Consider the following 72,089-nt stretch of genomic DNA (forward strand, 5'->3'; position numbering starts at 1 on the left):
GAAAAAAAGAAGAAAAAGAAAGAAAGAGAAAGGAAGGAAGGAAGGAAGAAAGAACATCTTTCATGAGAGGCTCACAGAAACAATGTGTTCAATAGTAACAGCATAGAGTTTGTTAAAACCTTAGAAGGTGGTTAAAATTGGAATTGTTGACATATGTTTTAAGCATCTTAAATGCATGTGTATCATATGCATAGTAGTTAAAATTGTCTATGAAGGCAGACCAGCCTGGGTTAGAATTTGGCTGTACCACTTACTACCCACTTAAATTCTCTAAACCTGTTTGCACATCCACAAAATGAGGATGATAATGACACTTGTGATATTTAATGAGAAAATGCACTTAAAGAACTTCTCACAATGCCTGGCATATAACAGGTACTTAGTAAACATTCTATATTGTTACTAATGGGGTGGGTTATTAAGGGAAAGTTGACAATGTTCAGAATACTTTGCTTACTAGAATTTGATTTCATAGAGAGCCACCATATTTTTCTTTTTTTTTTTTTAAGATTTTATTTATTTATTTGAGAGAGAGAATGAGAGAGAGAGAGCACATGAGAGGGGGGAGGGTCAGAGGGAGAAGCAGACCCCCTGCTGAGCAAGGAGCCCGATATGGGACTCAATCCCGGGACTCCAGGACCATGACCTGAGCCGAAGGCAGTCGCTTAACCAACTGAGCCACCCAGGCGCCCAAGAGCCGCCATATTTTTCTATAAACATCTTGATGTTACTGTGTAACACATGAACATTGCATGAAATGGGCCATTTGTCTCACTTTAGAAGAGCATGTCTTACATTCTTAAATCCCAGAAAGCCTTTTCTGTTGCCATGCTGATGAACAGCTCAAGAACATCTTTATCAAACTGTGTGATTTAGTTCCCTAGTTAGATACTCGGCAACCTGTGAAGGAAGACAGACAACCAAAGGCAGCAAGAAAGTTGAACCCAAACAGAAAGAAGAGGTGGTGAGATCAGAGGAGGAAAAACAGGTAGAGAGGGACCAAGACCAAAAGCAGGGAATGAGAAGGAGGGACCTGAAAGAACCACTGGGTTGAGATGCTGCTTTAGTGAAATAGTTCTGTCAGTGTGATAAGTGGTCTTTCCTGGAATATTCCCAGAAGCAGTCTCATGGGTCAGTCTTATTAAAAACAGAAATAAGAAGGTTGTTGGAGGCACAAATCCATCAGAAGAGTTTTGACTGCCATGGTCATTCCACGTGCTGCTAAACTAAGAGGGAGATACCTAAGCTGCTGCTGGCTCCTCTCTCCATGATGTCTGGAGCAAGGGTTTTTCTGGGAAAGCATCTTGTTGACAGAACCAAATGTTAGCTTTTATGCCTATGGTTCATTTACTGCCTTGATTCTGTTGTCTAGCTATCTGATTGCCCCGCTTTGTCATGTTCTCTCTGAGACCAAGATTTTGAGATAGGAGATACACAAACCATGGAATTGCTTCTGGCTCCTGATTTAGAGTGGTGTGATGTTGACATTAGTTCACTTGATCATCCCTGAGGCTCCTGTTATGGATTGAATGTGTGCATCCCTCCAAAATTCATATATTGAAATCCTGACCCCTAAGGTGATGGTATTAGGAGGTGGGACCTTGAGGAGGTAATTAGAGCATGAGGGTGAAGCCCTTATAAGAAGACATACTGGAGAGATCTTTCCTTTCTCTTCTCCATGTCAGAATACATAGAAAAGATGACCATCTAAACCAAGAAGAGGGACTTCACCAAGAGTCTGGCTATGCTGGCACACTGATCTCATGCTTCCAGCATCCAAGAACTGTGAGAAATAAATGTTTGTTAGTTAAACCACCCAGTCTAGGGTATTCTGTGATAGCAACCAGAATTGACCAAGACTGCCCCTAAAGTACTTAGTTTCTGCAAGGGTTGAATGGCAGAAGTGGTGATCTGGGCTTGGATAGAACGGTTTCCTAGTCATGGTTCTCCCAGTTGTCCCGGGGCAAATCTCCTAACTTCCCAAAGACTTCAATTCCCTTATCTGTAAAATTATTTTATTCATCCAGCAAGGTGCTTTTAAGCCCTTGAAGTCGAGAACCCTTTAGGAATCTGGTAAAAGCCAAAGATCATCTCTTCAGGATCATGCCTATTGCAGTATTACGAATTAGCAGGAAGTGACCACACACATGCAGAACTTTGCAAAACTAGATTGGATTTCTAACTTATTTATACAAAAATACAGAATATTTGGGAAGTGAGGAGCCACACAGACCAGGAGCAGCTGCAGTTGATCTGGTATAATTTTTCTTGGGCCTAGGTGCCTGATAAGGGCTGACAACACTATTGGTGCAAATTAGGGTCTTCCCTGATCCAAGAAGGCGGTGCTGGCTGTGCTGCTTCCCTTTATGTCCAGGGCTTGTTTCACCATTGATGAACTCACCGCCTGTGAACTTCCAGTCAGTAAACATTTACAAAGAGCTGGTTCCTTACTCTTGAGTCCCATGGCATCAGCTCAGCCACATCCTCATCTAGGGAGAAATCCATGTCAGTGTCCTGATTTCCACCTCCAGTTTTCCAGCATTCCAGAAAGCACACACACACACACACACACACATACAGTTTGGCATATAATTTTCAGAGGGTTCATAGATTGCCCCACCACCATCCCAAATTTATCCCATGGACCCAGGTTAAGAGTCTCTGACTTGCAGAACCTTCATGATGCTTCTGACCTCTGAAATGTTACTGTTCTAAGCAAGAGATTTTACTCATCACCAATATTCCTTCAGGCTACTGTGGGAGGACTTGGGGGTGGAACGAGCGACTTTCATCTTGTGGCTTTTAGACCAGCAATGTAACATTTTCTTTTTGATCTATTTCTTTTCCTATTTTAGTGCTAAAGTTGACAGAGTTTGCAGCTATCAGGAAAAGTTCAGAGCTTTATCTTTCACTCTTGTTCACATTAGAGATGATTATGTCCCAGAATAATATTTCTCAAATCCAAAGTGGAAGACTTGGGGGAGTCATTCTGTGCTGACTTCAGCTGAGAGTGAAATTAATGTCTGTATTATGCTTTATATCTCATCATGATCTAACCTACTGCTCCATCTTGAGAGAAAAGTGGGATATCCTACCCTTCACATTTCATCTGAAATTTCATCTCTGCAAGACTCATTTAAACAGAAATTGGTTTCATGTTCATGGTCACCATCATTATCAGTTCACTTAATACCATTCAACTAAACATCCAGTGGAGCCCTTACCAATCTGCTTAGCCATTCCTTCATTCCAAAAATAATTTGTGGGAATGGATAACATTTACTGAGCATTTACTGTGTGCTGGGCACTATGCTAAGCACTTTGCAAATACCATCTCCTTCAATCCCCTTTTGATTGCTTCTTTTCAGGGATTTGGAAGTTATATTCAGTTTTTCCACAGTTTCGGAACAGCAGGTGATAACTGTTGGTTATAACTGTCCCCTGAAGCCTTAGGGTCACTCCTGCTGCTGTTGGAGCTACTCCTGTGGTTAGTAAGAAAGAGGAACTAAGGACAAGCTCGGTGACAGCCGAGTGGGAGGGAGCAGCATTGGGCTTCTGAGTGACCCCAGGAGGTGACCTCTCTAACCTCCAGCTGCGGATCCAGGGAAACCTTAGAAGTGGAGAAAGAGCAGGGAAATAAAACTTGTGAATGCCTACTAGGTATCATGCTCAGTAATATCTGCTCTCTGACATTTTACTATCACTGTGCTGTGTGAGATGGGTATTATTACCTCCTTGTGGAGAGGCCTGAGACTCAGACTACATGGCTAATGCATGTGGATCTGGCGTTCTTTCCACTGCCTCACAATGAAAAAGAGAGGAAAGGGGAGAGAAAGGCACAATCGAGAGGGGATCATGCTTTTACAAAAGCAACATGGGCCCCAGAAGTTGAGACTGACATGCAGGACCTGATCTGCTGCTCAGAATTCCTCACTTAGCTGCCAGATGACAGGAGGGTGGGTAAACTCCCCAATCGGAAACACTCGATGTTGAGCAGCAAATAGAGAGAAATAAATAATACATAGAGTCATCTGACTAACTGAAATGCTTCTGTTTCAATGAACTGTTTTAGCCTGTGAGCCACATTCTCCCACAATATATGCTCTACACCATTTTGAGCAGCTGATTATATATTTTTTTCCAAAATGCATTTGAGTCTTTTCTCACTTACCTTAAGGGTTCAATCACATATATCCAAGGGATGATAAAACCTAAGTAAGCTACTTTCTGAAAATTCTTTTGCCCTTTGCAAAGGAAATCTTGCCAGGGAGAGAGACTCTTGCTATCATAATTTAGGGTCTTTGAATCAGAGCTTTGAGAAATCATTTTAATTAAGGAAAATCCCTATGTCTTCCCCAACAGCTGGTTTGCTTGCAAGTAAGAAAGCCTAAAAATGAATCAGAGAAAAAGGGTTTGCACAATTTCTAAAATAACTTGATATATTTAGAAGTGTGACTCTGTGTGTGTTCTTGTGCAAATGTAGAAAACCAGAAAATTTGTGTGAGAGAGTCTTAACTATGTTGTAATTTTCAGAATCTCCAAATATCGCATGAAAGAGACTGCAAAGCTCTATAGAGCTACGTCTAATGTCCTATTATTCCTGGTGGTGGCTCCATATTGTCATCACAGTGTGTGAAAGTATGGACTTAATATTTTTAAATTCAGGAGCTACAGCTGCTGTATGTGCAGAAATGGCAAGGAGATTATCTAAGGTGTATGCTAGTGTGCAGCTAAATATCAGTGAGAAATAGCACATTAGGGAAGTGCTATTTGAAGACAGGTGTATGCCCCTCTATAATTTGTGATATTATTTGGTGGTTTGTCCACAGAACAACAGGTGGTGCCTAATGTTAAAAGCCCAAAAGCAGTTACTATGGAAACCAGATGCAAATTGAGATCAGTGAGTCCACTCTGCTGCATATAGAAAAAATGTGTTATAATAGAAACGAAAAAAACTGAAATATGATTCACATCCATGTCGTCTGAGTCTTAAAATATCTGCCAAATACTGTCAAATGTTGAGTAAGTTACAACTTCTCAGCCTTAGCTTCCTACAAAATCTCTAAAAATGATGGAACTAGAGAACATTTCTAAGATTCTGGTATTTCTGCATTTTTCTAAATTCACTTTTCTAACTATATGGCTACAATAATATCAGATCTATTGTTTAGAATGCATAAAATTCCATGAATGTACAGACAATGAAAAATAATATTTGAAATACTAAGTGCTTATTATAGACACTTTAAAAAATACAGAAAAGTGAAAGAAAAAATTCAAGTCACTCATAGTACCAAGACTCAGGGAAAACAGCTACTAATATCTTAGTGTTTTTCCCTCCAGTCTTCTGTTTATATAATTATTTAATGTACTTGAGATCATATTGTATGTACATACACTCTAAGTACATGCTATATATTCTGTTATTTTTTTCATTACACATAACATCATAAACCAATACATTAAAAATACTTAATGGGCATCATTTTAATGACAGCATAATATATGACCATATAACTTCCCTTAAGGTACTTAAGTTTTCTTGTTTTGTTTTTGGTTTTTTTTTTTGACAAATCAGGTGTTTGATTTTTTGTAAGTATAAATAACACTGCAATGGTTGTATGTGTGCATACACTTCAATCACATTTCAGATACATGCCTATAAGCAGAATAACTAGGTAAAGAGTAGAAATTTTACATTAATGTACACTACTTTTGAGATTTTATAAACATATGTCTATACATAGAGAGAGATTGGATATATATATATTTAGAGAGAGAGAGAGACTTTTTCAGTTACAGTGACAGAAAACTAATTAAAACTGACTTTAAAGGAGGATTCAAACAATGTGAATAATAATAATAGCTAACATTTATTGAGTACTGCCCATATGTCAGGCACTGTTTAAGTACCTTATGTTACAAATTCATTTTAATTCTTACAGCATTCAATAAGGGAAGTCCTATTATGGTTCCTGCCTTACAGCTCCCTCTGTCTCTCCTCTCTGCCTTACTCTGTGTGGCTTCATTCCCAAGCAGGTGTTCTCTCTCTGTCTCTCTAGCTGCTTCAGATTCACATTCTCCCAGATAGAGTCCAGAGGATGAAGCTTGTCTCCTTTCTGGCTGCTTAGGCAGAAGTTCCGGAATTAACTCTGTTTGGACCTGACTCCTGGCATGGCCTTGGCCCCATTCTCATCCTTGATCCAATCACTAGGAGAATGTAGGGCCCTGACTGGCCAGATTTAGGTTAAAGTCCCACCCAGCCCTGGAGCTGAGAATGGAGTTTACTCCACCAGAGGGTATGGTCTCAGAATGGGGATGGAATAATTCCCCCCCCCCCCCCCCCAGACAAACTGGGCATTGTTACCAGAAGCAGAGTGAATGGAAAACAGATGGTTAATTCCACCACAACAGCAAATGGACTACCGTGAGGACTCAGAAATTTTGGTTGCATTTAGAGAAGGGAACAGTAGCAATACGCTGAGAAAAAAAACCGATCTTCCTGGTTCCAGTTTCTGAGGAGTAGTGATTATTTATTTATTTATTTACTTATTATGGTTCACATTTATAGTATAGAGGACTAGTTTTAGTCTAAAAGAACTGTTCAGATGCCAGACACACCTAAGATAAATGTGTTCACTCTACATGTAAAAGTCAAATATAAATATATAGATAATAGAGATCTCTATAACTATCTATCTATCTACAAAATTTTTAAAACTCTAGTAAATTTACTCCTTTCAGCTTAAGGCACACATCAGTATTTTGCTAAACCGTGTGGTATGTTCAAGAGACTGTCTAAACAAAGGACATTTTTCCCAAGTATAAGACAAAATATAAGGTTTTTTTGCTGCTTTGCCACAGATTGGGGTGTATAATATAGACTGTAACTATTCTAAAATTAGAATAATCAGCCACAATTTTAGTGACTGCGATACCACATCACATTTACCAAATATGTCTGTTTACTAATCTTAGCATTCTTTGCTATGTAATAGAGGTAATGTAGACTAGGAGAGAAAAAAATGTCTGAGCTGTACATGGATTGCCATGGAAACAGCAGCTGACCAATCAACGGTGAGTACTTAGAATATATGCCTCCTCTATTTGACGGTCTTCATGAACTGATGTTCTCATATTGAATACTTTTGGCTCTTGTGCCACTTGTAGTGATAGTTTTTTGACATCTAAATATGTGACACACATCTGTTATGAAAAAATCAGATGTATAAATTCTGAGTTTTAAAAATTTCAATCTCTGTGTACAAACACCCACACAGGCAGTTATTTCTCCCTCCAAAATGTTCCCTAAATTTCTCATACATTCTCCTCTCCCAATCATTTCACTCAACACTTCTTCACACCATCTAATTATCTTCCCTCCCCTTTACTATCCTAAACCACCACAGTCTAGTTGGCATAGAGCAGTTTCTACAATATCAGGAAATATCTAAACATTAGACAATTTAAAACTCTTTTCAATTTTAGATTTAATAAGGAGACCAAATGAAAAATATATTCAGAAGAACGACAAAAGGGTCAACCACCAAAACCATGAAAAGGCCAATTTTGTATTTCCCTAATAAATGCAGGAAATAAAAATAGATGTGTTTCTCAGGAAAGCTTGTGAAAAATGAATGAAAAATAAAAAGAGCCTTTGGGGGCATAGTCTAATTTATAAAAATGAGTAAATTACATTTTTCAACAATCTGCCAGTTATGGACCTAGTCCCATTGATTAGAAAAAGTGTTTGTAGATTTCTCTCAGGTGGTGAACCCTTGATCTGCAGAAAGTTCAGGCTCTCTGGGACTTTAATGAATTTCTCGTGGTGTGACATGTTCTTTATAATGGCTTCAGTGAGCAGGAAGGGGTATGTGCTATGATGATAAAGACAAAATCAGGCCCTCTGCTCCTTGCTATTGTTGTTGCATTAGAGATTTAAGGGACAGACTTCCACTGAGCGGATTGAACAATAAATAATTGTTGCTGACATTTAAACCTATCTCCAGATCACATGGTAAATCTGTGGGGATGATTGAGCACAAGTCTTAGAACCACTTAATGTCCAACTGATTCACTGGTAAAACAATGGCTGATTTGATAATATAGGAATGCTCTTATTGTTTGGGCTCACTAAAGAATAAAGCTTTCTGAAAAGCAATTATTTTCTGTATATAAACCAAGGCTTTAAACATTTCTAATACCTTTTCGACTTTGTTTAGGAATTGTTCTGGGAGCTTGAGATATGTCAGTGAATAAACGAAGATTTCCTGACCTCATGGAGTATACCTTCTTTCAGAGGAAGAAAACAATAATAAACAAATTAAGCAAATTAATTATGTAATATGTTAGAAAGTGAATGTTCCTGTTAAGGTGGCCAGTAGCCTCATAATTACTAAAACTTTACCTTTCCTGATTTCCTCAGAACATTTGGCATTGTTGAACCCATTCTCCTTATTCTTTCATCTTGCATTCCATAGATGGACGTATGTTTTTTGAGCCTACTAAACACTAGGCATTGTACTGGCTGCTGGGGATCTAACAGAGCACATGGCCTATCTTCCCTGTCCCCTTCTCTTCTAGCAGTTCTCTCTCTTTTCTTAAGCCACTGATCACTGATCACTTTAGCAGGCCTTTTCTATCTGCTCCATAAATATTAGGGCTCTACTTCTACAGGGGTTTATCCACACTCCTCTTCTTCATCCACATGCTTTTTTGGTGATCTCACTGACTCTGAGTCTTCAACTATTATTAATACGTGAATGTCTCTATCTCTACATCTCATCACTACAGAGTGCATAAGAAGAAGACATAAGAAGGACATAGTCTCTACCCTCATGGAGATTATAACCCAGTGGAGAAGAGAGACAAAAAGCAAGTAAGGAAGCAAATGAGTAAAAATAACTCACAGTTGTGACAACTTTCATGAATGAAACAAACAAGGAGATGAGAATAAGCATATAGGAGACCTACTACTAGGTCAGGATGGCCACTCTCCGAGGACGTGACAACTGACAAAAAACAGTGATGAAAAGAACTAAGCCTTGTGGGAATCTTCAGAGGAAGACCATTCCAGATGAAGAGAATGAGCTAAGGTCCTGAGGTGGGGAAATCTTGCTAACCTTTGTGACTGGATGAAAATGAATACAGGAGATAGTGTGAGATTGAAAGAAACACAGTGACTAGATGATGCAGGATCTTAAAGCCCTGAATAATATAATTAATATAATCTGACTTATTTTTGCCATTACTTTTGCTACTAAGTAGGTATAGAAGCAAGAAGAAAGCTCTCAGCAAAGACACCACCAACCTAAATCCTGTCCCACCTGACAGTTATTACCTGAAACTCCTTCAATAGGAAACAGTTTTCTCCACAAATGGCATCAAAATCATTGCAAAAAATGAAAATACTCAAGGAAGGAGGAAAAATAACCTCCCAAATTCCTGGGAGCACGTTAGGTTACCCCTAAATTTTCCCTGTATTATTTTCACATAAAATGCAATGTGAATATTTTATTCTAAAAATTATGTAGAATAAAGTGAGATTCAAAAAGAAATTGAGCACATAGGTGTCTTTTGTACCTAAGGAATGAACATATTTGTGCTTTTAGTGACTGCTATGTATATCACCTGGTATAGAATTGATTGATTCCTATACAGTTGACTGAAAGTGAATTTTCTTATTGGATCCCATTTTGCACTGGTTTCTGTTTTTAAATAAAAAATTGTTCTAATGGTTTAGCAGACCAAGTATTGGAATAGTAACACAGGCTTGGTCACTTGGAATCAAATTATCCTAAAACCATTCGCGTTACTAAAGAAGAGATTAGAAATGGGTGATTACTTGGTTACGTTGTGGGTAATTAAAACATCTGGATAACCATGGATATTCCCCCATTTAATTAGGACTGTTTAGCATTGTGTTAGATTAATAACCTCAGAATCTTCTTGAAAAAACATCTGGGGTTGAGATTTTCCTAATACTATATGCTACTCACAAACAAAACAAAACAAAACAAAAACAAAAAACCCACCAGAATTGTTTATTATTCATTCATTCATTCATTCATTCAATAAATACTTACAGGGATCGAGAATGTTAGCCCTGGGCTTGCAATAGTGAACAAACAGCAAAAAACTCAAGCTGTCATGGAACTTACATTTTAGTGGGGAGATTATAAACATAACAACTAAAAATATATAGTATCAGACAATGATAAGTACTATGAAAAAAAAAAAGCAGGCAAGGAAAATGGAAGGTTGGAGGTTGCAATCTGAGAGGTGTCAGGGAAAAGTTAAGAATGTAGCATGGGAGACAAAAGCCAAGGAGGTAAAGAAGTAAACCATGTTGATATCCAGAAAGAAGACTATTTTAGGCAGAAGAACAGTACAAATGCCCTAACGTGGGATGTGGCCAGAATGTTCAAGGATTAGTCAAGTGAAACAATGGGGAAAACAGAAGGCCAAAAAGGAACCAAAGAGGTACCAAAAGGTCTTAACTATTGTAAAGACAGTTTCCTTTATTTGAAGTGAGATAAGAAGCAATTGAAGGATTAGGGACAGAATGACATGCTTTGACATATTTTTAAATGATTCCTTGGCTGTTGTGTTGAGAATAGACCGGACGTGCTAAAGAGCTGAAGCAGGAAGGTCAGAGTTAAGAGAGACTATTGCAGTAATACAAATGAAATCAATGGGGTATAAATCAGAGTGGGAAGTGGCGATAAACGGTCAGATTCTGAATATATTTCAAAGGTAGAGCCAAGAGGATTTGCTGTGGATAAGTTGTGGAGTGAAAAGGAGTCATGATGACTCCAAGGATTTCAGTCTGAGTGGGTGGAAGGATAGTGTTGTCATTTAGAGGGAGAATTCTGTGGTCACTTAGGTTTGGGAGAAATGACCAGGATTTGAGATTTGGACATGTTAAGTTTGAAATGCCGTGTAGACGTACAAATGGACATATTGAGTAGACAATTAGATATACAAGTCTGGGATTCAGAGAGGTCCAGGCTGGAGAGAGAACTCTGGAAGTATCAGTACATATGTGGTATTTAAAGCCAGGAAACTAGGGGCACCTGGGTGGCTCAGTCTTGCACTCTCTTTCAAATAAATAAATCTTTAAAAAAAAAAAATAAAGCCAGGAGACTAGATGAAATTACCAACAGGGGAATCAGTATAGATAGAAAAGTGAAGAGGTCCAAACCTGATCCTGGAGCACTCAAAGTTTGTTTGGTGACGTGTAATGTAACCAGCAAAGGAAGTAGAGAATATGTGGTCAGTAAGATTAGAAGAAAGCCAGGAAAATGTGATGTTCTGATAACCAAATTAAAAAAGAATGTTTCAAGGAGGAGATCAAATAACATAGAAATCACTAACAACCTTGATAAGAGTGACTTCTGTGCAAAAGTGGAGCAAAATCTGCCTGGGATGAATTTTAAGGGAAGATAGCCAGAAAGAGAAGTGGGGCCAAGAGACATGTTTTTGTTTTATTGGATTTTTTTTTTTGAAGATTTTATTTATTTACTTATTTATTTGTTTGTTTGTTTGACAGAGAGAGAGAGAGAGAGAGAGCATGAGCAGGGGGAGGGGCAGAGGGAGAGGGAGAAGCAGGCTCTCGGCTGAGCAGGGAGCCCGATGCAGGGCTCCATCCCAGGACCCTGGGATCATGACCTGAGCCAAAGGCAGATGCTTAACTGACTGAGCCACCCAAGTCCCCTGTTTTATTGTTTTTAAGATGACAGGGACAACATCATTTCTATAAGCTGGTAGGAAGAACCTAATAGCAAAGGAAAATTTGATTCTCCAGTAGAGAAAGAAGTAATACAGGTTATCATAGTTAATGTACAAATGGAAGGTTAACTAACCTTAGGAATGTGGACCACAGTAACAAAAAGAACAGCAGAGTGTATGGGCACAGGATTCAGTCATCGGTTAAACTTGGTACTGGAAGCTTGTGGAAGTTCTCTTCTGATTACTTCTGTTTTTTTCAGTGAGCAGGGAAGCAAAGTCATGGGATGAGACTGAGGATGGGAGAGAAGATGGTTGAGGTTTTAGGAAAAGGTATGAAATAACCATCTTGGAGAGTGAAAGAGTGAACGGAGCAGGGGCAGCTTAACCGACCTGTTTGAGAACAGTGATGAAGCATTGTGTGTGTTTTTCTCCAATCAGATTCAGCTGCAAGAGTGCGGGTATAGACGAGATGGAGCATTAGAATTGAGGAGCATACAATTGTGTTAAGTTGCTGTTATGACAAAGAAAGAAGGGGGCAAATGAGTTGAGGATACATGCAAGTGTATGTACTCTAACGATGGAGTGTGGACTCTCAGCTGTGTAAGGAGGCCAGTATGGGCTCCAGAGGGATTAAAGACAGTGAAAAGGTGACAGGATCTTGTGATGGCCGAGTGTCATAGCCAGGGCTCTGGAGGCAATGAGCTGCAAAGATAAGTGATAGTGATGGGGTCTGAAAGTGAAATGAGAGGGCGTCAATCAAGGAACCAGGACAAGGGGACTGGGATTGTCCATGTGGACATTTAAATTGTGATGAATTATGACAGGAATAGTTTGGAGGATAATGACAGTAATTCAAGTACTAAAATCTGCAAAGAACTTGTTTTGGAGGTTAAAGTGGGCGGAAGAGAATGAAAGCTGCCATTCTGTTTCATTTTTCTTGTAAGTCTACGTCTGTCTTGAAACTTTTGAGGCACACTAAAACAGGCTTTATTTCCTCTCCTTCTCCAGATCCCTCTCCTTTCCCTACCCTGCTTCTCCAGGGACGAGATATTCCTCTCTCTGACCCTTAGTTTCTCCACCTCTTGCTTAAACAAACAAACAAAAACTTTCCTTTTGGCACCACCTTCCCTAACATTCTAATGCTCTCCTTTGCCTCTCCTTCTCTGTCACTCTTCTATCCAAATCTCAAGACTCATTAATGGGAGAGTAAAGTTGGGGAAGATCAAGACCAGAAAGAAGGCTAGGGCCTGAGTAAGGACAATGGGGCTGACCTATCTAATTTGTATCATCTCCTAAAATCTATTCTACTCAACTACCCACTAAGCTCTTTCAGACATGGTCATGGTGTATTTACATCTTGGACACAGTGTAAAGTTACATGCATGAGGCTCAAAGCATTACCTGAATAGATACAAAATGCTCCATGGTGTACACAAATGGGTGAAGTAAATTTGATTACGCATTCTGAAAATGAACTCAGGGCTTCTACAATGGATGCCTCTCTACAGAATAACTGCAATAATGATGATTACTATGGCATCTACTGCAGTAACAACAAATGAAAAATCAGTTCCTTTCATGACTGAATTGAGCCCTTAGACTTTTGACTATAGCACAACACTGCTTAATAATCAGTAAAACCTATTATCTACCTTACCTATGGTTTGCCTAGCACAGAGCTTGCCAATTAGCATCTTAAAATATTTGGGGTATAGACAGTGAACCTAATTGCAAAGATTATTTTCTGAGAAGACATAAGAGGTGATCAAATGACAACTAATCTACTTCTATAAATGCTGGGTATGGTGGGTTACAGACCTTTGTACATGAAACAAAACATGGGAAAAATGAGATATTTTTTAAATGTTATCTACTCTACTTCATGATTATAGCTAAACATTACATTCGACTTCTCCTCAGTCCCAAGACTTTAACTCAATTCAGTTATTTTGACATTTTTGGTATTAGCATGAAGACAAATTCAAGACTGAATAATGAGCTGACCTCTCACACAGCACTGAAAGTTTTGGTTATTTTTTAAATCCTTTTTCAGTAGCCAGATATCTTCATTCCCATTGGCAAACTTCCTGGACAATTCCTCCTGACATTAGTGTAATTGCCTCTTTGTCATACACAAAAAACTTTATGGCAACACCATTAGTTTGATCTTTAAATGGCAGACTCTCTCATCAGGCTCAATACTGAACCAGAATTAGATTTGATCAATACTTATGGAGCACATCTGAATGACTGAATATTGATAGTGTTGTTTTAGTAACTTTATAGTACTCATCTTGGTGCATACAGATTTGGTGCCCCAGGACTTCTTTCCCAAGAGGCTGGAAAGTAAGGTTCTTTAAACACATTTTATAAAAGACATGTGCTGATGTACATTGATAAGATTCAGTTCAAATGTGGAAGCCCTGCGTCTTTTATGGGCTTATCCTTGCTGTTGAAGGTGTGATCTATAGACTACCAGACATCACCTGATCTCCAGTTAGAGATGCCATACTTAATGAGTCAGGCGATTCATATGCACATTAGCATTTGAGAAGCTTTGATCTATGTGATTTCCTTTGTAGATGTGAAAGAATGAAAGAGGAATATAGGGAAATCATGCAACAAACATTCATAACGTTCCTTCATTTACTCAACATGTATTTTTTGAATACTTTGTTTGGGCCATTCTCTGTGCTGGGAGCTAGGGACACAGCTATGAATAATTTAGACCTTACCACTATATGTATGGGGTCTCTAGTTGCCCAGATACTTTGCTATGGGCCCAGCACTGTACCGGGTAATATAGGACTTTGAAAGGAGTGTAATTCATTTTGCTGAATTTATAAGCAATTAGTACATGTGCAAGTGCTCTAGGAGCTACAAGGACTTATAAAGGTGTAGGCCCTACCCTCAATAAATTTACATAGAGTGGCAAGACACATTCCTAACTCTTATAACCCAATTAAGCCAACAAGATTTACATATGTAAAACAATTTGGGGCTTATCTATATCCTTGCTGCTGAAGGTGTAATCTATAGACTACCTGGGCATCACCTGGGCTCCAGTTAGAGATGCCAGACTTACGAATCACAAGTAAAATAAATTGCATAATGTGAATTACAAGTGGTATTGTGATTCACAGAGAGAAAGTGTAGTGTTTGAAGAACTGTTTGGATTAGGTTTAGGATGAGACCTGTGATGGCTGTTGAAAATACAAGGGATACTTTTTCATTGTGGACTTCAGAGAGGAAGCATTTTCAAATGGATAGTTAAGAAAATAAAAGGGAAAAATAAAGCTAGATTTGGAAATTTGGGAGCCATTGAGTTTCTTTATAAGAATGTATCCCATTAAATCTATTAGAGAGTAAACTGAGATACCTGCACCTCAATTATGGTTTAAAAGATCAATATAAAGGGATATAAAAGGGCCAATATCCCACTCTTTTATAGGAGCCCTGAACATGTCTGACCCACGTCTTCAGATGTAGGAAGGGCCAGTACAACAGTGGGGGTGACAAAGGTTTAGATGTCAGAAGACCTGAGGTTTTTGCTTCCCGGTACCTCACACAAATTATAATGTGGTAAGGGACATCACAGTCCTCACTTCTTTATTGCTAAGAGAACAAATTATTTTGTTTCTGCCTCTGTCTCAGCAAGCATGTGATGATCCCCAGGCAGTGTCCCTTACCCTCCATGACATCCCGTAGGAATTTCACACATCCAGCATGTCTGCCTCTTATGGAAGTTGGAAACTGAGACAATGTGTCTCTCTGGTGTAGTTGCTTATAAAGTCTCGCAAAATACCTACAACAACCAGGGGTCCTAAATTTCTAGGATAATTCTGTTTTCAAATACTCCATAACAAAGTCTTTCTAAGTGCATTTTTTGCTCAGTATAATGAGGGGTGGGGGCGGGAACTGAGTTTTGAAACTATATGGATAAGTTCAGATCATCAGACAATTCACCTATCCTCTCTGAGACTTAACTTCCAGGTCAGTAACATGAAGATAATACTCTATAGGACTTGTAAAGATTGTGTGATGTATGTAAAGCCTGGCACAGTATGACATGAGAAGCAAGTCCAAATAAAAGGTAGATTATTAGCCATATATAGCTAGGGTGGGTTATATGGCCATATATAGCTACATATAATACATGGTCCATATATACTGTTCCCCTTAATCACTTTAGGTTACAATTTTCCATGCAGTTGTGCTCACTGCCCATACACTTCCACTGAAGTGGAAGTATGATAAGTATATTTACTTTTCAACACCCTTTCCTTCACCGCTTTTCATTCTGTACAATCAGATCTCTCATGGAAATCAAATCTGTCATGGAAAGGTCACACATGCCATGAATGAAAGTAAAGAAGCCTATGTAGCAATACCTTTTCTCCTCCCCCTACCCATTATCATCTGTGCCCCAAAGAAAGAAACTGAAGTCTAAGCATAATTAAATAAGGTTGATTCTTTTTCTATATCTCTTTTTTATGGGATGTGAGAATTAAATTATATTTATGGCAGGTGCTCTATGAATTAAACAGGTGAATGGCTAAAAAATAACACCATCTTCCATTTGCTAATTCATAGAGCAAATTTGGTTTCCTATTGTGTGTCAGTCACTATAATATGCACGAGCTCACATTCCAGTGGGAGAGACTAACAATTGTAATATACTGTGATAAGAACTGTAAGAGAAATATGTAATTAAGCAAATCCTAGCTGCTATAACCAAAAAGAAGTGCATAATGGTTCAGATATGATAAATATCTGTCATTCATATAAAATCTGAAATGGGTGACTGAACAATGGGTGAATTCTCCAAGACATGGTTTAGGGGCCCAGGGTCCTTCCTTCTCCTAGGTGACACCATGTCTTAGGCCCATGGGGGAAAAAGATGGTGGGAAGGGGCACACATTACTTCTGCTCACATTCAGTTGGCCATAACTCAAGACTTTGGAGTTCTTTCCAGAAGTGTGGGTGGAGGTGGGGTGCAGTGGGAAGTGTTTTAAGGTTCATTTCATTCAAAATAGATATATTACGTACTTAGGTCCTGCTAGTCACAATATTAGACATTAATCAGAATCAGCTGCTGCCTTCAGGGAATCTCTAGTCTAGGATCTTGGACCAGCAACCTCAGCATCACCTGGAAGGTTACTGGAGACCCAGACCTAGGGAATGAGAATCTGGATGATTCACATGTACACGAAAGGTTGAGAAGCACTGGTCTAGGCCATTCCACAGGTACTCCTCTCAGAGAACGTTGTTCGTTGTTGAGGCCCAGCAACTTGAAAAAGCTTTACATTACACAAGGAGGAAAGTGTCCTTGTGGGCCTGGGTAAGGGCTGCTGGAGAGAAAGGAACTGATTGGAAGCCCAGAGTCGGTTGCGGAGGAGAGGCTAGTGGCCCTTTCTGGACAGGGCCTCGTATCTAGGAACTTCTACTTGACAGACTCATGAGTGTCCTCACAAAGATTTATGTTAGACATGTCCACACTCTCCCACACATATTGCTTGTATGTCCCCAGACATAATATTATATAGAGCTAAATCTTTGCACCCTGGAATTTATAAGCGCTAATGAAACTGATTAGTTAAACACATTGTTTTTGGTATATTTGGAGGGGAGGGAACCCTCTCATACAAAGCAGTTACTCAGAAGTCCTGCCCTGCAAATCTTATACTTGAATGTAAAATCCGAAACCACAAATGCTGAACCAAAGCTCATATTTTCTAAGATATGCATGTGCAGAGAATTTCTGTCTCTGCTGTGACACAAATACCATTACGAAAGCATTTAAAATATGACAAATTTGGCCTGAAATCTATGTCAGCCCCCTAGGTTAGGACTTAGGACTTCACTTGCCTTTGTGTGTTCTGTGTTGTAACCACATCACCATTAGTCATTTTTCCCCTAGCCTCTCTCTCTCTTTTGCTCTTTTCTCCCCTTGCCTCTTCCTCCCTTCAGGAACACACTCTTGCTGTTCTGACAACTGGAATATATATGCCACAGTAAACAGAAAATGATTGAAAGACAAATCTAAGCTGACGGTATAACCTGGTGTGAGAGGAGATGGCTTAGAAGTTATAATTAGAAGCCTATTTTAGCTTCCTTCATAGGACTGTTGAAATTCCTTTCAGGGGTGTCTTGACTGCCTTGAAAATGAATGTCATTGAGGACATTTTTTTGCCCTCTCTTGTTTCCTTGGCAACAGGTTGATGATGCAGCAGCTGAAATCCACTGTCTCCCTGGAGATACTGGTGTGGGCAGGCCGCAAACCACTGGTAATGTCTGCCATGTGTACTGAACTTGACCAGATCTTTTTATTCCAGTCCTACTATATGCCTTATACAAAGAGATCTACCTAATAGAAGAATGGCTTTGCAATATAATTTTTGGTATGACTATCAGTAAAAGGAGTATTCATCTGCTTTTTAAAATGGCTTACCTTTCACATAAAACTTAATAATGAGTCTTGAAATGTAGAAGTCTCAGGTAATTGTATACATCAATTCAGTGTCAGAGTAATATATTAAAAAAAAAAACTTGTTCTGTGTTAATATAAAGTCTGAGAGAAGGGGGCAAGGGATCAAGGGTCAGGACCCTTTCCTCTAGATTTATGTCAAGCGTATGGTCCTTGTTGGGTAGCCACAATCAACAGCCACTCTCCACCCCTTGAATGTTCTGAAACAAATCATGCCTATGATCTGCAGAGAAAGCATAGAATAACCATAAATGGATAATGTCTGTCCGTGTTCTCCTCTGGAAGATAAGGGAAAGGGAGCAACTAGAGAAGAAAGTTCAGCTATGGGAGCACCACTCAGGGAAAGCATATAAGATGGGTCAAGGGACAGACAGACGCAGCTGTAGACAAGGCATCTGGGCCGTAGATGGACCTACTGCCAAATTTAGGATGGTCCAGACACTCAGGGATGGATGAATGAAGAAGGCTTTATGGAAACATGATAAACAGAGGGAAACCCAGGTAATAAAACCATAAGGTTGGTGCAACAGGTGAGCAGAGAAGATGGAATTAGACAAGGGAAAATTACAGCTGAATTCAATTAAAGAGTAGCATTTGGAATGGGTTGATTTCTTCTTGAAGTAATTGAATCCAACCAACTGCTGAATTTATGCTGAGAATAGATCCAGAGAAAAAGAGAACAAAAAAGAGACTATGTTTTACCTGAAGAGGATGCAGAGGAAAAGAGAAAACATGGGGAGGTGAGGGCTGGATGGTGGCTGAGAGGCAGGTGGGTGTGGTTATGTAAAGGAGAAGCAGGAAAAGGAAAAATAAAGTCCATGGACTCCAATACCAGTCACGAGCTGCTGAAGGAAGGAGAATGCCTGCTATGGGCAACTCAACTGAAGACAAATACACTGAGCATACAACATATTCAGTAAACATGTAAACGAAATGGGTAATAGATATTATAAAGCTAGGAAGGATTCTAAGAATTTACAAATTTTTCATTGCCCACATGTGACTTGTAAATATTCTGGGTGATGAGTTCCTTCTGAAGTCTGTAAAGATGTGCAGGTAACTTGCTTTTTGTCCTCTCAGTTCCAGTAGTTGGTTCAGGGACTAAGGAAATATCTTGGGAAATGAAATTTTTATACAATTTTTTTTAAGATTTTATTTATTTGTTTGACAGAGAGTGAAAGAGCAGGAGAGAGTGAGCATGAGCAGGGGGAGGAGCAGAGGGAGAAGCAGACTCCCCGCTGAGCAGGGAGCCTGATGCGGGGCTGGATCCCAGGACCCCGAGATCATGACTTGAGCCAAAGGCAGACGCTTAACCAACTGAGCCACCCAGGTGCCCCCAGTATTTTTTTTTTAAAGAACATGTTCACTGATCTAACCTTTTGCTGCCTCCATTGACATGAGCAGCAGAGCCCCAATGAATCAACACCGTAGTTTTCCTTCATGTTCAGGCAGAACAAATAGTGTAAGAATATGAAGAATAAAAAGAGCAATCAGAATTCTTACTGATGCACTAGCAGTTCATTGCACTGGCTTTGGAGTCAGGTGGCCTGCACTGGAATCACTAATCTAGTTTTTAACTGCTGGGTGATGTTGAAGGAGGTGATTAATTTATCCAGGCATCCGCATTTTAATCTGTAAAATGGTGAAAATAATAATAATATCTACATAATAAAGCTATTCTTGGATTAAATCATGAAACGCATGTAAAGCTTTTAACTCAATTCTTGGCACATAAAAAAAAACCTTAGCTATATTTTATGATGATCAACATACTTGACTAATCAAACTAATTGTGAAACCTAAATTCATTATTAAGTTAACATCTGGATTGGGCAGCTATGATGAACAAAATGGAGTAAATGTCTTATTTCCAACTCTTTATCTGATAGTACCTCTGATTCTACCTTATATGTATAACTGGGCTTGCTAATGCTTCCAAAATCAGTCAATGTATTAATATTAAAATGTTAGGCAATGATTGACAAATTAATTTTCTTCCATCCTCCTTTGGTTATTTCCCTTTTAAAAATTGTATTTGAATTTAGTTAATTCAGTGAATTTAACTTATGATAGATTTAAAGAAACTCTATCTTTTTAATCAGATGATGATTCATTACAGATTCACTGACAATTTTCACAAATCACCATTTTAAAATGCTGCCTCTGATATTCTTTTTCAATTTTCTTCTCTCTCTCTCTCTCTCTGTAACGTATATACATTGGGGGGGGGGTGAAAAGGGAAGAGGATTAAATTCATCTTGGCCAAGTATCTTCTACTGCAGAGCAGAGGTCAGATACTTGATGGAGTAGGGGTAAATGTTCTAGGTCATGCGGGCACCACCAGCAGCAGTAGGACATGAGGATAAAGCAGAATGTTTGAGCCAGGAGAGCAAGGCAGAGGCCGTGGGATAGTGAACAGACCAAAAAAGCAGTGATGATTCTGCAAGAGGATAGAAATGGACACAACCAACAGTTGGGTGATAAGGAAGACTGGACTCTCCCTACCAGAAAGGAAAGCCAGAGCACAAAGATAGCTTGTGAGTCAAGTGGACCAAAAACCAGGAATCTAGGCAGACAAGCATCCCACAAGACGAGTGGGCTCAGAAGTGGGTCAGGAAGCCAAGTAGACAAGAAGCGACAATCAAGAATAGGTCCAGGAACCAGGGAACAATTTGTCTCTTAGTTCTGCAGAGGGCACTGTCCCACCCAGGAATTTCTCAGAACTTTTGGTTGGGACAGAAATCTACAGTATGGACAGTTCAGAACTGGAAAGTTCTAGCAGAGAGGTCAGTCATCTGAATGGAAGAAGGAAAAAAGAGGTAACAGCTCAAGACAGACGCTGACCCAAAATTGGTTTGATGACCATTGGAATGCATATCTAAAATGGACAGTCTCTCATTGGAAATCATTGCTGTGAGGGGAACTTTTATTCTTTTTATTTATTTATTTTTTTCTCCAGGATTCTTTCTACCTCAGGGCCAAATACCTTAAAGGTCTGCTCGATTTTCAAGCTTGTATTTTTTCAATCCAAAGGACAGTCCCCGGGGGAAGAGATGCGTGTTATCCAGAATTGCAGGGAGCCAATGTGGGCCATGTTCAGGTAGCTCTGACAAGAGTAACCTGACTTAAGCCTGCAGTGGGGCATGGGGCCACAGCGAACAGGAACAGAGGGAAACCAGGGTAATAGGGGAAATTACAGGAGTGAATCACGGATTATAGGAGGCACATGTTATAAAGCCTGCTAAACAAATGACTAGTGGACCTTCCCCTGAGGTTTACTTATTAATACACAGACTCTGTTTCCCTCCATTGACTTTGCACTTCAAATAGCTAGGTGCGCATGTCCTGTGTGGGAGGGACTCCGTGAAGAAAGTTGAAGGAAAGTAAAGGGTAGGACGTGGTCCCAAAGGCAAACCCCTGAGCCCTCAATTAATGTGAAATAATGGAACAAAAAAGCTGGAGAGTGTTTGGTTTGCAGGCACCTAGAATAATTACATGTGAAATTTTTTTTGTTATGTTTTTATATATGTCAATTCCTTCTGTAATCCTTTTAGTGCACTGCAGTCCTCACGGGCACTAACTTTGACTTTAAACCCATTCAGCAAAATCTGTGTGTTTTGGCATTTTTCCATTATGTTCAAGCTGAAAAAATCAAGCTCTATATTTTGTTTCTAAATCTTGATAGAACCAACAAGAACCAAAGTCATTTTCTGGCTTATAAGAGGGAAGGACTTGCTCCTTTAGGGCAAACTGGTCCCTTGATCTACAAAAAGCACCTAAACAACTACAGTTACAAAAATGCAAAGCAAAAATCTATGCATTATTCTTCAACAATAATACCAAAGCTGTGAAAGAAGCAGATCTTCTCAGTGAGAAACCAAGGGTTCAATTTGGTGATGTGAATTATGATACGAGTTTGAGCCAGAGAAATATTGCTTCAGAGGCTGCTTTGGGGACAAGCTGGGATGGGGGTAAGGAGAATATTTATTTTCTCTACAAGAATGTAGACTACCCCATGCCTATACATCCTTGCTTATATTGCTGGTGAATGTGAGTATATGTAAATGTGTGTGAGTGTGTGTTGAGCTCAGTCCTAAAACCTAAGAACTGCAGGTTGGAATTTGATTTTCACAGTAAAAACCATTTCGAGGAGATGACTAATGATAGCAAACCAGTGGAAATTCCATGCAGACTATGCTCTTGATGGCTTATATTTTGAATAATTTAAAACTGACAGTTACCAGTAATTCCATTACTAGGTATATACTGAAGAGAAATACACAAGACCTTGTACATGAAGTTTCACAGCAACATCATTCATAATAGCCCCAAAGTGGAAACTTTCCAAACATCCATCACCTGATGGATAAATAAACAAAATTGGTATATCCATACAGTAGAAGATAATTAGGCAATAAAAAAGAATAAAGTTCTCATACATGATACAGTATGGATGAACCTTGAAAATATTATGCTAAATGAAATAAACCAGTTACATAGGACTGCATATTGTGTGTTTTCATTTATATGAAATGTCTAGAACAGACAAATCTATATAGAGAGAGAATAGAGATGGTGGTTGCAGTTTGTGTTGGGGGAGGGGAGCAGGAATGGAAATGACTGACCGCTACTGGATATGAGATTTTTTGAGTGGGGAAAGAATGATGCAAATGTTCTAGCATTAGATTGTGGTGATGATTGCACAAATCAGAGAACATACTAAAAACTACTGAACCACACACTGTAAAGTGAACCATAGGGTATATGAATTAAATCTCAAGTTTAAAAATAAAAAATAAACACTGAATGACTCAGTTTGGGCAAAGGTCTACCCACATGATGTACTGGGTAGCAGCAACATGGGCTCTCATGTCAGACTATCTGGATTCAAATACAGTTCTGCCACATACCAGCTGTGTGATATTGGGCAAATTACATACCTGCTTTGTACTTCAATTTCCTCATCTATAAAATGGGGGAAATAATTGTACATCTCTCGTGAGATCACTTTGAGGATTAGGTGAATTAATAATGTAAGTCCTTAGAACAGTACTTGGCACTTAATCAGCATGTATAAACATTTGTTATTATTATCATTACATGTTTACTGAAGTGTTGCCTTGGTAAGACCTGGGAATAAGGTGGGTAGGAGGTGACATTTCATTTATAGAAAGTGGTTATTCCCATTGGCAGTCATCCCAATAAGTCACTAATCTTAGGATAGGTAATGAGACTTTGGAAATTAGGACTTCACACCTCACAAGAGTCCAGCTTCTTTTCTCTGAGCCTAGGGCTGTTGGCATCAGATTCTAAGGATTGTAGACTTAGCAGATTCCTGGTGATGGAATTAGGTCAGTCCCCACTTCAGAGAAAGGCTTGGAAAGAGACGGGAAGCCTTTTAGCTGGTCAGGCAATGATGTAAGGAAACTGTGAATGTGTACCTGACCTGTGAGCTCTGAGAGCAGGACTTCCAGAAGCAGCTGAAGGTAGCTCTATTGATTGTGATTCCCTTCTGCCACCCAGAATTCCAGTAAAGTCCTATGAAAAGGCACAGCCTGAACTCAGCTGGACTGTGGGGAGGGAAGCGAAGGGTGCACTTCATATTCCCAATAGCAGAGGACATTCCCAAACCCATGCTATCCCAAGGCCAGTAGAAGAGTTGCAGAATTCACTGGAGAGCTCAGAAGTCCCAGACTCACAGGGGATCAACAGAGGTGCAGTCAGTGGTCGTTAGATGGGGTAGATATTGGTAAGTCCAGAGCACGAACGATGCGGGGAAGAGGCAAAAGCCGAGGATGACAGAGAAGCCCTGGCACTGCCTGGAAGGGCAGATGAGACAGGTGAGGGACCGATGTCCACGGCACGGGCAGGTGTGGCTTAGAACACCTATCATTGGTGTAATCTCACACATACTTTCAGGCTTATGAAGCCTAATATTTATTACATGTGACATAGACAAACTTTCAAAACCCAAGAGTCGAATTAAGGCAAAGTCTTCCACATCATTTTCCATAAGAAGAAAACTTCTTGGATCTCTGAGTGTTCTATCTACCCTCAATTTTCTGTATTTGCCTTTATTACTGTTTTATTTACACTATTTTAGGACTGTTTACTTGCCATTCTCAAACATGGGTTATGGGCTTCTTGAGGACAACTATGGAATTTTAAATGTTCTTCTCTCTTTTTTTTTTCTCCTTTGCTTGTTAATTTCTGGGTCACCTTTGCTTAGCTGAGCTCCTGACTTACACTGAACACTCAGTGAATGAATGAATCTCGGGGTGAGGATAATTTATATATGAGAATCTTAGATTACAACCAGCCTTGGGTAGTAAGATGAGATCCAATTACATTTTTTCTGTTCCTTTCCTTTCCATGAGATTCACTGAGCTTTCCAATTTGATGCTCCCATGAAAGTCAGCACCTCCCTTTTCTGACCCAGTCTCCCATTTTCTGCTCCTCTGTGCCCTGTGAAGCTCCTGTGAAGCCACCAAGAACATTTTGCTATGCGTGGATCTTTTTAAGATTTTTTAAAATTTATTTATGTATTTGGAAGAGAGGGAGAGATGGCATGCGCATGGTGGGGAGGGGCAGAGGGAGAGAGAGAGAGAGAAACCCAAGCAAACTCCACACTGAGCATGGAGCCCTATGAGGGGCTTGATCTCATGATTCTGAGATCAGACCTGAGCCAAAACCAAGAGTCAGATGCTTAACTGACTGAGCCACCCAGGGGCCCTGCAGATCTTTCTTTAAAAGACTTCCTCCATGTATATGCTTAACTAATACTGGACTGTTCACCTTTCAGATCACTCTATCTTGGTCCCATTGGCTGGTTTCATTCTTTTCAACTGTCAAAAGGTTGATGGTTCTAGAATCAGATCATTTGATTTCTTCTCTTTTCATTCTGTATCTGCTCTTCTTAGGTGAAATGGGGCCATAGAGTAGGGTGAATGTTCAGCAGAGTCAGAAGGCCAGAGTGACTACATAGGGGAGTATGGATGTTAATGTTATACTGTGGAGTCTGAATCCTGTGGGGGTTTGTGTTTGTTTCTTTGAAGGGAGGTTTTAAGCAAAGGAGCCACACAATAAAAGCTCTAATTCTGAAAAACAATTTGTGGTGTGTTTTAAATGGTCTAGTGCTAATAGAGTTTAAATCAGGGAGATCAGCTGATTTGAGCTGACCATGGGAAATGGCAGTGAGTATAGGGTGGGGGAGATGGATTTAGGGCATTTCCAAAGAATTTATAAGATTTAGTGACAATCATTTATGGGAGAGAAGAGAAAAGAAGTCAAAGATGACTGTGGTTTCTGGCGTGGCTAACGCACAAATGGTGATCATGTATAACCAGTAGGAGATAAAAAAGGACAAGAATAATTAGCCATGGTCTGATTTGGGGGTATTATTGAAGTAAGTAATTTCCCTAGGTCTCTCATGGTCAGTGTCTCCTGGGGATGGGTGGCACCTCATCAGTTTAATTGGCACAGATGTAGGTAAGGCCTCAGGTGACAAATGACAAAATTATATCAACTGACAACATCTTCACCAAGGCTTCATAGCTCTTTCCCCTTTAATCAGGATTATCACAAAAGCCCAGCATAAGAGAACTAACATGAAAATAAAAATATTTTGGCCTAAGTCCAAGTTATGCCACTAACCAGCTGTATAATATGGAGTATTCCACTTCTTTGAGCCTTATTTTTTTTTTAATCTGTACAATGAAAAAATAATACTTACCTCACAGGATGGTGATAACAAGTAAATAAAAATGTAGAGAAATTAGGTTGTGAAGCAGCAGATGCAATAGCTGGCTTGAACAAATGCAGTGCCAGTCTGAGGAGCCATTTGGGCTCAGGGTTTGTAAAGGCAAGATCCAGAGTTAGAAGGACAGGTCCGACACTCCTAATAACTGCAAGTCTCTAACTTTGATGCAGCCTGGGAAGATACCCACTCAATAATCTAAGAGGCTTCATGAGCTCCATGTTACATTCTCATACTTCATGTACCCATGGTATGTCTGAGGTGGAAGAGGTCTCAAACATCACATACTTTGTTTTGCAGATGATGAGTCTGAGGCCAGAAAGGTTATAAAATGTGCCTGAAGTCACAAAGACCAATAAGAACGTGGGTGAGAACCCATGTTTCTCAACTCCCAGCTCAGGACTTATACACTGTATTGTGGGGCCTTTCCATTGCTGTTGAAAAACATACATCTCACTCTGACAAAAGAGTCATCTTTGAGAGCCTATTTTTTTGTCTTTCTTTTTTTTTATAAGATTAAGTTTATTGGCGTGAGAATGATTTATGGCCTAAAATTAATCTTTGCTGGCCCATCTGCTTTACCAAACTGTACTTCCCTTGGTCTTCCCTTGAAAATTAACATTTTTTTCTCTCTTACGCACCCCCCCAAAATAAATAAAAAAGTAAACCAGTGGACAGAAAACTTCTATACATACTTTAGCACTTCTAAGTCCTAAGGGAAAAAACTCACAGAAGTAGATTGACATCAGCAAGGCGGTGTTATTAGCCAGCACTTTCCACCATCCTGCAGTTATGGGAGGACATGCATTGTGCAGTTTCAAATCCAAAGTCACAGGAAATTTACTTTATCCACTTCTCATGCCACTCCTCCAACCTGTCATAGCAAATGTAGAAATTGCATTTTAAAAAAAAGAAAGAAAGAAATTGCATTTTGATTATCTGATCTTTGGGGCACCTGGCTGGCTTAGTCAGTAGAGTATGCAACTCTTGACCTCGGGGTTGTAAGTCCGACCCCCACGTTGGGTATAGGGATTACTTAAAAATAAAATAAAAATAATTCTGTGATCTTTATCATCTCCATTCATATAATTACCACTTCCCAACCCCTTATTAAGGAGACTCTTGACAGACGCCACCCTGACACTGGGCTGGGGAAGGAAAGAATGTGGAATGGGAAAGGATTTGTCCTGTGTCCCATGGCGGCTGGATGGCTATTAGGTGATTCAGAGAGGAGGATCTTGGGTACCATTCCTGACACTGATTCATTCGTGTATGTGCTACTTTGAGAGCTGAAGTCCGCTCTAGGGATGTGTTAGGCGGTGAGTCAGGACACTGTCAGCTCTGATTGATCCCATTCACAGTCTAGGAACAGGAACTGCTTTCCTTAGCTTAGTATCCCCTACCCCCATGCCCTGCATAGTCAGGAGTGCACAATACAGTGTTGTGTGTTTAATTTATTGAGCTATAACTCAGCATATGCACAATACAGTTGTGTTGAATGAATAAATTTATTCAAAAGTCAGTGGTATTCTTTCAGGCAAGAACATTTATTAGGCCCCCCAAAATCCTCATTCATTTGCTTACTGGTATAAGGAGTTTTATTTCTTTTTCTCAAAGTTCTAATACCTATGAAAACTCAGATGTTCCCAAGACTAGTAATAATAACAATAAAATTTAACAATAACAATAAAATGTAACCTTTAATGAATGCTTATTGTGGGCCCATGCTGTGCTAAGCATTTTGTGTGCCTTTTCTCGTTTACTCATTACAACATCCCATTGAGGGAGGCACTATTATCAACTCTATTTTATAGCTGAGGAAGCTGAGGCTCAGAGGTCATACAATTTGTCCCAGGTCAAAGAGCTAATAAGGGGGAAAGCAGGGTTTGAATGAAGGTCTGTAGACCCCAAAACCTCACTTGCTACGGCATCAAGAACTTCCCAGTTTTCCTCAAAATGGTCGTTTACACCTTAGGAAAAAACCATGAAAAAAAGTAGGTAAGCATTTAAGAAAAAATACTGCAGAGTTGAGGATACTGGTGTTCAAGTTAGACCACCGCAGGAGCAATTAAAAAGAAAACATTTGCAGAACTGAAAGAAAGAAGAGAAATTGAAGGCCAGTCAAATACTGGTGTTCTTCATGCTTGACTGTGAACCAGTCTTGCCCATTCAGGTTATATTGACCAGGATACTTACAGATTTCCTCTCACTGCCTTTCCCCCGAGTTTTAGGATGCCTCACATGACTTTGACACGGCCTTCTCCAAGCATTTCTCTGCCTGAGAGCCAGCAAGTAAAATCCTTGCAGTTTCCATTAGAAATAGTGTTGATACAAGCATCATATAATATTGGAAGTTGAAGGTGATAGTTGGAGTTGACAACTGATGGCAAGGTACTTTGAAGATTTTTGAAATGCACATCTACTTTATGTATCTATATATGTAAATATCTAATATATTTATAATTTATATATAATTATATGTAATACCTATTTAATATGTATATATTTATCTTACCTGTAATTTCCTGTACTCCAAGTTAGCCCTTCGACACCAGAGTCCTTTGGATACACCAGAGAATCCACAGGCTTCACTCTGGCGGTAAATGGACTTAGTCAACCACATATGGAAGAGAGCGGTTGTTGCTCCAAGCAGACAGATGGAATTGTGCCCCAAGTATTTTTCCAAAAGGAAATAAGAACAAGAAAAGAAAAGATATGGGGATAGGAGCCTGAGGACAAAAAGTGTAGGCAGGAATACCAAGTTCAATGGACTCAAGCTAAACAGAGGAGTGGGCGGGACAGGGGAGGAGATTCACCCCACACTTGTCTGACGTTCTACACATGTTACTCTCGCAATAGTGGTTCCCAGCAGCATCATTATCTGGAGATCTTCTAAAATGTTCAGATTCCTGGGCCCCAGCCATGGCTTGGGGACCCTAAGAAAGTCAAGTCGTTTCCTATTTGTGCATCACTGGGTAATCTGAGCACCTGGGAGCTTGGGAAATCTATTGTGTTTGCAGACTCTGTCTTGTTATGTCGTGAAGGCCATGAGTTGACTTGCTACCTGCTACCGACTTGCTGTGTGACATGTGGCAGACTACGTGATAGTTTTCACCATCTCCATCTTTAAAATCGAGACATAGAATGCTCCCTCCTATGACAAAGGAAAGGGAGGTCAAAGCATAAAAAGCAGTTTGAGCATCTTGATAGGAATAAAGAATTCAGATACAACATGAGCTCCACATTTTATTTAGGTAAAGCAAACATATCGGCATGTTTTGCCTCCTTTCACTGGCTTCCAGAACTGTGTATCTGGCAGGGGGGTGGTGACCTAGACTTGGGGCATTTCTGTCCTAGAATAGTGTTCTTAAAGTATCCACAGGAGCCCTGCAGCGGTTCTCTGGGGAGGGGAGAAATGCTTATTAAAAATGCAGATTCTCGAGCCCTACTCTACAACAGTGGACTTATCATCCCTGAGTTATGGCACCTGGGTCTCTGTGTTTTAGCAAACTCCCCAGGAGATTCTTATGCACAATGAAGTTTAAAGACTATTGCTCTGGACTGTAAGCCTTCTGAGACAGGAATGGAAATCTATTCCTCATTGTAGCCTTTGCATTGTATTTAGGATAATAGATGGCTAAATAACATCTGTGTAGTAAAAGAAGGCGTGAAGAAAGAAATTATTTCATCCTTTATCCTTCTAGTAGCATGTTTTCATAATCAGAAGCCTTGATAGGCCGTGTATACGATGGCTAAGGCAAGCTTTCAGCTGTACCTCCTGATGAGGAGGGAGCTTTATATTAAGGAACGGCCCCTTTCAAAATGATCCAGAATGACTTTTAAGAAAAGCCTCTGGGGAGCTAATTAAAGAGCCAGAGGCAGACAGGCTGCTGAATTAGGTCTTTGGTAAGCCACTGGACTCAAGGACAAAAATCATAGAGCAGGAATAGCCATGAGAAGCCTGAGGCTAGGGAAATGCACGCTCACAGGGAAAGGCCAAACAGCAGATCTGGTCAGTAACCTGGTAGCTAGAAGGGACAAGGCAGCCATACATCCAGATTCTAGAAAGTGTTCAGTCTCTATCCAGAGCAAGACAGAACACTGGGACTAGAGACTCTTCTGAGTCTACCATTAGTGACGCTTGATGGGTGAGGGGAAGTGTGGTTTGGTTGGAGGGTGCTCAGGGAGCAGAAGAGCCACCTGGGGAGTAAAGCGCAAAACACAACGTTGTTGGCTCCTTCGTTTTTTTGGTTTTTTTTTTAAGATTTTATTTATTTATTTGACAGAGAGAGAGACAGCGAGAGAGGGAACACAAGCAGGCGGAGTGGGAGAGGGAGAAGCAGGCCTCCCTCGGAGCAGGGAGCCTGATGCGGGGCTTGATCCCAGGACCCTGGGATCATGACCTGAGCCGAACGCTTAACAACTGAGCCACCCAGGCGCCCTGGCTCCCTTGTTTTAAAAGGACTTCCACTTTATCAGTTTGGTCCCTTTGAACAAACACCTGAGGCTTCTGCAGGGCCAGTGGAAACAGACCTCCCTGAAGAGTTAATTGTTACGAATTGCTTCTTATGATGAACATATAATTACATTTTGCGTTCTAGTGTTACTTGTAAGCCACATTATAGTGTAACCCCTAGAGAACTCTGTTCTGCTGTTATCCCACATGTCCCCACATGTTTTGACATTTCCCAAATAAAGAATTCCTTTCTTCCAGCTTTTAGTTAGGTAGAACCTTTAAAGTGTATTTATTTATTAGAGAGAGAGAGAAAGAGAGAGAGCAAGAGCGCATGAGAGCCGGGGGAAGGGCAGAGGAAGAGGGAGAGAGAATCCCAAGCTGACTTCATGTGAGCGAGCGCGGAGCCTGACACGAGGCTCCATCTCATGACCCTGAGATCACGACCTGAGCCAAAACCAAGAGTCAGACCCTTAACCACCTGTGACACCCAGGCGCCCCTAGATGGAACCTTTAGACAAACCATGTAGTAGGAAGAACTTAGGAGACTCTCCCAAGAATCAGTGGTGCAGATGCTAAAACTTCACAGTACAAGAGCTGTGCAAATGGCAGAGGCCCTGGTGACAGTCTGCTAACACATTTTGCTTCATCCACAGCTTCACACGACATTGTAGGAGCTGAGCCAGCACGAGTGATGTAATTACTCTGAAATAGGCAGTGGAGTCCCAGCTTCCTTCCTCAGCACGCTAATGGATCATCCTTGACCTCAGTTCTCTAAAACCCTTGAATAGCGTGAAAGAAACCCTAGAAAGGGGTAGGACTTCCCTAGACTTCCTTTAAGATGCAAACAATCTGGCCCAGGCCTGCAGAAACCACATAGATCACAGCCAAGGACTGCTAAATAAAGCAGCAAATCCCTCTAATTAGGAAGGCCAATTAAAGAATTCAAAGGGAAATGGTGAATCCCTTGTCGTGGAAGAAAGGTGTTTTTTCTTCTTTCTTGAAAATTATAATCATCTGTGTGGTACTGTCCCAGGATAAGTACCCTCAGGACCACTTGTGACTAGCATTGTGGCAGAGAGTGTGTCATCCAGGACTAACAACATGAGGGAGCCGAGGCAGTCCAAATCTGCTAAGTGTGTGCTCTTTTCTCCTTTGCTCTGCTTATCTCCACTCAAGCATTTTTGCTCAGTTTTCTGAACCTCGCTCGCAGGAACCGTGGTTATCCTATGAATGGGAGGATAGTGGATGAGAGAAGAGAGGCTGGGTTAGGCAAACGATTAGCGGCTGGCAGGGGGTCACGTGAAGAGCTAGGTCACGAAGCTGCACTAGGTGAGTGCCCATGCGCACCTGTGGTGCAGCCTCCTCACTCATACCCCTGACTTAGAGCTTAAGGAGAGCCTTCCTATTCAATCCAGTTAGGTTCTTAGGTAGGGAAGACATACTAAATTGTCATACGAGGGATGTACAAAGGAACTGTGTCCACTTGAGATTCTAGAATGACGCTGACCTGTCTTTGATCTACTTTTGTATGAGCTAACATTTATTGAGCTGTTTACTCAGTACCAAGGATCGGTCTATGCCCTCTCCCTGAATTCTCTCACTTCATCCTCACAATGGCTTCTTGAAGCCAGTGCTACTATTATCTTCCTTTGACAGATGAGAAAACTGAAGCCTAGACAGGTTCAGTAATTTGCCTAAGGTCACAAATCCAGTAAGTAGCAGAGACGGGACTTGGACCCCTGGCAGTCAGATCCCCAGCAGGTTCTCCTAATTAGTTAATACACTCTGCTACCTTTGGTAAGATTGCCTTTGTAAAGTGCTTGTTAACTACAAAGTCATATCCACACATAAAATATTCTTCTTATTATTAAAATCCATTTAGTTCTCTGATTCATTAAGATGATATAATAGACCTATTAAAATTTAGATATATGAGAAAATGTGGAACAAACCAACCTATTTCTAGTGATGATCTATCTTCTTTAAGTTCAATCACTGAGGACTAGAAGCTCTGGCTGTGATTTCTTTTCATTTTTCAAGTATCTGTAAAAAATAAAATAGACTCATTTGACCTAGCCCCTATACTTTTATTGAAGCCTAGTGAAAATAAAAGAAAGTATAGTTAAGGATAACAAGAGAGAAGAAATATAAACAAAGTCATTTGTAACATTATTTAATGCTTTCCCTAAGTCATTTGAATGATGCTGCATGAAGCCATAATGATATGCTCTTCTTTGAGACAAACTTCTTATTTTCTTGATTTCAAGATGCAAATTTTTTTCACATCTTGATGTTTTTGAAATTAGTAGATGTCTCCTAATCAATGTGAACATTTAACGTAGGATTCTTTACCCTCCTTGCACCCTCCAAGAAGCCATTATTAAAACTGGTACCTGGCATTCTTGTTAAGATGTAGAACACTGGGTCAGCCAACATAGGTTGCCCACTGTTTTGCTCTATGGACACAGTTAGCTTTGCCCATACTGGCGCTTCAGACGTAACAGAGGAAACACTGAATATCTTGTAAAGCCTATGTTTTAAGATCGAATTGTATGCCTACATTTCCAACTCTAAGTATCATTTCTCCATGAAAAGGGACTACAGTTGATTCCAGGACTGGGGCAGAGAAAGTCCAAGATGAGCTCAGAACATACTGCTGTGGTGCAAAGAAAGAACTGAAAAATGATGAGGACAGTCAAAGGGATACAAGAGCCAACTTGAAAGGGCTCTGTCTGATCAAATCTGTCATAATTTGTGCTTTGAAATGGATAATTACAGTAATGCATTGAATAAATTAAGCCCACTGAATAAAATAAGAACCCATGGGCCCATATTGATAATAAATAAATAAATATATAAATAAATAATAGGGGAGAAAGGGAAGCTCTTCTTACAGTAGAATGTTACATCATAAATGTAGAAAGAATGATAAATTAAAAAACCACCATTTTGCAGTTACTCATAGTCATTAGGTAAAGAATTATCAAGGGATGCTATAATTTTTGGTGAAAAGTTGAGTAAGAAACAGTGTATTTCTATAGTCTCCAAAGATCTCTCCACAGATTTCTTAATACAAAGGGGAAAATGATAATCTTTCTAATGGAGAAACCTGACACAGAGCACCTCAACCAAGTGATCAAAATTAATGTCACCAACAATGGGACAACCTGACATCATGGGCCTCCTGATTGGATGCACATGGAAGGATACAGCATTTCTTACATACTATACATGCTAGAAGATGCATAACCTGCATGGAAATGTGAGGAAGTACCACACAAACTCCCAACAGTTGGGCTGTACTCTTTTAAAAATGTCAATGTCATAAAACACAATGAAAGTCTAAGAAATTGTTTCAGACTAAAAGAAACTAAAGAAACATGACAACCAAATGAAATGTGTTATCTTGGATTGGATTCTGAATTGGGCATGGGGGTGGGGAGGATTGCTATAATGGACATTATTGGGACCACCGGTAATATTTTTATTATTATTTTTTTTTCATCATGATAAGTGTACTCTTTAATCCCCATGGCCTATTTTACCCATCCCTCCCCCCCCTACCAGACCCATCTCACTTCTTATAACCATAAGCTTGTTCTCTGTAGTTAAGGATCTCTTTCTTGGTTTGTCTCTCTCTCTTTTTTTTCCCCCTTTGTTCATTTGTCTTGTCTCTTAAATTCCATATATGAGTAAAATCCTATGGTATTTGTCTTTCTCTGACTGGCTTATTTCACGTAGCATTTTACTCTCTAGCTTCATCCATGTTGTTGTAAATGGCAAGCTTTCATTCTTTTTATCACTGAATAATATTCCATTGTGTATATGTGTATATATATATATACACATATACACATATACACATATATATATATATATATATATATATATATATATATATATACCACATCTTCTTGATCCATTCGTCTATCAGTGGACACTTGGGCTACTTCTATAGTTTGGCCATTGTAAATAATGCTGCAGTAAACATGGGGGTGCATGTATCCCTTTGAATTAGTGTTTTTGTATTTTTTGAGTAAATACACAGTAATGCTATTAGTGGATCATTGGGTGGTTCTATTTTTATTTTTTTGAGGAACCTCCATACTGTTTTCCAGACTGGCCACATCAGTTTGCATTCCCACCAACAGTGCAAGGGGGCTCCCTTTTCTCCACATCCTCATCAACACTTGTTATTGCTTGGACAATTGGTAAAATTTGATAATGAACCTTCTGTTAGGTAATAATACAGTGTGAATATTAAATATCCTCAATTAAATAAGTTTACTATGTTTATGTAAGAGCATGCCCTTGTTCTTAAGAAAAATTGAAGTATTTAGGAGTAAGGAGGCATGATTTCTACAACATACTTTCAAATGGTTCAGGATAAAAACATTTTGAAGATTTGTGTCAATGGGTCTCATAGATAACAGTTAAGGATTACATTGGTATCTTATATCATGTATTTATATTTCTTTAACTTATATGTGCTGATATTCCTCCAAGTAGCCTATCTTTTTTTTTTTTTTTTTTACTACCTACTGGTTAGTTTTTTGTATTTTGTCATTTGTTTTTTTGTTCTGTTTATTATCTTCTGGTTAGTTCACTGTTCAATTCTGATCTCATGATAAAGTTCAATTTTAAAGGAAAAGGAATGTTGGCTGTAGCATGCACTATGGTCTAGGCCTCAATTATTCATGATCATGGTCCATGGAGCCATATAAAAATACCACTGTTAACTAAGAGAACATTACCTGATTTGTATGAAAGCTGCAAAATTGTTCACTTTGGAATCCAAATGTACAAAACAGGGAACATGCCGTGATGTCTAGTACATGTTTTGCTCTCAGAGTCACACTCATTTTTAACTGAGATCTTGAAAGACCAATGCTGGTATATGCAGGAAGACTTTCTTTTTGGTTCTTGTCGATAACTGATGATTATGATGGGCATCCCTGGGAACTTTGAAGCAACTGACTTCTTTTTTTTTTTTAATGATATCAATATTTAAGTTTACAGAAATGTGTCTTCCTCCTACACTCTTGGTAAAGCCCTTGAATGCTGCAGTTTTTTTTTTTATTTGAATGTCTAGACTCATAAAATCAAAATACTTGATAGTATAATGAGGCTGACCTTGACACAGGCATTAATTAGGCCTGAATTAGGAGCTCCTGGGTGGCTCAGTCGGTTGAGCATCCGACTCTTGATTTCAGCTCAGATCATGATCTCCGAGTCATGAGACTGAGCCCGACGTGGGGCTCTGAGCCCAGCGTGAAGGCTGCTGGAGATTCTCCCTCTCTCCCTCTTCCCCTCCTCTCGCTTGCTTTCACTCTCTCAAATAAATAAATAAAATCTTAAAAAAAAATTAGGCCTTAATTAGAGAACCCAAAAGTGCAAAATCATTAGTCCACAAGTAGTTACTGAATACGATGTGGGAGGTGGGTGGGGTGGGAGGGATGGGGTGACTGGGTGATAGACACTGGGGAGGGTATGTGCTCTGGTAAGCGCTGTGAATTGTGAAAGACTGTTGAATCTCAGATCTGTACCTCTGAAACAAATAATGCAATATATGTTAAGAAAAAAAAAAGAAGAAGAAGGTAGCGGGAGGGGAAGAATGAAGCGGGGGAAATCGGAGGGGTAGACGAACCATGAGAGACGATGGACTCTGAAAAACAAACTGAGGGTTCTAGAGGGGAGGGGGTGGGAGGATGGGTTAGCCTGGTGGTGGGTATTGAGGAGGGCACATTCTGCATGGAGCACTGGGTGTTATGCACAAACAATGAATCATGGAACACTTCATCTAAAACTAATGATGTAATGTATGGGGATTAACATAAGAATAAAATAAATAAATAAATAAATGAATACGATGTGGGAAGCATTATGCTGGCTGCTCTAGGAGTAACACAATTAAAATGGTTATGCTCCTGGAGCTTGACTTTACTTGGAAGATAGCATATTCACAATTTAGCTGCAGTGCAGGCATATATACCCTAAGGCTCATGGGGGTGGTAGAGAGTGGGGACCAGTGAGCAGTGGGTCATCGCTCCTTACTTCATTTATCTCTGGAACCAGCCCCATTGTTAAAGGAGAGCCAAAGACCACAGATTATCAGTCCCAGAAGGAGCCCTCTAATACCACAAATGCAAAAACCAAACTCAGAGAGGTTGTTATTTGATGAGAAGCACTTGTTATAATTCAAGTCTCCTACTTTTTCTGATGTGAATAGAAGATTTTTCTTAGCTTGGGTTCTTAAAGCATCTGAGGGATGGTGGAAAGGGGACAAGACGCTAGAATGGATTCTCATTAATTACAATTTAGGACACTTAATCATTTACAAACTCAATTTTATCATTGTAAAGATGAGCATAATAGTACATGCTTTGCATTTTATACCCGGTGGGTTGGTTAGGAGAATCATGTGAAACTATGTGAAAATACTTTGAAAGTAATTAAGTGTTATAAAAATGTAGAGGATTATTAACAGCATCTGACATTTATTAAGTACTTAGTATGTGCCAGGCATTGTGCTGGCACTTTATATTCATTACCTCAGTTAACCCTTCCACAACCCTCTGAAGTAGATACTATTATTAACATTTCACTGAGAAAGAAACTGAGGTTTAGAGTGATTAATTTCATAAGAGTAAGTGCCCCGGAGAGATCTCAAGCTCAGGCAACCTGATTCAAGAGCCTCCACATAATCACTTCTTACCAGCTCTCAGTTATTACAGGAGAAGCCAAAAAGGATGCAAGACCATTGCCTACAGCTGGACAGGAACAAATCCTGCTCACTCTCCTAATGAAGCCCAGGTTTGAGGTTGGGGGATCAGCATGGGGATAAAATCATGCACCTTGCTGGGACAGCCAGGAGCGCATGGAGCAGGTAAGTCTTAGGGAAAAGAGCATTTCTCAGGAGACTCACTAAATCCCTTTGCCTCATGTATGCACCAGCATGCACACTCCAGCCCTCGGTATTTAACCAAGCTAATTTCAAACTAATATTCAAGGCTTTGCAAGGAAGGCTCTGATTAATCTATTAGCTGCACTTGGTAACAACCTGAGGAATTATGGCTTCAACTGCTCTCTTCCTGCTCATCAGCCTCAAGGGGCTGCCCCATGTTCTCTCCACAGCCACGGGGTTTAATGGAAGCCCCCAAGTCAGTAAACGAGACCACCCAGGGACACAGTTTGAGGCCGAAGCAAGAAGCAGCTAGGAAGATGGCTGGTGATTCTAGAGATTTGGGTTTCTGTTTATAAAGGTGAATCCGAATGCTGCATTAGCTCTCCACCACTGCTTGGCAAAAGAAGCTGAGAGCGAAAGGTGAGATGGATTTTGCAAATAGACCGCCAGAGAAAATGTGCGTGCGCCTGTGTATTGTGCAAGAAGCAGGAAGGAGAGAAGAGACTGAAGGTAGGCTGTGAGGGAGGGGCTTTATGTTTGCTGTTAGAGTGGTAGCGTTCCCAGCTCTGAGGGGGTTTGGCCAGCAGCAAGGAAGCTGCTTCACTCCATCCTCACCTGTAACATCTCCTGTTCCAGGCCCCAACAGGAACTAGCAATCATGCAGAGTTGTGTACTGGCAGGAGGAACAGCAACGAGAGATGAAAGTCACTGTGCACTGAGGTAAATGCTTCCAGGCCATCCAGTTTGGAAGAGAAATCTCTGTGCAGATGGTGGCCAGGCCAGCATGAACAGCAAAGCACATCTACCTGTGCTACCCTGCCTAAACCCCTCCTTCCTAACCCCTTCCAGATGAATAAGGCAACAGCCGTGATGGAAGTGACCTGGGGTCTTCTGACCTGCCTCCTACAAGCCTGGGATCCTCCTGAACGCAGCCAGAAGCTCACTGCCCTTGGTTTTGTTATGTGTCAGGCCTTGCCGGTCAGCCAATGTATATCATCTTACGTGATCCTCACAACACTCCTAAGAAATAGGTGTCATTATCCGCCCCCCCTTCAATTTTTTTTAAAGATTTATTTATTTGAGAGAGAGAGTGTATGGGGGGGAGGGAGAAGGGGGAGGGGCAGAGGGAGAGGGAGAGAAATCCTCAAGCAGACTCCTCACTGAACACAGAGCCCAGCACAGGGTTCCAGTCCCAGGATCCTGAGATCATGACCTGAGCCGAAATCAAGGGTCAGATGTTTAACCGACGGAGCCACCCAGGCATTCCCCCCACCCCCCTTCATTTTTACAGCTAAGGAAATTAAGGCTCAGAGAGATTCAATAACTCAGGTGTGCAGACATGAAGTCAGAGTTAGAACCCATTTTGTCCAAGTCCAGAGCTTGAGCACTTACCCCTACAACTTACTGCTGAATTACCACACCTTGGGGATGTCCCAAGCAAGAATACTGAAGGAAGAGTTTGGCTTTGGTAATTTTAGGAAATGCATGTGTCCCCCACCTCTCTACACCCCATATATACTTTTTCTCTGCTTGGCACTTTTCTTATTCTCAGTTCTCCTGTCAACTGCCTGAGGAATTAATTCACATCTATGTGTTAGGAACTTACTAATTTAACTCTCCCTTGATTGTTTGCATTTTAAGAGGAAATAAAGAGTAAGACATTAATAAAAATGTATTAGTCCTTCAAGAAGGAGTAGATCCAGGGGCTCCTGGCTGGCTCGGTCAGTAGAGCATGAGACTCTTGATCTCAGGGTTGTGAGTTCAAGCTCCACGTTGGGTGTAGAGATTACTTAAAAAATTAAAAAAAAAAAAAAGGAGTGGATCCAGGTGTTTTCTTGGAGAGGGGAAAATGATTTTAGGGATTATGCATCCCATCCTTGGCACAGAATGAACAAACACAAAAACTCACACTCAGACTAGCATCAGAAGCATAGGTACTGGAGGAGGGTGGAGAGACCAGCCAGATCCTGTTTGAGATTGCCCCAATAAGCACATCTGGGGTCTCCAAAACGAGAATCCTCCTAAGCCATATAAGGAACAAGGATCTCCCCGCATCACTGCGGCCCAGGCCAGGCCAGGCTGTGCCAGGAGAGTGAGCAAGGTGAAGTATGTGGTCTTCCCTGGCAATGCTACTTCATGCTGCCCACCACCCGGAGTAGACAGCCTCATTCTCTCCCTCGGCACGTATTACCTATTCCTTGTCAGCTGTGACGCACACCCTCAGCTGTCTGTGGCATCCAAAGCAGCAGAACATGTACTACAAGCTTCACAGTGAACAAGAAACATCCTTCCTACTTTCATATTCAGTGCAGAAATGCAGGCTCCAAAGGAAGAGGAGGATGGTGAGGTGGATCCTTCCTAGCATCATTGTTTTTCCCAGTCTAAGTCTGTCCCGAATATAGCAATTTTGAGAGTGACAGCCCTGGGCAGAGAAGGCCATGCACAGTGCAACTTTCTCAGGCATAATGTTCGGTTGGTCTCTTCTACCTCTTCCAATGCATATGCCTTTGATGTTGGTCTGAGCGTTTGCCTGTTCTCTTCTCTTTTGCAGACCTAGTTATGGTCTTTGTTTCCTTTTTGCCAACCCCTCTCCCCCCAAACAAAATACAGCAAATTCTATAAGGACTAGAACTTTTGATAATTTTGTCAACTGTTGTATTCCCAGTGCCTACCTAGACCTGTGCCTGTACATAGTAGTTGCTCAATAAATATTTATTTAATGAGGTGAAAGAATGAATATGTAGGCTTATGAGAAAATATATAGCTTATGAGAAAATATATATGAGAAAATATATAAAACATGTTTATAATACATGTTTTAATATCTATAGACCCCCCCATTGGCATTTAGCCAAATACTCCTAGTGAAGAACTCGAAATTCCCATTCCTGGGCCTGTGTCCTGTTAGGACACAGCTGTAACTGTGTTGCTTACTCCCATCAGTGCACAGGGCAGGGGATGATGTATCTAGCAGATCAATTTTCCCTTCCTGGGAATTTTAAACCAGATCTTAGCTATCCCACCTTCTGAGTTTCTGATGAGAGCCGTAACATTAAAATGCAGTTTTAAAAGACAATCAACAGAGTGGGGGAAAAAATATCTCCAAAGCATATATCTGATAAGGGGTTGGTTAATATCCAAAATACAGAAAACATCCATGCAACTCAATAGCAAAAAAACAAAATAAAATACACACACACAAAAAATCAAATAACCTGATTACAAAATGGGCAAAGGGCCTGAGTAGATATTTCTCCAATAAACATATACAAGAAATCAACGGGTACATGAAAAGATGCTCAAAATTATTAGCCATTAGGGAAATGCAAATTAAAACCACAATAAGTTACCACCTCACACCAGTTAGAATGGCCATCGTCAAAGACAAGAGATAAAAAATGCTGGCATGAATGTGGAGAAAATGGAACCCTTGTTCATTGTTAGTGAAATTGTAAATTGGAGCCATTATGGAAAACAGTATGGAGGATCCTCAAAAAATTAAAGATAGAACTACCATATGATCCAGCAATTCTACTTCTCAGACTACATCCAAAGGAAATGAAAACACTAACTTGAAGAGATATCAGCACCCCCATGCTCACAGCAGCATTATTTCCAATAGCCAAGACATGAGAACAACCTGAGTGTCCACTGATGGATGAATAGATAAAGAAGAAGTTGTGGTATTATATATATATATATTCCAGATTACTATTCAGCCATGATAAACAAGGAAATCCTCCCCAATGTTTAGAGCAGCAATGTCCACAATTGCCAAAATATGGAAAGAGCCCAGATGTCCATCGACAGATGAATAGACAAAGATGTGGTGTGTATATGTATATACAATGGAATATTACTCAGCCATCAAAAAGAATGAAATCTTGCCATTTGCAATGATGTGTTTGAACTAGAGGGTATTATGCTAAGTGAAATAAGTCAGTCAGAGAAAGATACCATATGATTTCACTCATTTGTAGAATTTAAGAAACAAAACAGATGAACATAGGGGAAGGGAAGGAAAATAAAATAAGAGGAAAACAGAGAGGGAGGCAAATCATAAGAGACTCTTAACTATAGGGAAGAAATTGAGGGTTGCTGGAGGGGAGGTGAGTGAATGGATGGGGTAACTGGGTGATGGGCATTATGGAAGGCACTTGAAGTAATGAGCACTGGGTGTTGTATACAACTGATAAGTCACTGAATTCTACCTCTGAAACTAATAATACAATATACATTAATTAAATTGAATTTAAATAATAAAAAAAGGAAATCCTACCATTTGTGACAACATGGATGGATCATGAAGGCATGTGCTAAATAAAGTCAGACAGAAAGACAAGTACTGTATGATCTTATATGTGGAATCTTTAAAAAAAATTAAAAACTCAGAAAAGGAGTTCTTGTTTTTGGTAACTAGAAGCCAGGGTCAGGGGTGGGGGGCAGGGAGAGAACTGAAGAAAGTTGGTCAAAAAGTACAGACTTCCAGTCATAAAATAATTAAGTACTAGGGATATAAGTTACAACATGACTGTAGCTAACACTGTTGTATGATATGTAGGAAAGTTGTTAATACAGAAAATCCTAAGAGTTCTCATCACAAGGAGAACACTGTTGTCCTTTTTTTTCTTCTTTTTATTGCATCCATATGAGAAGATAGGTGTTAGTTGAACCTACTGTGGTAATCATTTTATAATACATGTAAATCAGACCATCATGCTGTGTGCCTTAAGCTTATACTGTGTTGTATGTCAACTGTTTCTCAATAAAACTGGGAAGAAATTCAGTTTGTTCATTCATTTATTCAGCCAACATTTAGTGAGTACTGGTGCATCAACCACTCTTCTAGGGACTGGAGCCCAAACAGTGACCAAAACATGGACTTGGAGCATATACTCCAATGGAGTCATTTATGAAGAAGAAAGGGCTCTGCAGTAAGACATCTTCTACTCATCCCCGCCCCCAGGAGATATTTAGTGAGGTGTGCACTAATCAAAGAGGCTGCATTTTGCCTAACAACCAACATTTCAGAGATGGCTGGATGACTGCGGTGGAGAGGACACCAGCCACCAGAATTTCATTCTTTGGTTCAAAACATTAGAAAAAATATCCACAAAAAGGAAACGAGTTGATTAAAAAGGAAAGAGAAAAGTGTTTCTGAGGGGTGCTGGCATTGAAGGTTCTGTAAATAAGCACGGAGATGAAAAGTACAGCAGAGGGAATATAATTAGTAATATTATAATAATGTCTAGTGATAGATGGTAACTACACTTACCATGGTGAGTGCTGAGTAATGTACGAGATTGTTGAATCAATATGTTGTCCACATGAAACTAACATAATATTGTATATTAATTATACTTCAATTAAAAAAAAAAAACAAAAACAGGGATGGCCACCAGGCAGATGCAGGGACATTCCCACATGTGAAACCTAACACCCCTAACACTGTGATGTGGAATGAGTTTCTCAGGCAAGTGAGCAGAGAATGGATGAGGGCTCAAATCCTAGCTCTACCTTACTTAGCTCCTGGTCTGGACAAGTTCCATAACTTCAGTGAACCTCCGTATCCTCACTTGCAACATGGGGAGGTGGTACTATTCCTCATTCCATAAGATTTTGTGAGCCTCAAGGCCCAGTGCCTAGCTCATGGTGTTAGCTGAACAAATGACACGGACTGTTGAATTACTGAAGAATGAGAGGGAGCAAAGATGGAAGGAAGATGAAAAGGTCTCCAAACACAAACCTCAGTTCTGAATTTTGCCGGAATCAGATCTTGCCCCTCCTCTCAGAAGCTAAACATGAATATTATTTAACCCAGGTTGGGTCTCATGCCCTATTTTTGTCTTCTCCTGTGTAACAGTGATTCTTGAACTTTAGCATACATGAACATGGACATTTGTCAAAAAGGACCCAGATTCCTGAATTCAAACCTAAGAACTCTGATGTTGTAGGTCTGAGGCAAGGATCAGGGATCTATATTTTAAAATGGCACTTCAAGTAATTTTCATGAGTGTTATAGGTGGATCCTACTTTGAATCCTGCAAGAGAACTGCAAACAGAGGGTATCTAAATGAATCCATGACACAGAAGCAGAAATATATCAAAAATTAGAAGGTGTAAGCAGAGATTAATGTACAGAGTGCAATAGTAATTATATTTGGGAGAGGCCTGACTCAGGATCACATTTGGAATGAGTAATTTGATGGACTGAGGCCCTGCTATTTTTTAACCTCTCAATAAGACAGCTATCAGTTTGGCTCTCTTTATGTGACTCAAAAGCCCAAAGATACTCCCCAACATATAAATATTTGGTGGTCAGATAGTAGCCTGGATATCCCCTTTTTATCTCACTGACTCAGACTCATGTAGATGACCTTAATTGTCTAAGTCTTTACAATTCTAGGCTTAAGTAAGTTATTTCTGTAATCAAGTAACTATTCACAAATAACCAATTTCACAAAATTAGCAAGACAGGAAATAAGCAAGAGCAGACTGCCATAAGCAGCACGTGTTCCCATGTGGATAATTGCTGAAGACTAGCTCTTCTCAGAATGTCAGTGTAACCAAAGGAATCTATGTAAGTAAAAGGAACAGGAAAAATGACAGCAATGAAAACAAAATTTTTAGGTAGAAAGAAAATCTCATAGTCCCAAATAGGGTTAGCCACAGTAGGCCTCTTTAATAGTGATGGGGATATCCATGAAATAAAAGCTTACTGGCAGTGTAATGCCATTTAATCCCAGAGTAAGATGTGGTCTAGGAAAATGAAAATTTGTGTCTTTAGAATGCCAGCATGGCTAATTGAGTAGTGAAAAATCAAATCCTTCAGAATTGTCTTGTCTACATCCATATCTTGCAGACCTTGTCTTCACCACATCACAGCATACATACATTCTCTGCTGTACTCCATGGGCTCTTCCCTAAAGCAAAAAGAAACTTCGAATGGCATTATCATACTGGTATGGTAGACTATTACCTTGATGGCCCCAGAGGACCCATACCTCTTAGTACTTTCAGCCCTTGGGTAGTCCCCTCCCACATAGAGTGTGAACTGGCTGATGGTTTGGCCATTGAGATAGTAGCAAGCGTGACTCAGAGGCTTGATAAATATTTGCACACTGGGGATTATCTTCTGGAATGTTCGCTTTTATAAGCCAGCTGCCATATTATAAAGAAATTTGGTCTTGACTACTGAATGATGAGAAGACAGGTAGAGTGAGGTCCTGGAAGATATCTTGGACATTCCATCCCCAAAGTGAGCTCCCAGCTGAATGCAACCACTTGAGTGACCTCATTTCCACCATATGGAGCAAAAGAATGCTCGGCTGAGCCAGTCAACCCACAGAATTGTGAGAAATAAAAAATAACTGACATTTTAATCCATTGGATTTGGGGGTGACTGTTATGTAGCAACAAATTAGCATAGAAATTGGTACCTAAAAGTAGGGGGCTATTATAACAAAAACCTTAAGTATATGGCAATGGATTTCTTTATGGCTAGGAATTTGTTTTTACTGAGGTACAGTGAGGTCAACAGATCAAGAGATGATTGCCATTGGAAAGGCAGTTTGTTCTCTTACAGTTCTCAAGAGGAAGAGGCATGCCACACTATGTGGGGCCACATGGGGAAGCATCAGGGTCTGTTAGGAAAGAGGAGTAAAGGAATAGCATGGGTAAGAGCCTTTATCGCGGTTTTCATGGAGAAGAATGGGCAAGGCAGATCATCAGGGTAAGCAGGTTTAGGATTGGTTAGTTTGAATAATTTCAGCAGGCTCTGGGGAGTAGAGATTGAGTTGTGTGATACCTGGCCCTGGGGTAATTAGGGCAGGGGCTAATGTGTGAGGGCTTGGCAAAGGGAGTGGTTGGTGGCATGGGCTCAGGATTACTTTTTCATATGCGAAGGGTAGTCGTTTTTGTTTTGTTTTTTTTTTTAAAGATTTTATTTATTTATTTGACAGAGACACAGCGAGAGAGGGAACACAAGCAGGGGGAGTGGGAGAGGGAGAGGCAGGCTTCCCGCTGAGCAGGGAGCCCAATGCAGGGCTTGATCCCAGGACCCTGGGATCATGACCTGAGCCAAAGGCAGACGCTTAATGACTGAGCCACCCAGGCGCCCCAAGGGTAGTCGTTTTTCTCTCTAGGAATTAGCTAACCAGGTGAGGGACTGTCCCTGCTGGGTCAGCAAGGCCCCAAGATCCTTCAAAGCATCATGAGATACAAAAAATAAAAAACATGATTAATTCAGAATTTGGACTGCATGGAAGATGGAAAAATGAGGAGACTGCAAGTAGATCCTGGAAGAACTAAACTTCTATTAAAGGCTGGAGAAAAAGGGACCTGTGTTATATATTGGTAGAGGAATGAAGGAAATTTTTACACATGGTTGTTACAGGATTTCTTTTCCTTCGGTGTCTGCAGTTCTTGGTCACGCCGCTTCAAAGAATGAAGAGGTAGATGGTGCCTGGGTGGCTCAGTCAGTTAAGTGTCTGCCTTCCATGATCCCAGGGTTCTGGGATGGAGCCCCGGTCTCATCAGGCTCCCTGCTCAGTGGGGAGCCTGCTTCTCCCACTCCAAGTGCTTGTGCACTCGTGCTCTCTCTTTCTCTGTCAGGTATATAAATAAAAATCTTTAAAAAAAAAAAAATGAAGAGAGAGACCAAAGAGTGGTGGGCAGCAAGGCAAAGTTTATTGAGTGATATTGAGCCATAGTACGAAGCTCCCCGAGAGGGTTGCTGATTTGGTCTTTAGATGTAGGGGTTTTTATGGGCTTGTTGGCAGGCTGTTTTAATCTGATTAATCCTCCATGCACCTGTCACCCAATCAGGTTTTTGTCATCTACCTATCACATGGGAAATAGTGGTGCGTTCCTTCCAGAACAGTGTAAAAATCCTTGTAAAGGTGGTTTCCCCTTAGGGCAGGGCCCTTGTCCCTACCTGCCTGCCTTCCAACTATCCTTCATTAGTGGTAACTTTGAAGATAGAAAAATCAGATATCTAATAAAGTTGAAAATTTAGCTAAGAATTTGGCTAAATTTAAGCAGAATACTGAATGTGCCAATTGGTGCTTTAAGCCACTTACAGTAAGATATTGCAAGAGAAACAGAAGCTAAAGAAAGTACTATTAAGTTTTCAGGCAGAACATAGAGAAAATATTTCCAACTCAGGACTTTTTGAGGTAGACAAGATAGTTCTTCTCATTTTCAGTCTTTCAAGTGGGTAAAACATCTTTAAGAATTTTCCTCTGGAAAAAGATCACTCCAAGATGCTATCATCCTGGAGGCCTGAGGGCAAATAGAGAATCAAAGTTGCAGCTGTTTAATCCCTTGTTTAGGCCCCTGAAAGATTTAAGGCAATGCTTCATAGATCCTCTCACCTGAACAAAATCACCTCTGAGAATCTTAAGGGCATTTTACCACAAAACATGTATTCTGAGCTCAAATCAGGGAGACCTCTGGCACGTTATTTGCAGGTATGGGCTTTTGCCTAATGGAATGGATTTTAAAACTGGATATCTACAAGTCCACAGCATTTTTTAAAGAGCTGTATCAAGCTTGGACTCAGAGGAATAGGTCAAAATGAAAAGATGTCTCTGAGCCACCAACTTACTATTGGCCGGAAGCCATCTGAAAGTACCACTTAGCGGTAGGCATAGCCATTACTTATAGAAAGGAAGACCATCTCCGAAAGTGGAACCAAGACTCCAGAAGATCAAAAAGTGGAGGAGAGCAATGGATTAAGGAACCAGTTCTAGGGTTCGCAACAAACATTCTGTTCCCCCAAGTGACATGTGTCCCAGTGGATTACAAAATTGCTATGGAACAATAACTATACACCTTCTGCCTCCTCCCCCTGCTGCCATTTTTGGAAAGGTTATTATTGAGGTTATCCTTTCCTATTTTCACCATTGAATGTTGGATGTATGGGGACATCCTAGGAACCACATCTTCATGTGAAACTGATTTATATAACAAAGTGCTGGACCCCAAGCCTGAACCTGATGCTGAAGTGGGATGGTATTGTATGTCTGGGAAGGAACTGAATGTACTCTGAATGTCGGAGAGACATGTATCATTGAGGGCTAGAAGGCAGACTGTGGTGTTTTCTCACATTGGTGTCCCCAGCGATCCATGCTTCTGGGTATTCATACCCCTGTGTAGCCCTGTCCCACTTCAGCTCTGGGATTGGCCCTGTGACTTGTGTTGGCCAATGAGAATTTCACAAAGTGATACAAGCTGAGGCTTGATAAGCACTGGCAATCTGGAGCTTGACCTCTTGGTCCACTGCTGTAAAGGAGCTCAGACTAGACTACTGAATAACGAGAAGCTATATGGAAAGGGGCCCTGGAGGATGAGAAGCCATTTGGGATGTTCCATCTCCAGTTGAACTGTTAAATACAACCAAATAAGTGACCTCAGTTATACCACATGGAATAGAAAAACTGCCCTGCTCAGTCAATCAACTCACAGAATCATGAGAAATGATAAATCATTGTTGTTTTAAGTCAAGGGATGGCAAACTATAGCCTGAGGGCTAAATTTAGCCCACCACCTGTTTATAAATAAAGTTTTATTGAGAAACAGTTATACCCATTTGTTTCCATATCATCTGTGGGGGCCTTTGCACGACAATGGCAGAGACCACAGAGCTCATAAAGCTAAAATGTTTACTATACAGTCTTTACAGAAAAGTTTCCTGACCCCTGCATTAAGCCACTAACTTCAGCAGTGGTTTGTTATGTAATAGAATATTAATGAAATAGGGGTTTCATTTAATGGAAGTAGAGTCTGAATTTTTACTAAAAGTAAGTATATGTTACAAAGGAGGAAAAAAGAGGAAGAAAAGTAAGGAGAGAAGAGAGGACAAAATATCTAGAAAGGGAGATGAAATATAGGAAAGAGATTTGATTTTAAAAAAAGAATGGGAAGAAAAGAGGAGAGGGAGAAAGAAAAAAGAGGAGTAGGTTTCCTGTGGAGTAGATATTAAAGTCAAGAGTAATATTTGAAACTTGGAATTTTTTGGTTATAAGCTATGAAGTCATGTTTTTGTTTTGTAGGTTGTCATCATTTATAACTAGTGAAAGCATCAGTGCTAGTGGTTAACACAATATTCATTATCCCTTAATCTGTACCTCAGAATTATGATTTTTATTAAGTGTACAATATGCTCAGCTAAACTGCTAAGGAATGACTCCTGACCAACTGCAGCAAGAAATGGTCATGTGTCTTAGTTCCTTCAGGGTGCTGTAACAAAATACCATAAACTGGGTAGTTTATAAACAACAAGAATTTGCTTCTCACAGTTCTGGAGGCTGGGAAGTCCCAAGATCAAGGCACCAGCAGATTCAGTGTCTGATGAGAGCCCTTTTTCTGGCTTATAGAAGACGCCCTACAGCTGTAACTTCCCATGGCAAAAAGGCGGGAAGTTTCTCAGCTTCTTTTATAAAGACGCTAATTCTGTTTATGAGGGCTCTGCCCTCATGACCCAGTTACCTCCCAAAGGCTCCCCCTCCTGATACCATCACATTGCCATTAGGTTTTCAATACACACTAGTCTTCCCCCATCCCAAGGGAGTATGTTCCAAGACCCCCAGTGGATAGTACCGGACCCCATATACGCAGCTCTTCCCCGACTTAAAATGGTTGAACTTACGATTTTTCAACTTTGCAAAGCAAAAGCAATATATATTCAGTAGAAACTGTACTTCAAATTTTTAGTTTTGATCTTTTCCCAGACTAGCAGTATGTGGTAGGATGCTATCTTGTGACATTGGGCAATGGCAGCGAGCCACAGCTCCCAGTCAGCCAGGCAGTCACGAGTGTGAACAATGAGTATATGCTTACCGTTTGTACCCATACAACCATTCTGATTTTCACTTCCAATAGAGTATTCAACAAATTACATAAGGAATTCAACTCTTTATTAGAAAACAGGTTTTGTGTGAGATGATTTGCCCAACTGTAAGCTAACGGGAGTGTTCTGAGCACATTTAAGGTAGGTAGGCTAGACTAAGATATGATGTTGAGTAGCTTAGGTGTATTAAATGAATTATCACCTTATGATATTTCCCACTTACAAAGGGTTTATTAGGATGTTACCCCATCATAAGTCAAGGAAGATCTGTACTATGTTTTTTCCTATATATAGATACCTATGATAAAGCTTAATTTATAAATTAGGCACAGTAAGAAATTAACAACTAATAATAAAATGGAACACTTAAAACAATATACTGTAATAAAAGTTATATGAGTATGGTCTCTCTCTCTCCCCCCCAATATCTTATTGTACTATATTTACCTTTCTTCTTCTTGTGATGATGTGAGACGATAAGATGCCTACATGCTTAGATGAAGTGAGGCGAATGATGTAGGCCTTGTGACATAGCTTTAGACCACTATTGACCTTCTGATAGTACATCAGAAGTAGGATCATCTGCTTCCCAACCATGGTTGACCATAGGTAACTGAAACCACAGAAAGGGAAACCATGAATAACAAGGGACTACTGTATGAATTCTGAGGTGGCACATTCAGTCAATACTACCTTGTGACTCAGTTCTGGCCAATGAGATATAAGAAGAAATCACTGGTAAGGACTTTATGGAAAGCCTTTTAGAAGGACAGACTACTGGCTTTTTGCTTCCTTTTGCCCTTTGCTTTTGTCATTTCACTCATTCTACCTGGAACAGAGATGTGATTTGTGTAATTATAATTATCATCTTGTAACCACAAAGATGAAGCCCTGAGCCATGGTTGGTAAAGCAAGAATATAGAATGAGCCTTGGTCCCGAAGAGCACCTCTGAACGGCCAAATCAGCCCTGGACTACATATCCCTTATATCTTTTGTTATGTGAGCACAATAAGTCGCTTCTCTGTTTATGCCATTATTTTCCAGTTTTCTTTCACTTACAGCACCAATAAATCATAACTAAATACAGATGAAGATGTAGGTGAAGAATCCAGCTACAACGTGAGAGCAGCTCTCTTCTTCTCTGGAAGTATAATTTAGTGTCGATCAAGCAGCCCCAACTTTTAACATTTTGTAAATGATGAAGAATAAATGTATTTTCTGCTATTTTGGCTTCTTCAGAGTGATATATAGAAATTAAACTTAATTACTGGCAAAATTATATTAGACTATGTAAACCAGTGCATCATAAATTTCCCTTAAATTGCACATTCCTTTTAACCCGCTAATAAGGTAGATTTTTTTTTAAGTTTTAGTATGGAAACATCTACAGAACCATTAAAACAAAACCCCTGTGCCTGCTTTTTTGTTTTGTTTTTAACTTACCAATTGACTGACTGAGTTCTGCAAAGACCTTCAAACTAATCTTCCCCTCTGGACTATTTTTCCTGACACCAGCCAATTCTCCAATTTTCTGACACCAACTTGGTGTCCAACAATTCAACTCAATTATGACATTAACTATCAGTCAGCTAGCCCAGGCTCCACAGGTTACTGGCTTAGTCCCATAAGACTGCCCCCACACCACACACCAGTCCCTGACCACTAGCACCTCTGACTGACCAGTTATAAGTTGGAAGTTCCCATGACTCCCTCTTCAAGTTCAATTATTTATTAGAATGGCTCACAGAACTCAGAAAAACACTTTAAACATGTTTACCAATTTATTACAAAGGACAAAACCCAAAACAGCCAAATGGAAGAGGTGCATAACAAGGTATGGGGAGCAGGGGCATAAAGCTTCCCTGCCCTTTCTGGGTACACCACCCTCCCTGCAAGTGGATGTGTTCAGCAACCCAGAAGCTCTCTGAACCTTATTGTTTAAGAGTTTTTATAATCCAATCTCTAGCCTCACCTCCTATCCCAAAATTTGGGAGGTGGGGCTGGAAGTTCCCATCTCTAATCAGTTTAGTCTTTCTGGTGACCAGTCCCCATCCTGAGGCTGTCTAAGGCCCCACCCTAAGCCACCTCATTAGCATAAACTCAGAGGTGATCAAAATAAGCTTCTTAGGAATAACAACTACAAAAAGAAAACCCTTTATCACTCAGGAAATGCCAAGGGTTTTAGGAGCTCTGTGACAGAAACTGGGGACAAAGACCAACTATATTTCTTATTATACTACATCCCCCATTCTTTTTCTTCCTCTACTTACCATAACAATGACATATACACAAATTCTATATTTTCCTAAGCAGTTAATGAAATGAGTATGAACTTCGGGTGCCTGGGTGGCTCAGTCCGTTAATCGGCTGCCTTCGGCTCAGGTCATGATTTCAGGGTCCTGGGATGGAGTCCCACATCAGGCTCCTTGCTCAGTGGGAAGTCTGCTTCTCCCTCTGACCGTTCTCTCTCTCAAATAAATAAATAAAAATCTTAAAAAAAAATGAGTATGAACTTCATAAAATCTTTAACTCTTATACCTGTTAGAGCAGGCAATGATAGCCAATTTTTTAATTCCCCAGGTAATTCTTGAGTACTAGTTGATATAAGTGCATCTACTCTGACATTTCCACCACAAGCTCTCCATAAAGTCCAGGTTTTTCCAAGACAGATGGAAATCATTTTGTATGGAAGAAGGTGTAAAGGCCCTTAACCTGGGTCAATCTACTCAGACAGATGGATTCCCTGAAAGATGGATCATGTATTTATAAAGAGTAAAAGTTTCTTCCTCTTCAGCTTGTCAGACCTTTCAGAGTCTTTGACATCTCTGAACAGCCCAGTTCAGCACAGTAAAAAAATGGTATTTCTGTCTGAGATGGAGATCCACAGCTCTTTAGATTATGGAGATGACTGTGTTCATATAGACTAAGGATAAGAGGAAATCTATACATGGAACAAAGGTTTGAGTTGGCTATTCTAACTGAAGTTCTACTATATAGAAGGGACAACCTTGGAAGTCTGGAACTTTGACAATAAAAGGCCTCCAGGTGATGTAGGAAACAAAGACAAAAGAAAAATTAAATTCCCTTACTACTTAGAGCCCATTGCAAGTCCTTGAAAAAGGCAGAGTGACATTCCTCTAGGAACGCAGCTGCCTCAATGTTAATACTTCACAAAGGGCAAAAGGCAATCTTAGCTGGACCCCCAGAATCCTGTGAATCTACTTGAATATATAAAAGTTCCTTTGGAAACTTCCTTTAACTACCCCCCAAGATACATGTTGGCAATCATCCCCCAAGTATATGACCCACTGATACACATCTGAAGGGTCTCATGACTGAGTTTTTACTAAAAAGTAATAAATGACATTTTCCTAACAATAACTGGCCCCCTCAAGGTCCTGGAAACCTTGTTCCTAAAATACCTTGGAGGCTTATGCTATCCCTATTCCCCTCCCAACTTGAAAGTATATAATGGGCCACTCATGACTTCAGTGCAGCCCTTTCTGCCCATGGGTCCTGTCCCCTTAAATAAAACCACCTTTCTGCACCAAAGATGTCTCAAGAATTCTTTCTTGGCTGTTGGCTCCAAACCCCAACATCTTTCCTACATCACAGGGACCATGGTATTTGTTAAAGCTACTTTATGGAAGCTGCCCAGACCATGGTTAGTTTCTGTCTGAAGCACTTTCTTAACTCCCACTCTCAGAGCCCACCCATACGCCTAAGTGCCTTCCTGGAAATTTGTTTCTCTGACTTCAACTACCCCAAATAGCAGCTGCCTCCCCTGACCCTTATCACGCCCTCACCTGCCCACCATTCATCCTTATAATCAGTTCCCTGCTCCAATTGGTTAGACCTGACCTCACCTGACCTCAACTACCATCTGTTCCTGTAGCAGAGCCTGAGGCACATACACTCTGTGTCTGTAATCCAGTTATTGCAGTGAGTCTCCCATCGCTACCGTTTAACTATGGTAACTGCCTCCCCCCAAAAAATGCATCCACACATATGCCCTCGTGTGCATGTATGCACACAATATACACACCTAAAAACACAAAGAGCTCAGTACTCAAGCTAATTATCAGATGGTTACAAAGCTAATTCCTGGAAAATAGAGATGATTCTGATCCTTTTCACCTTTTGTTTGCTGAAGCTATATTGTTACTATAAAACTTTCTCTTTAGTCAAAAATTTTTTCAGGAAATAAAGGTTTCACAAAATTATTTTCTGTGCCTACATGTACCAAAGCATTTAGGCAATTCTAATAATTTCATTAAAATAAAGAAATCAGTAAAGAAAAGAAGTTAGTCTGCTTTTCCGCCCCAAATGCATACCAAAAAAAACAACTATTAGATTACCAAATATTTAGCTTCTGTTTGATGAAGTATTGTGTGGACCAGCCTAGAAAACAGAAGGAGTACAAAGCAACGGTAAAAACTTAGTAGAATCTGACCACTATAGAAAGGTGGGAAAATGAAAGCTGGACATACAGTTAAGTATAATTCCACAAGGAAAAAAATAGATCAATCCATTTGCAAGATACAAACCTAATATATTTAGAATAAATGGTCTCAGTATTTGGGCATGGATTGTAGCTAATCCAAAAACTACATAGGCAGATATATGTGTATACAAATATATACCCAGGCAAAAGCTTAAAAAACATATGTATCTATTATATTTGGCTTATATGTAAAATATAATTTATACCACTGTTCTGTTTGAATTAATGCTTTCAAAGAGAAATAAGGCAAATTGGAAAGCTCATACATACATGTAGCACCAAAAAATGGAATACACACAAAAAGAAATTTTCTAATAAGGCATAATAAATAAGTAGGGATATAAAATGAATGATGACTTTAAAAAATGAAGTACTGATTGCTTTAAAAATCTGTCACAAACAAGATAATTGAAGAAAGTAAAGTAGACAGAAACTAATGGCAAAGAGCAAGCTGGAGATAAACACTTGGGTGAGTTGAGTATTCCTAAGTAATCAGAATGAAGGAAATGCATCTGGACCACAAAGGGCATAAAAACTAGGAGCCAGCATATGCTTGGCAATCTTGTCTGTGTAGCTTTACTAAGCTGACCAAAATACTGCCAATTTGTTTTGTTTTGTTTTCTGCCATCATAATGGATAGTTATTGAGCAATTGATTGTATCATTGTGCAGTTGGTTGGCTTTGGTCATTAAGATGGATGAAATGATTGGACCAAGTGTTTCATGGTCTGGTGATCTTGGTCACCTTAATGACCCAGTTGTATTGACTGCAGAATCCTGACCGCCATGCATTCTCTCCCCATGCATTCTCTCCATCTCCAATGGATGTATTTTTATAATGCATATACTGTCCTTATAGCTATTTCCATGCTGTCTCTATTTTTTAAAAGTCTCAGAGAACTAAGGTGCTGCTAAAGAAGATCTAAAATTAACACAAACCAACAACGTAACTATATTAAGACATACAAATCTGTAAACACACTGTAGATAATGAATTCATGAACACCACCTATTACTGAGATGCTTTTTTAAAAAGCTGCAAGATAACTTTTCCTATGGAAATACTAAATTGAGGTTTGTAGATCCTGACATGCCTTCTGCTATCCCCCACCCCAAAATAATTTTTGGTCAAACATTAAGTATAAACTGGATTCTAGCAACTTCCGGGTGTTGTGTTCTGATCTCCTGATTCAGAGAGAATCAGTCACTAGTGCTGCAAACCTACAGACTTGGTCCTGCCTCCCCTCCTGAGCCAGTGCTGACCGAGGCTGGTGAGACTTTGAATTAAATCCTGACCCTAGACCTGAGGTCTGAAAATTCAGCTGTGGTTATTGGGTTTTCTTCATGCCTTACAAGCATCTTGTACTGCCCTAGAGATCCACGTGCTGAAGCTCTGGGTGAGTGAGTCCTGGGTGCCTGAGTGGCCTGTGTCATGAGATTGGCCCTGGCCATGTTCTCGTCCTTCTGCCTAACTTCCTCTTCCTCAGTTTGCAACCAGTCATCCAGGGACTGTCATCCCCCCTCCCTGTGACCAGAGCCGCACTCCGAACTGCAGTACATCTGGCTAGTGCCGGGACCCCACCTGGCACCTATCAGCTCTCCACTCCAGGAACTGGAGCCTCGCCCAAACTCAGCCTTCTGGCGGGGATTCTGCAACATATGGGCACAACTCCCAGAATCATGACTGCCACCTGCCTAGCTCCCAAGGGCTCACCCACTGCTGTGCCCTGTCTTACCAGATTGGACCTTGTGCCCAAGATCACTTAAACCATTCCTCAGCTCCATGATTTTCAGCTGGGCTTTGTCCTTGTCCTTTCTGGGACTAATACTATAGCCCATTTCCTTGGCTCCTGTTCCACTGGCCCAGTGTTTCTGTTATCTCAAATGTTTCTCATGCAAAACCCATTCACACCTCAATCAAGTGGAGAAAACATCGACCTGAAGACCAGAATACCAAGGTTTCTAGCATTGTCTCAAACACTACTCATTTTGACTTTTTCAGTCTCAGTTATCTGACCTATAAAATGAAAAATGTTGGAAGCTCCTTTTAGTTCTGGTCTTCTTTAACTCTATGAAAAGGCTTAAGATTTGGTTTAGAGATGTGAGGAAATTATAAAATAAGTATGTATACAGTTGGTGAGAGATGTTTTCATTAGGATGATTCAAAGGTTAATATTATACAATCTGATTTGCTGGTTTTTTTAAACATTTTCATTTGTTTTTATTTTTTATTTGAGAGAGAGTGAGAGTGAGAGAGATCACAGAGAGAGAGGGAGAGGGAGAGGCAGACTCCCCGCTGAGCAGAGAGCCCAATGTGAGGCTTGATCCCTGGACCCAGAGATCATGACCCGAGCCGAAGGCAGACGCTTAACCAATCCAGGCACCCCTGATTTGGTTTTATTTAGTATTATATTCATGATCTAGAAAAGGAAGTAAGCAGAACTCTAGTAAAATTAGCAAATTATATTAAATTTTGAGTTATATATCAGCACTGGTAAAGACAAAGTAATATAAATGAACCTAAAGAGGTTAGAAAGATGAGTAGAAAAAATGAGATTTTTGCCTACTAAAATGCCAATGACCAGGGGTGCCTGGGTGGCTCAGTCAGTTAAGCCTCAGACTCTTGGTTTCAGCTGAGGTCCTGATCTCCAGGTCCTGGGATCGAGCCCCATGTCAGGCTTCATGCTCAATGGGGAGTCTGCTTGGGATTCTTTCTTTCTCCCTCTGCTCCTCAACCTGCCCTCTCTCTCTCTCTCAAATAAATAAAATCTTTAAAAAATGCCAATGATCAGGAGAGAGGTGAGGGGAGAAAAATTGTTCAAAACTGATGCTGTGCAGGTGGGAAAGGCAGCAGAAACATTGTCAAATTATCCAGAGACAAGTTCAGTACAATTTTTGAATTAAGAAAACAATGGAGGGCGCCTGGGTGGCTCAGTTGGTTAAGCGACTGCCTTTGGCTCAGGTCATGATCCTGGAGTCCCTGGATCGAGTCCCACATCAGGCTCCCTGCTCGGCAAGGAGTCCGCTTCTCCCTCTGACCCTAACCCCTCTCATGTGCTCTCTCTCATTCTCTCTCTCTCAAATAAATAAAATCTTAAAAACAACAACAACAACAACAATGGAGTAATGTAAGGTAAAAGCCAATACATATTGGGAAACAGAACAGTGATCAGACAGTCACATCTGATCTTATCCCCCAAGGCAGACAAGAGTTGGTTTTCAACCCTATTCTCCCTTACTTTTCTTCCACTGTGGAGGCTAAAAAAAAGTAAAATGGTTACTTTTCCAATCTCCCTGATGTCCAGGTATGGTCATTCACCTTAGATCTATCCAATACAATGTAGGGCAAAATCTGCCTGAAGGATTCTGCAAAGGTGTTACTTTGTTATAAAGGGGGCAGATCTTGATGCTGTTTCCTCCCTTTTCCTGTCTGGAAAGTATCCATAATACCAGGAGCTGTAGCAGCCATTTTACTGTCAGAGGCAGCATACATGGGATTGAAAACAAACAAATGAACAAAATAGTTCAAGATATAAGAACAAAGAAAGTACAAAGAAAATCAAAGAACCTGGGTCCCTAATGATTCCATCCATGAGATGAATGAATGCGATCACCTACCATCATATTTCTTGTTATAAAATACGGAAATGACATTTTAAAGTCATCTTTAAATGGGTTTAATTACTTCGAGCTCTAAAATAGCTCTTTTGTCCCTGGTTTTGTATCAGTACACACACACACACACACACACACACACACACTCCAAAAGCTTTTACCCAACAGTGGTGGCTTTTATGTAAATGGCAGAGTTTTATCTATAGTACCATTTCTGGAGCAGGAGAATTGAACTTGGAAAAATTTTAGGTCTGTTGAGAAAAGAAAGTCATCCCACAAGTTAAGGAGTTTAATATTGATACATTTATCTAGAGTTGAATATTGAAATTTTGGTTTGAGAACATAAATGAAAAAGTACCGATCCCAAACAGCCAGCATCTATTCACCAAGAATAAATCATGCTAGTTTCCACATACCTTTCTTTGATCGAGTATAAAATATTAAGTAAGGAAAAGTTATCCACTCAGTGAAAATATACTGAGTTACCTAAGATATGCTGGGCTTGTGCTAAGAACTGGAGATGCAAAGATAAATAGAATTCAATTTCTTCCTTTAAGAAATTTGTTAGTTTCTTAACTTCCATGTAACAATGAAAATACCCAGGTAAGTAGACACTATCATAACGGACGGTAAGTGCTTGACAGGAGCCAGCACGAGAAAGAATAGTAACATAAGAAACGGTGGCATGGGGATGTCTTCATGATTCATGGAAGAGAGATTATTTTAGCTGTTATTTGGAAGAATGAGAATTTCATCACTAAACATGGGGGAAATTTTTCTGTGAATCAAAGTCAGTATGTGTAAAGGCACAGAGATAATTAAGGCATAAACGTCTTTGGAAAATGCAGTGAATTTGGTGTTCAGGGGATGTCGCTGGAGAGGTGGATAGGCAGACTGCCTGGTGGTGAGGCATTTGGACTTTCTCCTGCTGTTAACTGGGAGTTAAGCGGGGTATTACGTAAAGGAGGTCCATGATCTGGTATGGTTGTTTTAGAACAATGACTCTGGCTGTGGATAGAGAATAGATTAAAGAAGTGAGAGATTACAGGCAGGGCAGTAATTAGAAATCTATCACAAACAAATCAGACAAGAAATGAGAACATGAAGAATCGATACCTCGAGGGTTTCCTGACCTACTGACTGACTTGCGAGGAGGAAGAGAGCACACTGTTGGCCTGGGCAAGTGAGTGAGCGGCAGTCCTATAAACCAGAATAGAGATTCCAGGAGGAGGTGCATATTTTGGTGAGAGGACGCGGGAGGAAGATAAGATGTTCATTTTGGGAGAGTGAATCATGCATATGGAGATCTGTGTTTGAAGCAGAATTCCAACAAGGTCTGGGCTGAAAATACAGAATTGGGAGTCACACAGAAAGAGGTGGTGGTGGTGGAGGAAGCTGTGGGCAGTGCTGAGAAGGCCCAGGCAAGTGGTGATTGAGGAAGAGAGATCTGACAAGAAGAAAGAGGAGGCATCCAGAGCTGGAGGAGGAAAATTAGGAGAATGAGTGTCAGTGAAACAAAGATAAAAGGAAATTAAAGGAAAAAAAACCCCACAAGGAGTGGTTAGTCTTGAAGCTGCAGAGAAGCCTTGTAAGGTAAGGAATGAAAAGGTGTGTGTGTGTGTGTGTGTGTGTGTGTGTGTGTGTGTGTGTGTGACAGAGAGGGAGAGAGAGAGAGTGATGGCAACTATGGGCACCTAATTAGAGCCAATGGATTGGTGAACACAAAGGCAAATCACCAATCAATGAGAATGGAAGAGGTGAAGAGGTAAAGATGGTGGGCAGAATATGATGCAGGGTTAGAGCTGAAGGAGAACATTTCATTTATGAGGAAATGGAAGAAGCTAGCGTCTTTTAAAAGATGAGGCTTAGAGATTCAGTTGAGAGGAAGAGGGAGATGAGAAAAGAGAGCCAAGATCTTGAGGAATTTTGAGAAGATACTATTCCAGATATGCAGGGGAAACTTCCACCTACCTCCACTTTGCCAGGTTCAGATTAAGTCTGAAGGTGTCAAAGCAGCAAATGAGTGAAGTCTCACCTGAATGCATCCACTTTCCAAGTGGAACAAGGTCACGGGATCAGTCATGCTGAGAATAGAAGGGTGAGATGGAATAGTAAGCCCAAAAAAAGTGGAAAAAATGGAATTCTGCAATATTCCAAATGGGAAACAGAAGCAGAGAGAAACAAGGATTTTTCTGGCACTGTTTATATGCTATGTTCACATGCTAGGGGGGTGGAGGTAGAAGAAGAGGCAAATTGAATAGACAAAAGAGAGGAGGCATAACTGATGAATCCTGGAGAAAGTGCTCAGCTTTGCATAGGGGGTCGGTAATCTTTTCCTCTGACATGAGAAGAAAGAAAGTGAGGCTTCTGGACTTGAGTCATATACTTTGTAAATAATCTCTTGAGAATCTTATGAACAAGGTGGAGAAATTTGGACTGGATGCAAAGGCTATTAAGTAGACAAATATCTCATTGACTCAATGCTGATTAATGGTTTGATGCCTGTGTGGAAGGAGAATTCTATTTGCATGGCCAAGGATTCTGTCCTTGGCCCTGTCCTGTCAAGCAATTTTTTTTTTTAAATTCAGTGCCTTGGATGAGACACATAAGGCTTGCTCATCAAATATGTGGATGATATGAAGCCAGAAGGGATAAAGATGACAGAAATATGGGATGACAGAATTAGGATCTAAAAAGTTATTGACAGGATGAAATAATTGGTTGAATCTAACAAGACAAAAATAAATAAAAATACATATGCAATATTTTACCCAGATGAAAAAATAAAACAAACATCAACAATGGCACTAGACAGTTTCAGGAAGGTGTAGGAGGTACTTAGTTTAGCAGGGTCACACATAAACAAATGTTTCGAAATGTCAGTTGGAGAAAATAAGTGGTATGATATATGGCCATATGAGTTTTTGCAAACTAATTGTTGAATTTTCAGGAATTTTGCAAGCCAGTTGTTAAACACAGCCATTATTAAAAATTAAACTATGCAAATTTAAAATTAAGTAAATTATATTAAAAACAAAAGTAATAAATACTCAAAATGTTTCACTTCCTTTTTTGGTTTTGTTTTGTTTTGTTTTTCCTACTGTCTATACTCTGCAGATGATTTATTTCTATTGTTTCTATTTGGTGGAAATACTATATAATGCTGTTTTGCTGTGCATCTCTTCCCAGCTCTGAATTCAGTGATGCCACATTTGTAGCTTGAAATAGGACATGGTGAGAGTATTTACACCATGGAAATGGGCAAAAGCTACAAATCATGTCTTCCTCATCCCTAGTCCCTTGAGAGCCAGTTGTTAAACATTTACCAGCACACCCATGAATAGGTTCACAATTTAATGGTATGGTGGTGGGACACACACACACAGAGATCTTACAATTTGGTCATGTATTGATTGATATTGAACATCTAAAATTATGGCACTGATTTATTGCTTTCTCACTTCAAGTGTAATTATTAGGTAGGGATGCTACATTTTAAGGACTATTGATAAATTATAGTATAGTAAAAGGAGATAGGAGAGTAACCAGAATGAAAGGACTCAAAGTCTTGTTAAATGAAAAATAGCTCAAGAGATGCTTAGTATGCAAGAGACAGGGAATATGGATGAGCTATATTTAAACACTTGCTGAAATAGTATGTGATTATCCTAAGTGGCCCCAAGGTTTACAAACAGGACTAACAGGTAGGAGACAAATATCAATTTCTATAGGAAAGAATAAGGACAACGAATAGGGACAACCAATACCCCAAGTGTTGTCAAAAGTTAAAAAAAAATGAAAAGCTTTGGAAGTAACATTCTTTCCTTCAAGCACAGGATGTTTTAACATTTGGTAACATCAGATGAGGACCCGGGCCAGATGACCTTACAGGGATCATCCAACCTTCTGGAATCTTTGAAGTTCAGGAGCATTCAATACAAATGACTGAAGGCATGCAGGGTCCAGTTTCTGTGAAACTGATTACCTCAAGACTTGTTAAGATGGGCCCCATGTCCTCATTTTCCTTCAGACCATGAAACACATCCATTCAATGAAGGCCCCCAGAAGACAACAATATGCTAAAATGAGGGTTTTCCCCTCATTTAGTCTTTTCGATTCCTCTAATACATCAGATATTAGAAACGAGGATGACAAAACCTTAATGAGAGACTCCCTCATCTTAAAAAAAGTAAATAAAACTTTAGTCATTAGTTAGTGGCTAGGACATAGACAAGATGACATTTTTGAGCTCCAGTTTCAGTAACTCAAACCTTTCAGTGCTGTACAGTCTAAATAAATAGATTAAAATATAAGTAAACTAATATGAATATAATATCACTTTCTAGTAGTAAACGTCTTTATGTGGGTCAAAGAGACTACGGTGTGGACTGAAGTACAGTACAATTGTAGATGGCCTGGGAGAATTATTACGTGCTAATTTTGCCTGGAAAATTGAGGGAGGTGTATTTCAAACAACAGAGAGTCTTAAAACTTGAATGGTGGAATTTTTTTGTTGGATTTTAGAGAAGATTGGGGCTTTGAGATGAAGGAAAGAATGGAGACTTGGAAATAGAGAGCCAAATAGTCAGCAGAGGAATTTTGGAGGATCTAACAGGTACTGGAAGGGATTTAAAGGAATACCAGATGAAAATTGTTGGAAATAAATATCCCAGAGCATTAAGGACAGAGAATGGGGAAGTTATATGAATAATGGGGAAGATATATGAAGCCATATATCTGAAATTTCTCTTACTGTCCAACTATACGTTGTGTAGTATACAATACCTGCCAACAGCTGTAGTCTATCAAAAATAGTAAAAGAGGTATCACAAGACATGGGAGAGGATAAAAGGTGATGAGTTTAGGGATATAGCTTTGGAGGACACCTATCTGATTCCCCACAGAGTGGCAGTTAACATTTAATGGAACACAAATGGGGAGACTCATGTTCGGATCCCACCAAGAAGGCCGCATTTTGTCATTTCCCCAAGCCACGTACACTCCAGAAGGAAGTTTAGAATGGGACAAATTCGGGATATGAGTGGAGCTGGTGAGAAACAGCCATTCTGTGTAGAACAAAAATCACAATTACAGATTAAAACAACTGGGGATCCTGAGAGTTAATGGTTGAAATTTAGTTCAAACAGCCTTCCTCCCTCTTTTTTTCCCCTTCTCACCTCCTTTTTCCCCTTTCTTCTCTCCCTTTCTCCCACCCTCCTATTCTTTAACAACTGTTTATTGAAGACTTACTGGCTCTGTGTCAATACTAGAAACCAGAAGCAAATTTACAAAGAAGCTAATTAAGCTTAAGCTTTAGGACTCCCCACTCACATGGACCATGAGCCACAGGTTTGTACATTTGTATAAAATTTGAAATAGTAAGATATTTTAATAACAACCCATTCGACTTCTGTCTCTTTCCACTCAAACTTCCTCTCGGCAACATTTCCCCTCATGTCAGGTTGTGTTGAGTGGCTGTGGGCAGTTCTGGGAACTGGGTAAGATGTGGTTGTATTGGTGTTACATTTAAATTGGGTTTAGTGGGATATATTTATGTTTCTTCTCGGGGCTTTTATGTACAGTTAAGTTATTGCTAGCCATTTATGGCTCCAAGGAATACAGTGAGCCAACTCACTGGGCATGGTAACCTGAAGTGCAGAACCAGAGGTTGAATTCAAATATAAACATCACTTGGCTTATGTTACGTAGCGCCTGAGTCATGTGGTAAAGATGAGAAACAAGATTTGAAATGTATGAACCAACAGCTAGTCTGTGGGAAATTTTTCCAATCATCAGCTGTATAAAATTTAATGTGAGAGAATCCGTTTTCACCAAAGCCTAACCAAAACTGAAGTTCTTTTCTGTTAGGAATAAATTTGATAATGACACATAATTAATAATTTATAATTTATAAATGTACCATGCATATTTTTTTCTCTTTCCAGAGCAGTTACTTGGAATTTCTCAGAATTTCTGTGTTTTTGTATTACCACTTGTGCCCTTTACCAAAAACGCATCGGTATGTGAAGTCTTATGGTTTAAGCCCCCCCAACTATCAAGAATAAAACAAATCCAATCAACTGTGTTAGAGGAAAGGCTAGATTATCTTTCCATTCTTCTTTAGAATATTACATTATAAAGTCATTGTTATACAAAGAGATGATGAGAGAACATGTAGCCAAAAATGTAGAAATTATAGAGATGTGTCAGGTAGCTATTTTAAAATGTTACATTTATTTTTCTGAATTTTGTGATATTTATGGTAAAAATCAATTTTATATATATATATATACATATATATATATAACTTGTTGTGGTTTCTTATTCCAAATAAATATCCACTTTCAGACTTGACTTGAATTCTTTTTCTTTTTTTTTTCAAAGATTTTATTCATTTATTTGATAGAGACAGAGACAGCAAGAGAGGGAACACAACCAGGGGGAGTGGGAGAGGGAGAAGCAGGCTTCCCGCTGAGCAGGGAGCCGGATGTGGGACTCAATCCCAGGACCCTGGGATCATGACCTGAGCTGAAGGCAGACACTTAACAACTGAGCCACCCAGGCGCCCTTGTATTCTTTTTCTTAAGGAAGTCTCCCCTAAATCCTAAAAGCTTTAGGTCCCATAAAACCCACCTATACCCCTGCTGAAGACACCAGAAACAAATTAAAAAAAAAAAACCAAAAAAGAAAAACTAAGACATCCAGTCAGAGAAAGACAAATACCATATGATTTCACTCATATGTGGAGTTTAAGAAACAAAACAGATGAACGTAGGGGAAGGGAAGGAAGAATAAAATAAGATAAAAACAGAGAGGGAGGCAAACCATGAGACTCTTGACTATAGGAAACAAACTGAGGGTCACTGGAGGGGAGAGGGGTGGGGGATGGGGTCCCTGGGTGATGGACATTAAGGAGGGCACTTGATGTAATGAGCACTGGGTGTTATACACAATTGATGAATCACTAAATTCTACCTCTGAGACTAAAAAAAAAAAAAAAAAAAAGGTAAGTCACGGTGCTTGCCATTCAGGAATGTGCTTTACAGGGAGGAGACAGGCTGGCAAATAAGCTGTCACAAAACTTCAGGGGGAATGGAGAAGTATGGGAAATATTCTGTGGTTCTCTTCATGACCAAATCAAATGAAACTCTTATTTCAGCCCCTGATCCTGTGTTGGTAGTGGAGGTTTGTGTAACCTGATGGTTTTTCACATCGGCTGCTATTAATAACTCCATAAGCCACTGAGTTAGATCTGTTCACTCAGGTAATCACAAACTTCCTCAGGAGCTGCATGGCTACTGAGTCTTAGCTTATGGGCCACGTGTCTTTCATCTCCTCCCGCGCCACCAGTACATGGTTCCCTCACTGAGATTCCTGTGTTCTGGGATATTGGCTACTCACAGATTCGGATGGCCTCCAGTGCGCTGGAAAGAGAAACTCTGAGGGGATTTGTGGCAAGTTTGGAAAGATGGCTAGAGACTTAGAGGGTCCTAAAAATCATCCAGGTCCTTGTCTGTCTGCAGGAAGCAGGATGAATTCTGGCAGTGAGGCCATACTGAAATGCTATCAGCCTAATTAATGTGATGACATCATTTCATAGAGGCTCGCCTCTCCCTGGATCCCGATGTAGCCATGTCTGCCTGGAAACCTTTGGCAGGCTCACACAACTTCTGAGTGTTCTTTCTTACAATCTGATCCTGCGACACACTTGAAACTTTCAATGCTTTCTGAAAATGAATGCTTTCAGAACTGATTCATCACCTCCCTTACAGTACCAGCCCTTTTTCTGGACCTCCTCACATCTGGGTTTGGTATTTTCATTCTCCAGGCTGCCCAGGCCCAATCTCCAAACAACTTTCAGTTCTCCCATTTTTCTCTTCCCCAGGAGATTCTTCTGTGAGGTGAATGCGACAAAATAGGGAGAGTGCAATATATGTGATACCTGGAACATACTAGGCACTCAGCAAGTGACAGTTCACTTTTTCTCCACCTTTCCTCCCTGAACTAAGCATTAGAACAATTCCACGATTTTCTCACCAGGTCCCAGTGTACCCTTCTCTCTAGTCCATACTATACAACATTACCACCACAGGTATTGTCTAAACTATTACTATAACAAATCTTATGTCTAATCCGTTGCAGGAGGTTGACTTGTGTTCCTCAGAAAACTATCTAAATCCTAACGCCCACTTCTATGAATGTGACCTTACTTGGATAAAGGATCTTTGCAGATATAATTACTTTAAGGATCCTGAAATGAGATCATCCTGGATTTAGAGTGGACCCTAGATTCAATGACAGGTGTTCTTATAAAAAGAAGGAAAGACAGAGGGAGGGAAAGCCCGTGTGGAGATGGAAGTAGAGATTGGAGTGATGCATCTTCAGACCAAGGAATGCCAAGGACTGCCCACAGCCACAAGAGGCTAGGTGAAAGGTATAGAATGAATTCTCCCCCAGAGGATCCAGAAGGAACTAATCCTGTCAACATTAAATTTGGACTCCCAGAAATGTGAAAGAATACATTTTTTTTAAAGATTTATTTACTTGAGAGAGAGACAGATAGAAAGAGCACAAGTGGGGCGTAGGGACAGAAGGAGATGGAGCAGCAGGCTCCCTGCTGAGCAGGGAGCCCAACATGGGGCTCGATCCCAGGACCCTGAAATCATGACCTGAGCTGAAGGCAGATGCTTCACTGACTGAGCCACCCAGGTGCCCCTGAAAGAATAAATTTATGTTTTGTTAAGCCCCCAAGTTTGTGGAAATTTGTATGGCAGCCCTAGGACACTAATACACCCCCTTTGCCTGACCCTTGAGGTTCTTCCCACCCGGGTGTGGCCTGCCCTTCTAAGGTTCTCTCTTTACAACCCTCCTGTACAACTGCCCCTCTTCTCCATATTGACAATCTCTTGATCATGCAGTGATCAGTGGTACATTTTACCTTTTCCAACGTGACCCCTTTCCCTTCTCTAAAACTCATCATGTCTTCTGTACTTATCCAAATCCTAATCATGAAATGGAAGGTCTACCATAGTCCATGGCAATTTCTCTTATGTTCTAAATTCTTGTAACACACATTTGACATTGAATCGTGTTTTGTCCAAATAGCATTTGTTTCGCTTTTCACATATGTGTGTATCTCCTTGAGGGCAGGATGTTTTTGTAACACAGAAAATTTTGAATAAGTAAGTGATGTCCAAAAGTGCTGATGGAGAATGCACGTGTAATGGGCAGAATTGGGTCCTTCGAAAGACATTACGTTGAAGCCCTAACCAGTACCTCAGAATGGGACTGTATTTGGAGATAGGGTTTTTGAAGAGGTAATTGAGGTTAAATGAGGTCATATGAGTGGGCTCTAACCCAATATGACTGATGTCCTTTAAGAAGAAGATATTTGGACACAGACAGACACCGGGAATTCAAGTGCATAGGACAACCATGTGAAGAGGCAGTAAGAGGGTGGCCATCTACAAATCCATGGACAGAAGCCTGGAATAGATACTTCCTGTAGAGCCCTCAGAGGAAACCAATCCTCTGGACTTCCAGTCTCCAGAACAGTGAGAAAATAAATGTCTATTGTTTAAGCCACGTAGCTGTGGTATTTTGTTACGGCAGCCGTAGCACAAGAATACAACAGGTAAAAAGCTAAGACTGAAAGTCAAAAAAATAAGCTCCTGAAAGGGGGAGTAAAAAGATGAACATATTTCTACCTGCACTGCTGACACTCTTCTCTCAAGGGCCAGTCCTTTTCCTAAAATGACACACTCTCTGACGGAGCCCTTCGTAAAGCCCAGAGTCTTCCAGGTTTACTATGAAAACAATATCACTTTAGTATGAAGTTTAAAGAGATCTGCGAGTGGAACTGGCACCTGGCCTCCACCACTCTTCACCCTCTTCAAGAATGATGTTGCTGCCTAACCTACAGTTAGGAATTTACCTGACAGTCTCATGAGTTAACCTGTCAATTAAAATTATATAAGGTTTAACCATGGGGCTTAAGCCTAGGCATTTTCTGGGATTGGTTGTAAGAGGATAAGGATTAGTGGCTCCACTGAATAGTTGGCTGGTGGGGATCAGGGTAATACTGGTATTTTATTTTATTTTATTATTTTATTTTATTTTATTTTATTTTATTTTATTTTATTTTATTTTAATTTGCCAAGATTAGATCAGTGTGCTTTTCCTCTTCTCATTCTTTTACCATCCTACAATCTCCATTGCTCAGGGGAAAAAAATGTATTGGAATTGAGTCCATAATATTTAAACTGAATTTGGAATTCTGAGCTCCCTTCTGGAAAATAATTTTCGGGGTTCATTGACTGAATGTAGTATGTCCAGAAGGAGGCATTCAGAATGGCGAGGACCCTAAATACTGAGGCACCTGAGGGTGATTGAAGTATGTGATGTTTGGTCAGAAGTATACAGAGGGCTTGCTGTTGGATGAGGGTATCAGCTTGTTCTCCATGGCTCTTGAGGTAAGGGCTGGATCTGTTAGGTGGACCTTGCAGAATGCTGGTGTCATTTCAACACAAAAACTTCCACTGTATTGTCTAATCCCCTAAGGACCAGAGGTAAAGAGGTGTAGCAGTCCATTGAATGCCATGTAGCTTAGTGGCTAAGAGGGTTTTGGAGTCCTAGCTTTACCTCTTATTAGCTGTGTGACCTAGGCTAGGTACTTAATTCATTTAGCTTTCGCATCCCGTATCCCTATCAGAATGGGATTAACGATCACACCTCCCTCATTTGGGTATTAGATGAATTAGTGCACGTCAACCGCTGGGGAAACTGGTGCCAAGAGGGTGGTTTAATGTATTTAGTCAAAGAGTTCATCCATGCCTATGCCTGGTTTTGAGCTCTAGGCTCTGTCTGACTTCATTATGTCATGTTGTTTCCAAGGTCCCTTCCAAAAAATAAAAGGGAAAAAGATATAATTGGGAGGGCAGAGGGGAGTGCATTGGAAAGGAAAGGAGATGGCCCTTTTCTATGGCCAACTAGGTTGCCATAGTTGACAAAATGATCTTATCAGTGAAGTTATGTGTCTGTTTAAACACCAAAAGAAGCAGTTTCTTCTGCTTTGCCCCCAGTCCTCACCTCCTCGTTTTCCTTTCTTCTCCACTCTTCAGCCCAGGGCAAGCCGGTAGGGCCATCATACCCACAACTGGAATGTCTCTGATGGAGCCCGTTCTTACCCATTCTTTGTCCTCTTCTACCACTTACATCCATAGAAGGTTGTTTTTGAAAGCTCACTCTGACTCACTATAACATTAAAAAAATATTAAACTCAGAGTCTAACTCTGTTTCTTATCATAAAACATGAAAATTAAGAAGCCAACAGGGGAGTAAAAGAGCAAGTAAGGAAGGATTTGAAGCAGGTCATGCTCAGAAAAACCTCTGGGGATAATTTATAACCATCACCTCTTGGGTATCTCTTTGAGATAGTCCATTCTGAGATGGATGTACCTTGAATTTTGTTAAAATGTATTAAGCACCTATTAAGCTCAGTGATCCTGATAATATGTATGATAATAAGCTGTCTGGTTGACACCCATTAACTAGGCTTGTGTCTAGGAGAGAATAGAAAGAATATGAGGTGTTTAATTGGGAATGCTTGTTCACTAATGAACAACAAGAAATAGTTTGTTAAGTTCTTTGAGATATTCATTTAAAAATGCCATCAAAATTTCAGAAAAGTACAATCTCTGAGGTAAAGCTACTATGTAGTAAGAATGGCTCCATCCTAATGCTTTACATACATTATATTATTTGGTCCTCACAACTTGTTGGCATTGTAATCCATATTTGACAGATTAGAAAATTAGGTCAGAGAGGGTCAGTAACATTCTCAAGATCACACAATACCATACATCTAAAAATTGTGTTAGATACACTTTTCTTAAAGTCATATTTTCCTCTACTCAAATTATGAAAGAGCATAGGAGGAATTGAAGACATAGACATCATGATACATGTTTTCTTCTTACAACAATTAAGTTTAGTTTTATTCTTCTTTTTAAAGATTTTATTTATTAATTTGAGAGTGAGAGAAAGCGAGAGACAGAGCGCAAGCAGAGGGGGAGCAGCAGAGGGAGAGGGAGAAGCAGACTCCCCAGTGAACAGGGAGCCTGGCGACGTGGGGCTCGATCCCAGGATCTTGGGATCAAGACCTGAGCCAAATCCAGACGCTAAACTGACTGAGCCACCCAGGCGCCCCGACTTTTACTCTTCTTGACCAAACTGTAAAATATCATCTTGGGCACCGTTAGTATTACAGACTTATTTTTTAAATGTGCTCTGCTTTTTAAATAAAATTAGAAGAAACCTCAATTTTCAAACAGGTGTGAGTGCATTAAGAACCACTGTGTGATTTTAGATATGAATGCTAATTCCTAAACATTAGTTATCATTTCTTAACTTAAGTGCTTCGAATGTTTAAAATGCTACATATTCATGTGGATTTCTCAAGGATATTGGAGCATATATGAGATATGTTCTTTGTGCATATTTAAGCTTATATATATGTATTTTAGATTATATGAATACTGAGAACAGTATACATAGTGTACATTTACACACTATTTCATTTTTCTGAGAGAACTTAACCCTCACAATTATTAAATGTACATAAAATCTAAATAGCAAATATAACATATTGGTACAGGTCTGACTAAGCTGTTCTTTGCTCTTATGATATTGGAAAAGAGAAGAGTTAGTAAAGAAATACAAGCGTTCCTCAAGCCCCTCTTCCCTAAAACACATTCCATCCAATCTCCTGAACTGGCTGGAATATCCGTCTCTACCCCCACCCCACCATCTCAATGCAGTGGGAAAGTCGGTGGGTAATTGGGTCCAGATTGGAGATGTTTAAATATTCATGAGGCTGGCAGGGGACTGGGAGGGGGTGACTGTCTGGAATAGGGGTGGGGGCTGGGGAAATGATTAGTCATTGAAAGCTAGTGAACAATTCTGAGAAAGAGAAAGGGAAGAAAAAGACGGAGGGAAAGGGGGAGAAAAGAAGGGAAGAGAGGGAAGAGGAGAGAGGAGAGAGCCAGACAGAGGAAGAGGGAGAGGGAGCGAGCGAGCATGTGCGATGAGCAGTAGCTGTGGACCTTACAGTTGCTGCTAACTGCCCTGGTGTGTGTGAGGGAGAGAGAGAGAGGGAGGGAGGGAGAGGGAGAGCGCGCTAGCGCGAGAGAGCGAGTGAGCAAGCGAGCAGAAAAGAGGTGGAGAGGGGGGGAGTAAGAAAGAGAGGAGGAAGGAGAGAAGGCAGGAAGAAGGCAAGGGACGATACAACCATGCTGTGCTGTATGAGAAGAACCAAACAGGTAGAGCTAAAGATTTTTACTTCTTGCTGTTGTGAAATTACCAGACTACAATATTTCCCTGTAAAGGCAGAAAAAAAAATATTTTAACTGCTTCTGCTCTGGCCATGGTGCTCGCGTTTCCTTAGCATATGGTAACTGATGGTTGCATCCCAGCTTTTATTCCATTCTGTCTTTCATGCTCTGGTTTGCGAACGCTGCTACTAATTAGGATGAGGTTAGGAAAAAATATGCCTGTTTGGCTAGAAATAAGATTTGTGGGGTTCTTAGTGAATGCTCAGCGTTTTAGGTCTCTGGTTTTGCGGGTGTGGGTACAGGAAGGGGTGTGGGGAAAAGATGTGGACTCTACCTACAAGATGGGGAGGCAATCCTTTAAATTATTTGCAAAAAGCGGGGTCGAAGGAATCATATTCAGTAATGAGTGTTGCTTGTTCTGTCCTACGATTTTCTCACATGTGCTGCGGAAGAAGCCTTATTTCGTACATGCATGAGCTTCAAATGGGCGCAGGTATTAATGGAAAAACATGTGAAGGATTTATTTATTTATTTTTCAGTGAATGAATGAAACTGTGATTTGGAAGATGTTTTTTTAAAAAGAGATTCTAAAGACAACTGGGGCTGGGGGAGAAATTGGCCGTGTGGAGGGGGAAAATCGCCTTCCCAAGATCGGTAGCCGATTGTGCACCAGCTGGTCGGAGGAGAAGGTGGACCACGCCCCTAGGAGCTTTGGGCTCCGATGGGATGGGAAAGACGAGCCGAGTATTACCTGTTGGAAATCAGGTCTTTTCCCTTCTCCCTACCCTTGCACCTTTCCGGGGATTGTCAGTGACCGGAGAGGGGCTAACATTTTGGATACTAAGCATGGTGACTCATTTTCATCAGAAGAGGGACACATACAAGCTTAGCGAGAATCCGCGTCCCTCCGTCCCTCCCCCACTACCCAGGTTTCTCTTCTATTTCAAATTGCTCACTTATTTCTTGAAAGACATTTTAGAAACTTGATTGGGCTGAGGGTGGGGAGGAATGACGAGTTCAGTATTCTGCAGCAACAGACAGTGCCCTGGCATTCTCCAAATGAAGCTTTCAAACATTTATTGGAACATGTTTGATTTTGGCGAAGGTTAAAGAGAAAAAGGGGTGTGAGATGTGGGTGAGTGTGTGTGTGTGTGTGCGCGCGCGCGCGTGTGTGTGCATACTTGTGGCGGGGGGGGCAGGTCTTGGTCAAAAAGCCCTTTGCAGATTGATTGCCTTAGGGGTGGGGTGCAAAAGATAGGATTTGGGCATTATTGATGTGCAGGTATTGGATATTGGGCAATTTGTAATACACTCGCTGAATCCGAAGTGGGTGGAGGGGAGCAGAGAAGAAACAGCCTGCCAGCTTTGCACATTTAGCCATCGCCCTGGAAGGGGCGGGGGTGGGGGGGTGGGGGGGATGAGGATGAAGAAGGAGAGGGAGGGGAGGGGAAACAG

General features: G+C 40.3%; 1 protein-coding gene across 1 annotated transcript in view; it reads left to right on the forward strand.

Annotated features, from left to right (window-relative positions):
- The first annotated feature begins 70,524 nt into the window (after positions 1–70,524).
- GAP43 (growth associated protein 43) overlaps positions 70,525–72,089 on the forward strand; it is a 99,835-nt gene continuing 98,270 nt past the window's right edge. Inside the window, exon 1 of the mRNA XM_021692515.1 lies at positions 70,525–70,622. Within this exon, the coding sequence (XP_021548190.1) occupies positions 70,593–70,622 (30 nt within the window). The 5' untranslated portion in view covers positions 70,525–70,592. The remainder of the gene's footprint in view (positions 70,623–72,089) is intronic.

This window comes from Neomonachus schauinslandi, chromosome 1 (genome assembly GCF_002201575.2).
Source record: "Neomonachus schauinslandi chromosome 1, ASM220157v2, whole genome shotgun sequence".
Classification (NCBI taxonomy): domain Eukaryota; kingdom Metazoa; phylum Chordata; class Mammalia; order Carnivora; family Phocidae; genus Neomonachus; species Neomonachus schauinslandi.